At 39.9% G+C, this 72,089-nt stretch overlaps 2 protein-coding genes across 2 annotated transcripts in view; one reads left to right on the top strand and one right to left on the bottom strand.

Moving 5' to 3' along the window:
* The first annotated feature begins 20,498 nt into the window (after positions 1–20,498).
* Positions 20,499–59,084, top strand: Znf280c (zinc finger protein 280C). The gene is made up of 15 exons (XM_051141191.1): positions 20,499–20,652; positions 23,001–23,066; positions 23,396–23,529; positions 27,088–27,193; positions 29,609–29,776; positions 29,907–30,010; positions 34,590–34,810; positions 39,309–39,466; positions 40,237–40,337; positions 41,170–41,316; positions 43,594–43,725; positions 46,676–46,983; positions 48,226–48,363; positions 50,808–50,870; positions 58,683–59,084. The coding sequence occupies exons 1-15, from the start codon at positions 20,514–20,516 to the stop codon at positions 58,825–58,827; spliced, it is 2,130 nt and encodes a 709-aa protein (XP_050997148.1). The 5' UTR covers positions 20,499–20,513; the 3' UTR covers positions 58,828–59,084.
* Positions 59,085–71,276: 12,192 nt separating this feature from the next.
* Rab33a (RAB33A, member RAS oncogene family) overlaps positions 71,277–72,089 on the bottom strand; it is a 14,701-nt gene continuing 13,888 nt past the window's right edge. The window contains exon 2 of the mRNA XM_051142039.1: positions 71,277–71,906. Within this exon, the coding sequence (XP_050997996.1) occupies positions 71,451–71,906 (456 nt within the window). The 3' untranslated portion in view covers positions 71,277–71,450. The remainder of the gene's footprint in view (positions 71,907–72,089) is intronic.

The following is a 72,089-nucleotide window of genomic DNA, read 5'->3' as shown; positions in this document are numbered from 1 at the left end:
GGCCCAGGTGTGTTTTCTGGGGGTCTCACTGCCCACACCGTTCAACGACTTCTTTTCAGCCTACTGTTCTAAAGACTCTGCACAGCGGACTGTTTGCATTAGAACTTGAGTGTATGTGCGTGTAGCTGCGTGTCTGTCATGAGCATGTCTGCTCCTGTGCAGCTGGAGTCATGGGCAGTTGTGAGATGCCCACCATGAGTGCTGGGAACACAACTGTTTTAAACCTCAAAAAAAAAAAAAAAAAAAAAAAAAAAAAAAGAAAAAAAAAGAAAAAAAAAAAAAGAAAAGAAAAGAAAGAAAAAAGAAAAACCAACAAAACAAAACAAAAACACAAAACCACAATGATAGCCAGGTAGTGGTGATGTATGTGTTTATTCCCAGCACTAAAGAGGTAGAAGCAAGCGATCTCTGAGTCTGAGACCAGCTTGGTCTATAGAGTTGAGTTCCAGAGCAGCCAGGGCTGCACAGAGAAACCCAATCTTGAAAAACAAAAACAAAAAACAAAACAAAACAAACAACAACAAAAAAAACACCCTACAAATACTGGATGTGACAGATATGTTATCTGGTGCTGTGACAAAACACCCTGGCCAAGACAACTTATTAAAGAAAGTGTTGGTATTGAGGCTCAGAAGTCCAGAGGGTTGAATGTTATTCCTATGGTAAAACCTTCATTGATAATTTATATTACACACACACACAATTTGTTTGAGACAAAAATCTTACTAAGTAGCTTTGTATTACCTGGAACTTACTATATAGATCAAGCTAGCCTAGAACTTATGAGCTACCACACCAAGATTTTCATCTTTTTTGATGATCAATTTTATTCACACTGGAAAGGACCCTTGTGAATATAACAAATGTGGAAGAGTCACTCAAAGCTTGCCTGTGTACAAGTATCTGAGCACTCACACTAAAAAGAGGCCATAGGCCTGCAATGTGTGGGGAAAAAACTTTAGTTGTTTATTTGATACCACAGAGCTCATACTGGACAATGACTGCAGAAAGAATGAGAGACATGAAAAGCTGACAGCTTCCCCCCCCCAAAAAAAAAGCAGTCTAGACAGGAACTCTTTCAGCTTGTGATAAGGATACTGAAGTGTAGCTCTTCACAATTGATGGCTTCTGGTGGAGATGGGGGTGGACAGGGATTCAGTTTTCTTTAAGGAGCTGGGCACTGGGAATTTGACCATGCTCCAGTGAGTATATGGGCAACAGAACTTAAGAGTTAGCCTTCTTCTTCTTCTTCTTCTTCTTCTTCTTCTTCTTCTTCTTCTTCTTCTTCTTCTTCTCTCCCCCTCCTCCTCCACCTCTTCTTCTTCTTTTTGGTAGGAAATCACATGTGTATGTGGGAACGGGGTGGACCTGGGAAGACTGGGAAGTAAATGTGATCTGGGTGCATTGTGTGAAATTCCCAAATAATCAGTAGAAACATTATGTTGGAAAAAAGAAGTATGATAAAGCCTCAAATATTAACTCTACAGGGAAAGCCTTTAGCCACAAAGTCCGTCCCTGATTCAACATCAGAGAGTTCATACTGGAGGGAAATTGTCAACTGTCAGGATTGTCGAAGAGCCTTCAATAGAAGTGTTGATACTACTCAACACTAAAGGATTGGCGCTGGAGAGATGGGCTGAAAAGATAGCACAGCATTTATGAGCACTGGCTGTTCTTCCAGACCCTAGGTTCAGTTCCTAGCACTCACATGGCAGCTTACAACTCTCTGTAACTCCAGTTCCGGGGAATCCAATGCCCTCTTCTGGCTTCCATGGGCAGCAGGAACACATGTGGTTCACTTATATATATGCAAGAAAAACACACATTACAGAGGGGAAAATTACACCGCACTCACAATTAGCTTATACACTATATATTTTGAATTTTTTGACTGTTGATGCTTCTGCATCATCTGCTGCAGATAGGCATTGGAGACCTCCTACAAGACATAAAGGCATGGTAAAATGGAAAGATTCTGTCCACTGGTGTTTGGAAAGGTCCAGATCCTCTCTTGGTGTGGGCCCAAGGATCTGTTTGTGTTTTCCCACAAGACAATGAGGTGCCCATTTGTGTTCCTGGGCATTATGTGCATCCTGTATCTCATCCATCTTCCCAGCAGCCATCAGGAGACAGTGTGGGCACTGGTGAAGAACCCCCTGATCTTGATGCAGGTAGGTCTGTCAAGTCCTGTGTGGCCCTTCCTGGTAAGCACTAATCGCAGTCTAGGAAGGGCTGCCATGCCAGAGGACTTTCAATGGAGTAAGGTTTCCTCTATTTTTAACCTTAAGGATTCTCTATGCTTTACTTTGGTAACAAATCATTCTAAGCTTATGGGATCTTGTATGGACTCCCCCTCCCCCCCCCTGCACCAACCAGGGCCCATATGTTGGCCAGGGTCACTAACCTTCCAGCGAGAACTTCCTCTCCTTTGGGGGAACTGTGTTACTGGCTTCTCAAAGGGAGGTCCGATGTCTGGTGGTACGGGCATCGCCCTCCTCTTAAAAAAAATAATAATCAAACTACGGATGCCTATCACAATCCTCTCCAGGCTGGAGTTCAGCCTACCTTTTCAGGCATGTATCTGTGTGGGCGCAAAGCCTGCATGGATGCAGTCCCTTTAGTAATTAGAGATGTTGTGTATTTTATTTAATGCTATAGGCAGCTGGGATACTTCACAAGTCTTTGAAACGTCTTTTCATTTTAATTATGGAACAAATGAGAAAAACATCTCTATTCAGTCCTATGTATGTGTCATGGCTCCTTTTTTCTCTGTTGTTACTAATGACTCCTTGGAGGAGGATTCTTTGAATTGTTCCCTTAAGGTTTGTCATTTACGAAGTTGCTGGAGTAAAAAAAAGACTGCTGTGGTGGCACAAGTGCCTGGTGTAGTCCCATTTCCGATGAAACATTCAGGAGAAAGCAGATTGATCCTCTTTCGAGAGAAGAGAGATTTTGACATTACTGTCGCCATTATCAGAGCCATCGCGTTAGCTGCCACCGCTGCAACAGCTGCTTAATTATTTTAGGAAAAACCACAGGATGCAGCTTTAAAAAAAAATCACTCAATTTATTAGGGGGATAGTGATTATCAAACCGACTAGAGATAGAGCACAAAAATATGGCCCAGTCATCATTATTATTTTGCAACCATAATAATTGTTTTGTAGAAAGATGTGTAATTATACGGTCTGGACTTTTGCCAAAGGTTTGCAATATTTGTTTTACAGGCCTTGAAAAGAAGCGATACTATGGCCTATGGGTAAGACATGACCATTTTTGCAGGAGATGCTTGTGAATGAACCCATACGATGGGTCCCGTTTGCCAAAACACTCCTGTAGCGGCATGGCTCGTACAAAACACCAATGGCTGTAATGGCTGATCATAATCTATATAGTTAACATGTGCCTTGGTTGCCTTGGGTACACTGCCGCTTGAAATGTCTTGTTTGTCCGCATCGGAAACAGGCTTTAGGCCTATCCCTACCCGGGTACAGTTTTCCTTGCACGCAGAAGCAAGGACTTGTCCCATGATATGTGTGGAGTCAATGTCCCAGCATATTTTTAAATAGTCGTATATACTCCTGTGTTTATGTGGGAGTAAGGCCTCTTGACAATATTTATTGGCATTTTCAAAGGCCAATTGCTTGATGATAGGCATGGCTCCTTCTACATCCCCGAATATCCGACCAGCTAACTGCATAAGGCGATCTACAAATTCCTGAAATGGTTCCGATGACCCCTGAATTACTTTGGATAGCTGTTCCCCTGCCCCCTTATTAGGTAAAGATTTCCAAGCCCGCACAGTACACGTAGCAATCTGAACGTATATTGCTGGGTCATACTGAGTTTGAGCATTCAAAGTAGCATATAGTCCCATGCCTGCAAGCATTTGGACATTCCTTTGAGGAAACCCAGCAGCTGCATTTCCAGCAGCGGTTTGTATGCGCTGTTCCTGATAATCACTGCGCCAAAGCAGGTAGTCACCACCAGTGAGTGCAGCCCGGCACATTTGCTGCCGATCACTGGGCGTCAGGAATTGAGAACTAAAAGATTCAAAAATGGCCAAAGTAAAAGGGGCGTGAGGACCATAAGCCATAAACTGCCTCCTTTAATTGCTTTATATCTTTAAACTGGAGAGCCTTGTGTCATCTCTGTGTTTGTCCTAGATTATTAGGGTTAGGCACTTCCACCACAGGAAAAACAACCCCTTTTGGAGGTGCGGAGGCCTCGACCTAAAAGACTTGACTTTGAAAATCAGGATTATAAGGTGGAGGATGGTCCTTACCTTTCACTTTCACGCTCTTTAAGCGGTCTTTTAAAGCCCTGATATCGGCCTTCAAAACACTCTCCTCATCCTCAGACTCTAAAGAGGAAGTGCCTGTTGTATCTGAAGCCAAGGACTCTAGGCTTTTTTGTCTTGTACTTCATTTAAAGTCTCATTCAAAGCCCCAGCTGTTCTTTAATTTTTTCATTGGGACTACGTAGGGCGTCGTGGACTAGGCGCCACAAGGAAAGGTAGCTATAGGGACCCTGTCGGAGCCTTCTCTCTGCAGCAGTTGTTGTAAAACACTTTTTACCTGATCCCAATCCTGTGGATTTAATCCTCCTGACACCAGGAACCAAGGGCTGCTCAGTTCTACGGTCTTAAAATCTTTAGCTGTCTTATGTTTAATTTCAGTGCGTTGTTCCTTTAACAACTTAGTCAATTGATCTACCATAATGGTGGCAGACATAGCAGCACCCATTTTCCAATACACCCGTGTCTTACCTTTTTCAGGTGCTGGCCAGCTTCCCCAGGCGACCTGTCAGTAACTTCCCTTCTTTCTCGGTCTCATTGGGACATCCACTTACCCCGAATTACCAAGCGAGGGACTACGGATTGAAGAACACTCAAGAGAGCGGGTCATTCGTGCTAAGAGAATGCCATTTATTGGGAGTAACAGAACTGCTTGTATAGGGGAGGAACCAACAATCGAACAGCACTGTGGAAACAAGGAAAATGAAGGCAACCAGTGGAGCACAATGTTTCAACTGCAGAGAAAAACAAGTAATGTCTCAACTGTAGAGAAAAACAAGTAATGTCTCAACTGCAGAGAAAAACAAGTAATGTCTCAACTGCAGAGAAAAACAAGTAATGTCTCAACTGCAGAGAAAAACAAGTAATGTCTCAACTGCAGAGAAAAACAAGTAATGGTCAGTACCAGCACAGCTGCTGTTCCCTACAACACATAAGCATAAGATTAAATTAAATAAGTCTTTTTTTAAAACTAGCAAGACACTTTGTGACTATAATGAGATGGGCAGAATTTTCAGGTGTGATTTAGCCTTCCTTAAGTGCAGGATGCATCACAATGGAGACTCACCCTGAATGTTTGGACAAACACATTGAAATTTTCATTTTTTTTTAAGACTAGTTAAGTGCAGTAGTGAGAAGGGGGGGAAGTGTAGAACAGGAGTTCAATCTGTAACTGACTGTGAACAATCAATTGTGATAACTCACTACCTTCTTTGGATAGTTACAATTATCGTATATTTTATTTGGAAGGATGACTCCCCCCTCACTCTTTCTCCTGCAAAGTACTATCTGCTCGAATAAACTAAGAAAATCTCAACATAAAATGGTAGTGCTTTCTTTTTTTTGTAGTTATTATTGTTACAATGTGTACTCATCCTTCAGAGAAATAGTGCCGAGGCCTGAAGAGAATACTGATCGCTCAAAAGATTTCCATGCATCACCAGAAAAATAAAAAACCTCAGCCTAATAGATGCAAAATTCACAACATAAAAATATAAGAAATATGAAAACAAAGATAACACTAATATTACAAGGCTTCAACATTAGAATTCAAAGCAAATGATTAAATGCAAATTAATAAACTCAGAAGCCTAGAATTAAAAGTTATTACTGACATCAAAGAAGATATAAATGAGCAGAAAAATAAAAGAAACAATTCAATTCAAGACTTGGAACAAGAAATTTAACAACTTGGATGAGAAATTCATTGAAGAGAAAGATTCTGAAAAATAAAATCCAAACAAAAAACTCAGAGATTAAAATCTCAATAAAAGGGCTAGAGAGATGGTTCAGTGTTTAAGAGCAATGTCTGCTCTTCCAAAGGTCCTGTGTTCAATTCCTAGCAACCATATGGTGGCTCACAACAATCTATAATGTGATCTAATGCCCTCTTCTAGCCTACAGGTGTACATGCAAATAGAGTACTTATATACAATAAATAAATAAATAAAATCTTTAAACATTTTTTAATCTCAATAAAATTCAATTAAAAATCAATGGATGGGCCGGGCGTGGTGGCACACACCTTTAATCCCAGCACTTGGGAGGCAGAGGCAGGTGGATCTCTGTGAGTTCAAGTCTAGCCTGGTCTACACAGCGAGTTCTAGGACAGTCAGAACTGTTACACAGAGAAGCCCTTTCTCGAAAAAAACAAAAAAACAAAACAAAACAAACCAAAAACTCAATGGATGGGATACCTTGTCTTGGAAAAACACAAATCAAACAAAAACCCAATGGAAAGCATCTCCAATACAATAGACCAAATGAAAGAAAAATGTCAGGGATATAAGGCAAGATTAAGAAAACTTCATACATTCACATAGCAATAAAGAAAAAAAGTAGGGGCTGGAAATAGTGGCTCAGCAATTAAGAGCCCACACTGTTCTTGCAGAAGAACCAAGTTCTGTTCCCAAGACCCATGTCACTCAGCTCACAGCAGCCTCTAACTCCGGTTCTGGGGGGATCTGATGCTGTCTTCTAGATAACATGGACATCCAGACACATGCACATACCCACACACAGACACACACCCATAAACATAGGTAAAAATAAAAATAAATCATTGGGGATTTTTAATCCAACAACATGGCTAGTCTGGCAAGGTTAGTCCAAAGACCTAGGTCTATGTGATCCAGCTGGGACAGACCCTTAGTATACATACACACCTCTGGTTGAGATATTGACATGACACATCTTTAATCCCTCTGGCAGGAATACAGACCCCCTTTAATATGCACCTTTAATACCAAACAATGATGTCTAATTGAAAGACAAAGTGATGAATCAGAGAAAGAGTTGACAGAAGGAGTCAGTGGTAGCATATGCCTGACTCCCATGAGAGGGAGGGAGAGAGGGAGAGAGAGAGAGAGAGAGAGAGAGAGAGAGAGAGAGAGAGAGAGAGAGAGAAGAGAGACAGAGAGAGGGAAAGAGAGAGAGAGAGACAGAGACAGAGGCTATGTAAGAGCGGTGCAGAGAGAGAGTGAGTTAGAGAGACAGGTAATACAGTAAAGGAATAGAGTGCAATATAGGAATACACTCAGGCAGTACAGTACAGCTTGGTGCAGTTCAGTTCGTAGCAATCAGAGGCAGTTTTCCCAAGCAAGCAGAGCAATTCAGTGATAAACTGAGAGAAGCCAGTTTGAATCAGTGAGCTTGAAGAGGAATTTTGAGCCAGAGAAGCTGAGTTGAACCAACCAGCCATAGTTAAAAGAGCTAGAAAGGCTTGGGCATAGCTCTTATCTAGTACCTATATCAAAGGAAATAAAAACAACATCTAAGTAAATCTTTTTGTTTTGTTTGTTTTTGTTTTTAGAGACAGGGTTTCTCTATGTAGCCTTGGCTGTCCTAGACTCACTTTGTAGATCAGGCTAGCCTCGAACTCACAGCGATCTGCCTGCCTCTGCCTCCTGAGTGCTAGGATTAAAGGCGTGAGCCACCACGGCCCCACTCATTTAAGTAAATCTTTAAAAAAGAAAGAATAAGTGATCATGATCACAACTCTCAAGATCTCTGGGGCATAATCATGATATGAAAACCTATAAATTACTGTAACAAAGGCTCTATACAATAGCACAAAAGTCAGCATTATATTGAATGGAAATATGCTGAAAGCATCTTCTCTAAAAATCAGAAACAGAACAAGGATGTCTACACTCACTACTCTTCTTCAATGCAGTATGTGGGAGAGATAAACGTGTTTTTGTGTTGATCCCAAGTGTGAGATGGAGAACAGCCTAGTGAGAGAGCAGGATGTTTTCCATTTAGAAGTCGAACAGCTTCGTGGGGGGAGCTTGGATGTCACCAGCTGAAAACATCCCAGTAGAGACTCTGAGAGGAGAGAGAGAGAGTGAGAGAGTTGATTGCAACACTTCAAGAGACACTCCCAGAGAGAATTGCTCCAGGGAAAGCTTCATGGCTTCGGACTCCAGCTGAGGCTTCAGGTTCCAGTCATTCCAGTTGTTCTGGTTGCCCCAGGTTCCAGCAGCAACTCTGCTGGGATTGCTGATTTGCTGAGGTCCTGCTGACTACGCCAGGAGCCAGGAGAATCTTCCTCAGAACTGATACCCTTAAGGTTTCGTTATTGTGTTCTTTAACCTCCTTTTCCTATTGTTTGGATTAATGAGGTTGTAAGGGAGGTAGGCTCGTTTAATAAGTTCATAATAAAATATAGTTGTTAAGAAAATTGAGCCTACAGCAGTACTTGGACATTTATTCAGGGAAAAATGAAAAGAAAAGGAAGAAACAAAGTTACATAATGACTTCATAGACAATTCCCTATATTTAGAATATCCTAAATAGTACAACAAAAGACTATTAGAGCTGATAAACAAATTCAGCAAGATAGCAGAATATAAAGTCAACGCTCAAAAATCAGTAGCTTTTCCATACACCAATAATCAATCAATCCACTGAGAAAGAAGGTAGAAAAATAGATTGTTGGGGTCTGAAAAACCAAAACAATCCAAGCAGTCATAAGAGTCCAGCAAAGTGAAATCTTTACTTGAATTAGGCAGCAGAAACTGACCAGTCAGGGCTGACTGTGTCTTTGAACGTTCATCATAGTAAGTATTTAAGCAGATGAAACAACCTTATTGTATCTAGGCCACTAGTGATCTATAACAGTCACAGAACAGACTCGGGAGCTTAACTGTGACCCCAAAGAAAATTGTTCAGCATTTTAAAAGGACGGGTCCCCAAAGAGAGGGGTAGCAGGGCAGACTGTAGCATTGTCGAAACATATTTTGACACAAGGGGCTGAGCAAGGAAGTAAACTTTGGTGACCGGGCCTTATCTGGGTCACCTGATTTCAGGGTCTTCGACTCAGCTTTTTGCGGTCAGGCCCCCTCCTGGACTCTGGCCCAGGATTCAGGGTGATAAGGGACCAAAGGGAGAGGACAAACTGTACCTAGGCACTTAAGTCATGGCAGGCAATACATTTACTATTTGTGTGCCTTAGTTTAGATAGTCAGCAACTTCCGTCTTTACATTCTTTGCTGGTTAACAGACAAAACGTGGAACATGATAGGCATTGGTTCCGGGGCCTGGGAACATGAACTCAGTTTTCACCCTGCAAGCAAGATGGAGGTTGTTCCTGAGATGACTGGATTCAGGCAACTGTCTCCTAACTTTATTCACAACACTCTTCAAAACTATAAAGTACACAGGAGTAAATCTACTCAAGCAGGAGAGAGACTTTGATAAAGAGAACTATAAAGCTGGGCGGTGGTGGTGCAGGCCTTTAATCCCAGCACTCAGGAGGCAGAGGCAGGCAGATTGCTGTGGGCTCGAGGCCAGCTTGGTCTACAAAGCGAGTCCAGGACAGCTAGGGCTGGCTGTTACACAGAGAAACCCTGTCTCGAAAAACCAAAAAAAAAAAAAAAAAAAAAAAAAAAAAAAAAAAAGAAAGAAAGAAAAGAAAAGAAAACTATAAAGGAAGCACTGAAGATAAAAATAAAGAACATGCTAGCTGGTGGCACGTGCCTTTAACCCCAGCACTAGAGAGGCAGAGGCAGGCAGTTTTCTGTGAATTTGAGGCCAGACTGATCTACATGTAGAGCAAACTTTGGGCCAGCCGGGGACATAGAGTGAGATCCTGTCTCAAACAAACAAAAACACAAAAATTGAAGAACACCCTAAAAGGTAATAAATGACTGCATATATTAATGGATCAGCATAAATAATAATGTTAAAATGACCATATTCCTGAAAATGGTCAGAAATTCAAGGTCAGCCTCAGTTAATTAAAATGTATGTATATATAGAGGTAAAAGTGTTAGTGGGAACAGGAAAGACTTACAAGATAGGAAGAGTGAAAAAAAAAGGATGCTTAGGAGAATATGAGAGGAATATGCCCAATGTTTAATATAAATTTAAAAACTGAAGAAAGGGGGAAATTAATCAGAAGTCTAAAAGTGTAAAATATTAAGTAGTCAACATAGGTTTTACTCTTTATGAATTTTAATTAGGCTGTAGTTTCTTTTTTATAATATAAAAATAACAGTGAAAATAGTGGGTGAATTATGTTTCATCAAAGTCAAAGATGATTTAATTCAAAGAAGACTTTCTAGGAAGCAATAAAAGACACTACAGAACAAAAGAAACTGTTTACAAATTATGTGTTATCGTTCAGCTATGAAAGGCTCCCAAAGACCTTTAAACAGAATAATAGTGTTATACTAATTTTTTTTTTCGAGACAGGGTTTGTCTGTGTAGCCTCGCTGTCCTGGACTCACTTTGTAGACCAGGCTGCCCTTCAACTCACAGAGAAACGCCTGCTTCTGCTTCCCAATATACTCCCAATATTTTTATAAATATAAAAGCATGAATAACTAACATTCAAACATGCTTCCAACTGTATCAAAAACATTTTTCATATGGTTGGTTTCATCAAACTGAGACTTAAGTATGGTCCAGCAGCATACAGAAATGCATACTAGGTGTCCTCTGTAGAATGACTCCAGCAGTGGAATGATGCCCCCTATTTTCTTTTACAGGCCAAGTCTCTTGCTGGATTTGCACATATTGAATTAAAAAGTGGCAGCAGAGGCAGGCATGGTGGCCCCCATGCCTGTAATCCTAGCACTCAGGGAGGGCAGAGGCAAGCAGATCGCTGAGTTTGAGGTCTGTCTGGTCTATAACGGGAGTCAAGGACAGCCAAGGCTACACTGAGGAACCCTGTCTAGAAAAACAAAAGAAAGTCATATAAACAGTATTTTGGTGTTTTTCTTGTAAATTAAAAGAATAACTTTATATAACTATAAGAATCTATATGACAGGAGTGACAAAGGAGCACAAAGTTGTGTTTAAAACGAACATGGGTGCCATTAGCCAATGACCTAAGTCGATTTAATTCCTCTTTTCTGTTAAAACTTGAAAGGTGTATCAGGTCCAGTGTTTTTAAAGAATAAAGCTTTAATGTTTATTCACAGGGAGATCTCAGAATTTCTATTTACATGTAGCTCTAATTTGGGGCTTCCAACTAGGATTGCTGAGCAGGATGGCTGATAATAGTATCTGTGTCCCTGATATGCTTTTCTGCTTTCCCAATGCCGGGTATGTCACAGTCAAACGCCAGGGCCTTCAAGGTTGCTTGTGGTGGTGCACATGTTAGCACCCATCAGTGGCCTGGTGGCCCACCAGAGGGGTACCCGGATGTACATGTTTGGAATCGTGGTTTACCCATCAGGCAGTGCGCATTGTTCTATTCTGGGCGCTCTCGGAGTAGCTCAATTGGAGCTGGAAATCTGCGCGGGGGGTGGGGTGGGAGGAGGAGGCTGTACCCGTGGTTGCGGCCGCCCCCTCGCCTCTGAGTGGCGGCCTCCCAGGATTTTCGTGCTCCTCCCTTTCCGCTCCTCCTTAGCCTCCACCTCCTCCTCTTATCTCCCCACTTGCCCCCCTTCTCTTCCTCCTCCTTCTGCTCCTCGGAGCTCCGGACGTCCAGCAGCGTTCTGGGTGAGTCTCCCGCACCTCCCTGCCTGCGAGGCAAGGGAAGCGGCCCTAACCTGGGCTTCCGTGTCTAAGGAGAGTAGGGACCAGGCAAGAAGGCGCGTGGCCCACCATCTTGTTTCGGCCCTGGGGACGGGAGGGTTTTCAGAAAGGTCGCCTAGGAAACACGGAGCTCGGGCTCTTGTTGACCGCCAGCGGCCACCCACCTCCGTGGCCTGGACTGTCCATCGGTCGTGGCAGCCTCGTGGGCAGCTCTCGATGTAGTCCGGGCTCCGGAGTCCTGGGAGGCTGTCCGTCTTCGGTACCTTTCTGGAGACAGCTCCTTCTGCTTTTTTGTACATTGGATAGCGATAAGACCCTCCTGTCGGCGGCGGCGGGTCTCTTTCAGTCTTGGGGAAGGCTGATGGAGCTAGCCGAACTCCATCCAAGCTCGGCTCAGGCGGCCCCTTCGGTTCTGCCCAACCCCTTCCCCAGGACGGCCAGCAGTTTTTCCGTGTTGGTACCCTTAATTCTTCCCAAAGGGACACCCCTTCTCTATCACAGAAATCTTGCTCTCTTCGGTTATTGTGCGGACTCCAGAGGATAAAAGCGCTGAGGAGAGAAACGTGGACTTAGACGTACGATTTTCCTTTAGTAACATGTGCAGGGATCCTTTTTTAGCGATGGGAAAAGCATCTCATTTGGAGGCGGAAAACCTGCTTGTAGACATGGGAGTCCCTCTCAATGCGCTTTAAGTTTGAATTCTTTTCAGGAAGAAGTCTCAGTGTGAAATGAATCCGTTTCTTCCAAATGTGGGAGACCTTTATCCAAGGACCTCTCTTTGTCTGGGAAGATTCTCTATAAATTTTTGGTGTTGATGTTTGGGGGTTGAATTATGAGTTATAGCGTCTTTCAGCTTCTCTAAAACTATGTTTGATGAGCCGAGGGGTGGTGGCGCACGCCTTTAATCCCAGCACTCGGGAGGCAGAGGCAGGCGAATTGATGTAAGTTCGAGTCCAGCCTGGTCTACAAAGCAAGTCCCAAACAGGCAAGGCTACTCAGAGAAACCCTGTCCCGAAAAAAAAAAAAAAAAAAAAAAAAAACAAACCTACAAACCCTCAAAAGCTAAAATTTTTTATACCTAAAATCAGTTTTAAACTACAAAAGTCTTCTAGGAAAATTTGTTGAGGTGTCTTGCTTTGGGAGTAACAGTGAAAGTTAAAGCCTTTTAGGGGTATTGTTTTTTTCAGGTGATTTCTCTGTGTAGCCTTGGGCTGTTTTGGATTCCCTTAGGCGAGCCTTGAATTCACCGAGATCCATCTGCCTCTGCCTCCCAGAGTGCTAAAATTACAGGCTTGCGCCCTGGGCCTCCTGCAAAGAACCTTGCACCTTTAAATTTAAAGATCAGATGCCTTTCTTGCTTTGAGTTAAAGAAAATACTGAATCTATGAAGGCGCTAATTTGCTTATAAAATTCAGTTAGATCTATGTGCCTTTGCTTTAATATCTGTGTAAATGCAATTATGATAACATTTGAATGTTTTATTGATGTCATTCCTTTACAGGGTTGTGAAGTATTAGAAAACTGTTTTGAAGGTGAAGAAATCACCTCAAGAGGTTATGTGGCCAGTAAGTAGAACCAGTTGTGGTGTTTTTTTCTTCGTTTTTTAAAAGATTACGTTTGTGTGTGTAGGTTTGTATTTGAGCGCATGCCACAATTTAAAGGTCAGATTAACTTGGTAGTAGTCAATTCTCAGTGTAGGTTCCAAGGGTAGATCTCTAATCCTTTGTTTTGGCCGCAGACCCCCTGAGCTGTTGAGTCAGTTTCTCTGACCCCCCACTGTCTTTTGTATTTTAGTTTGTTTTTGTTTTTTGAGAGTGCCTGTAATCCTAGCACTGGGGGTGCACGGGAGGCAGAGGCAGGATCACTGTAAGTTCCAGGCTCCAGGACAGCCTGCTCTACCCACGGCTACACAGAAAAACCCTGTCTCGAAAAACCGTGTCTCATATGGCCCAGGCAGGCCTTGAATTTGATGGATAACTGAGGCTATCAATGAACTCTGATCCTGCTGGCTCAGCCTCTAAAATACAGGGATTACAGGTAAGAGCCACCATGCCTGTTCCCTTAGAACCAGGTCTTGAACCAATGCCTTCTAACTTTCACCTAAGGTTTTATTTTTGGGATTTTTTTGGGGGGTTTTTTGTTGTTGTTGTTTGCTTTGTTTTTGTTTTTGTTACTGTTTCGAGACAGGGTCTCTCTGTGTTAGCTTTAGCTGTCCTGGACTCACATTGTAGACCAGGCTGGCCTCGAACTCACAGCGATCCGCCTGCCTCTGCCTCCCGAGTGCTGGGATTAAAGGCGTGCGCCACAACCGCCCAGCTTCACCTAAGGTTTCATTCATGAAATAGTGTTCAACTTTTTATGGGAGTCTTTAAGTGCCATAGAAAGATGAGCAAGGAGGCGCACTTAAAAATTTTAACTACTAATCAATTCCTGGCTCTACATTTTTAAGAGTTTAGCATTTGACTAATACTACATCAAAGTATATTGAAAAGGTGAAGAGTAGTTTTGAAAAAGTTGTTATGAGAGGAGTTCCAAATCTCAGCATTTCATAAAGATGTCACTTATTTTGACATTATAATTTACTAAAATAGGGCTGGATAATTACCTATTTCTACATAGCATGCCTTTTAATTTTTATTTCTAATTCTATAATTCATCCTATTTCTTTAAGTAGTAAATGCTTAAGCTATTCATTATTTTGTTTGCTAAATTTACATTCATTCTGTAAAAAACCAATAGTAGAAAAGTGAGTTATAACTGTATATTACACATACCATACTGAACAGGTAATGTTTTTGAACAGAAAAATAAAGGATTAGATGATGTGTATAATTTAATGGTCCTATTTGGGGGTAGGGTTATAGCTATGAGCATCCATGCCCAGGTTTTGTTTGTTTGTTTGTTAGATTTATTCATTTATGTATATGAGTGATCTAACTGCATGTATGCCTCCATGCCAGAAGAGGGCATCAGATCACATTATACATGGTTATGAGCTACCATGATAGTTGCTGGGAATTGAACTCAGGACCCCTGGAAGAGCAGCTAGTCCTCTTAACCACTAAGCCATCTCTCCAGCCCCCAGTGCTACAAATTTTTATTTTAATTTTTATTATACATTGTGCACCTGTGAGTGTTTGTATATGGATACCACAAGACAACTTTAGGTGTCTTCCTCAGGAATTCCATCTACTTCCTTGAGACAGGGTTTCCTGATTGGCCTGGAAGTCACCAACTAAGACAGACTGCTTGGCTACAAGCCCTAGGGATCCCCCATCTCTGCCACCTCAGTTCTGAAATGAGAAGTGCATGCTTTTATGCCAAGTATCATAATATTGGGTTCTGGCAATCAGACTGGAGTCCCATGCTTGAAGGGAAGAACTTGGCTGATTGCGCTATCTCCCCAGTCTGATATTTTTTTAAAAAATTAACGTGTGTGTCTGCCAGAGTGTGCTTGAAGAGATCAGAGGACAACTTGGAGAAGTTGGTTCTATCTCAAACTGAGGTTTTCAGACTTGGCAGCACATGCCTTTATTGGTGAGAAGTCTTACCAGACTGATACATTTATCTTATAAGGTAGAAAAATAAGTCTTGTTACCTGGTAAGGAGTTGTAATTTTGCTCAAGGTTGAAATTAGACTCAAAGACTTCAAAATCAAGTTTCATGTTTCAGTATTTTTTTAGTATTATTTGGAACTCATAAAATTGATTGGTATCATGTGCTTATTTTTAGTTGATACTTCAATTTGATGGATAAGGATAACAGTTTTCAAGAAAGAAGTAAGTATTGTTTCTGCAATTGACTCTAGCATATATGGCTTTTTCAAAGTTATCACTCTTATTTATCTATTTGTGTGTGCGCGCACAGTTATGGTGGTCAGAGGACAGTTTGAGGTGAGGTTCTTTCCTTCCACTACTTGGGTCCTAGGAAAAGGATGTCAAGTAGTGGTAGAGTTTGGTCATATGGTAGAATTTGGTTATCCAATGACAAGTGATTAGTCCTGAAAACATACATGTACATTATACATATATTATAAAGGCTAAGCAGGTTGTACTTCTCTATTTAGGAATATAATACATATATACATACATACACATATGCATATATAACAATAATAAATGAAAAAGAGGCCACAAATTAGAAAGAGAGCAAGGAAAGGTATATATGATGGTTTGGAGGAAGGAAATGGAAGAGGGAGATGATGTAATTATAATCTCAAAAAATAATTTTTTAAAACTAGGAGACAAGAACTGACATAAATAAATCTTTAAGTCGGGCGTGGTGGCACATGCCTTTAATCCCAGCACTTGGGAGGCAGAGGCAGGTGGATCACTGTGAGTTCAAGGCCAGCCTGGTCTACAAAGCAAGTCCAGGACAGCCAAGGCTACACAGAGAAACCCTGTCTCAAAAAAAAAGTGTTACTCAGTAGATATCTAACATGCACTGTGAAAAAAAATTCTTTAATTTTAAAAAAAGGTTTATTTTATTGTTTATACAGTATTCTGCCCACATGTGTGCCTGCCCACCACAAGAAGGCACCAGATCTCATTACAGGTTGTTGTGAGCCACCGCGTGGTTGCTGGGAATTGAACTCGGGACCTTTGATAGAGCAGATGGTACTCTTAACCTCTTAGCCCACTGTGAAAATTTTTGTCATACATGTTTACGAGGAGAAATTAAATTAAAATTTTTGGAAAATGGCACCAATTTGTTAGGGTTTTTTTTTCTTTCTTCATGCTGTTCCCAACTTACTGTTTTCATGTATTGCCACTTAATGTTATTCTAGTGTCCTAATTTTGGGTCAAAGGTGGATTATTTAATATAATTCCCTTAAAAATGACTGCATCATCACATCATCATAATCTGTGTGTGTGTGTGTGTGAGAGAGAGGGGAGGGGGAGGGAGAGGGAGAAGGGGGGAGGGGGAGAGAGAGAGAGAACACGAGAACCTGAGCGGTTGATGGTGGGGTAGTGGTGACTGCCACGATGCACATGTGGAAGTAAGAGGAATTTGTGTTCTTCCGCCTGTCAGGTTGGTTCTGGGCAGTAAACTCACAGCATGAGGCTTATAAAGTAAGCACTTGCCCTGCTGAGCCATTTTGGTGGTGCATAACTTTTTTGTTTGATTGATTTTTTTTTTTATTTCTTTATTTATTATGTATGCAGTGTTCTGCCTGCATATACACTTGTACACCAGAAGAGGGCACCAGATCTCTACAGATGGTTGTGAGCCACCATGTGGTTCCTGGGAATTGAACTCAGGACCTTTGGAAGGGCAGCCAGTGCTCTTAACCCCTGAGCCATCTCTCCAACCCGCATAACTGTTTTTTGTTTTGTTTTTTGTTTTTTGTTTTGAGACAAAGTTTCTCTCTGTAGCCTTGGCTGTCCTGGACTGACTGGCTTTGTAGACCAGGCTGGCCTTGAACTCACAGTGGTCTGCCTGCCTCTGCCTCCTGAGTGCTGAGATTAAAGGCATGCGCTACCACATCCAGCTGTTTTAAGTGTAAAAATATCATTGTCTAAGGCTAAACCCCAAGATTATTTTACTTAGTTAACCCCCACCTCAAGCCAAATCTTACTCCATCACATGTACACCTGCATTACTATTATTTTAGTTAGGCCTCCAGTTTATTTAACTGAAACAATATGCAATTATTTAAAGTCAAGTAATCTAGAAAGGCTGTAAGGGTTTTTTTTTTTTTCAGATTTATTTTTATTTGTTTATATATGCATGTCTGTACATTACCTGTAGAGGCCAGAATACGTTGTCACACATTCTCTGTTTATAAGCATCAGCTTGTGTGAGCAGCCAATCTTTGGTCCTTTGGATGAATGCCAAATGCTTTTAATCACTGAGCCATCTCTCCAGCCCTCATAACTATCATTTCTTCCTTCCTTTGTTTCTTTCTTGTTTTTCTTTTTGTTGTTGTTGCTTGTTTTGTTTTTTTTTAACAATTTTATTTATTTTATATACATTGCGTTTGTTTTGTTTTATTTTTGTTGCTGTTAGGTTTTTTTTTTTTTTTTTTTTTTTTTTGGTTTTTCGAACAGGGTTTCTCTGTGTAGCCTGGCCATGCTGGACTCACTTTGTAGACCAGGCTGGCCTCGAACTCACAGTGATCCGCCTGCCTCTGCCTCCTGAGTGCTGGGATTAAAGGCGTGCGCCACCACACCCGGCTTTTATTTTTGTTTTTGACAAGTTTTCACTATGGAGTCCTGGCTGTCTTGGAACACATTGGCCTCGAACTCACAGAGATCAACCTGTCTCTGTATCAAAGGCATACTCCACCATACCTGGCAATATCTACCACTTTTTGAAAGAAGGAGGGGTAGTCATAGGTGTGTGCATGTACATAAGTACGTTATTATGTACTCCCTTTGCTCCCAAGGTGTTTGCCTGGAATTACTTAGATGGTTTTCTAATAATTATTTCCCTATTCTGTTTTTAAAATGCCCGTATAATGGTGCTGGACAGATGGTTCAGTTAAGAGCACTTGTGTCTTGCAGAGAACCTTGGTTCAGTTTATAGCACCCGCATGGAGGCTTTTAACCATCTGTTACTCCACTGCTAGTCAATCCAATGCCTTCTTCTAACCTTTGTGAGCATCAGGCATGCATATGGCACATGCATGCAGACAATATATTCATACACATAAAATATAAACTAAAATTAAAAGAAATACTCATATAATTATAACTTTCTCTGAAATCATCAATTGACATTAGCTAATTTATTCTTACAGAAAATGAACATTTTAAAATGTCAACACTAGCCCTCTCTGCAAGCACCCTCCATATCTCCCCCTCCCCCCTCTTTTTGCTACAAATACAAATACAAAGCAAATACCAAGTAAGTTAGAACTATATAGAAAGACCTTGTCTCAAGAAAACTGACTTTTAGCCAGGCAGTGGCCTCTCTTCAAGTTTTGCTGCTCATTAGTTACCCTATGCATTTTTTAAAAGATTTATTTATTATGTACAGTGTTCTGTCTGCATAAGTGCCTGCCTGCCAGAAGAGGGCACCAGGTCATGAACTTGCTGGGAATTGAACTCAGGACCTCTGAAAGAGCAGCCAGTGCTCTTAGCCTGTGAGCCATCTCTCCAGCCCCCATATCCATGTTTGCTATTGGGTTTTGTTGTTGTTTTTTATTCTTAGATCTTTAAAATATTATTTTACTTTATGAGTGTTTTGCCTGTAAGTATATTTGGGCACCATATTCTTGCCTTGTGCCCTCATAGATCAAAAAAGATGGTCAAATCCTCTGAAATTGGAGTTACAAGTAGTTGTAAGCCTCACTATTAATGATGGCTATGAACCCAGGTCCTCTTGCTAAAGCAGCAAGTGCTCTTAACTACTGAGCTATCTCTCCAGCAAGTTGCTGTCATTTTGAGACAGGTCCTTTGCTAGCCTGGAACTCACTATGTAGACCAGGTGTACCTTGAACTCAAAGAGATCCACTTGCCTCCTGAGTGCTAGGACTCAAGGTGTGTACCAAAAACAAAAGGAGTCAAGCACTAAAGTGTTATGAGCTGTGTAATTATTCAGAACTTGTAGTATTTGCAGTACCTTCTTTTTTTAATTTCTTGATGAGAAATGTCTAGTCTACCCTTGAATGGGATAGGTGTCTCATTTCCCCTATTTACATCCTGGTATCTCGTTTTCCTTCGTTCTGTACCTTAATATCTCTGGTGCAGCTTTTTCTTCCTTCCAATTGCCTCTTCTTCCTGCTTTATTTCCTTTTTAAAATACAAGTGGTGGGTTTTTGTTTCAAGGAATGATTATATACTTGATATATACTTTTATATATATATATATATATATATATATATATATATATATATATATATATAAAGGATTATATACATTATCCTTTTTATAAGTATCATCATATCCTAGTCATATAGCATAAACTTAGTATGATTAGATTTGATCTTAATTTTTTGGCCACCTGGGGCTCAACACTTAAGAGCACTGGTTGTTCATTCAGGGAACCTGGGTTTGGTTCCCACAACCCACATGGCTGCCAACAACTGTCTGTAACTCCAGTTGAAGGTGATCCCACACCCTATTCTGGCCTCTGCAGGCATTGCATGCATGTGGTACACAGACATACATGCAAATAAAAAATCTGTAAATATAAAGCAAAAATCTGAAAAGGAGTATTTGGCCACTGTAACTAAATTGCAGTCTCTGATCTTCTTGCTATCCAGCCAGTTTTTATTAGTTTTGTTTTGAGACAGGGCCTCAAAAATTCCATCCTGCTACTTCAACCTCCTGAATGAGTGGTAGGTAGGGTTTTAGGGGTACACCACTACACTGAGCTACTAGTTCAGATATTACAGGCTGTTTTCTCAGTTAATTTTGCTATGATATAGCAACTATGAATATTAATTCATAGTTACATAGTTACTCAGTAGTTTCCTTTAGGATTATTAAAGTTTATCTTTAATTAGCATACTTACTATTACAACATTTTTCCTCTTGAAAATAAAGGTTGGGGCTGGAGAGATGGCTCAGAGGTTAAGGACACTGATTGCTCCTCCAGAGGTCCTGAGTTCAATTCCCAGCAACCACATGCTGGCTCACAACCATCTATAATGTGATCTGATGCCCTCTTCTGGCCTGCAGGTGTACATGCAGGCAGAGCACTGTATACATATTAATAAATAAATCTTTTAAAAAAAGAAAATAAAGGTTGTTTCTCTCCTTTTGAATATTAGATAATTCAAAAATGGCAGAACTTTTCATGGAATGTGAAGAAGAAGAGTTGGAACCATGGCAGCAGAAAACAGAAGAAATCCAAAATAAAGATGAGGATGATGAGTTGATCTTTGTTGGAGAGATATCAAGTTCCAAACCTGCCATTTCAAGTGAGTATTTATTTCAGTGAAGTTTCATATGATGGCTGTTTTTTTTTTTTTCTTTGATTGAGAAAAACCGGTGACTGTTTTAGTTTTAGTACCTGATGTATTGTTGTATAGAGCTTAGATGAAAAGCAAGGTAGGGCTAGGGGAAGGTTTTAGCAGTTGAAACACTTGCTGTGGAAGCTGCAGGCACAGGTACTGGAATTTGGATCCTCAGAAGCCATGTAAACACCAGGTGGGAATGGTAGCCTTTCTGCAATTTCCATTCTTAGAAGGGGAGTCCTTGGAGGAAAGTGATGGGCTAGACTCTCGTCTTATTGACAAGTTCTGGGTTCAATTCACTGCCTCAGTGAATAAAGTAGAGAGGTGCCCCAGCACCAGCCTTGAGACTCCGATGTACATATATACTCACACAGATCTGAACAAGCCTGTACACATGCACAAACACAGATATGTACATGTTGACAGTTGATGAAAAAAAAAGGCCATGAATTTGAAAGAAAGAAAGGAAAGAAGTGTATGGAAGGGGTTAGAAGAAGAAAAAGGAAGGGGGAAATGATGTAATTATATCCCCAAAATATAAGAAATAACTTTGATAAAGAAAATACGACCAAAGTGCTTTCCTTCAAAAATAAAAGTGTGTTTAGTGAACTGCAACCACCACAAAGTAGGAACAATGTTATGGTTTAATATTTAAACTGAAAATAAGATTAAAGACTGCATTGGTAGTCCATAGTTATAATTCCAGAAATACTGAAAGTTCAAGGACAGTCTGGGCTATATACTTGAGACCCTGTCTCAAATGTTAAGTAGCAGGGCTGGGTATGGTGGTGCATGCCTGTAATCCCAGCACTCAGGAGGCAGAGGCAGGTGGATCACTGTGACTTTGAAGCCAGCCTGTTCTACAGAGAAAGTTCCAGGACAGCCAGGGATATTAAACGATGAAACCCTGTCTCAACAACAGGAGCAACAACATAAAGTAGCAGAAAAAAAATCATGATATTTAAATAATGTGAGGAAAAAAAGGTTTTTATTTTCTAGATTTATGTCATGTTTTTGTAGACCAGTGGTTCTCAACATTCCTCGTGCTATGACCGTTTAATACAATTCCTCATGTTGTGGTGACCACCAACCACAAATTATTTTGTTGCTACTTCTGTCATTTTGATAGTCTGATGAGTTGTAATATAAATATCTGATATGCAGGATATCTGATACATGATTCTCAAAGAGTTGTGACCAACAGGTTGAGAACCACTATTATAAGATATTCCATTTCTGTGATCATATAACAACTCTACATTTATGGTACTCTTGAATAATTCTTTCTTTCCTTTTTGGCTTTTCGAGACAACCTTGGCTGTCCTGGACTCACTTTGTGTGCCACCATGCCTGGCGACTAAATCTTTCTATAAGGAGATAAAAACAATTTTTGTAGTTGTATGGAATATTTTTGTTCTTTTTACCTGTGCTGGCTGGTTTTCATGACAACTTGACACAGGCTAGAGCCATTTTTGGAGGGGGAACCTCAATTGAGAAAATGCCCATTACCAGATTGGCCTATGGGCCAGCCTGTGGTGTGTTTTCTTGATTGATGATTGAGATGGATGGGCCTTTCCCATAGAGTGTGGTCCCACCCCTGGGTGGGTGAACCTGGATGATATTAGAAAGCTAAGTAAACTATGAGCAAGCCAGGAAGCAGCATTGCTCCAAGGTCTCTGTCAATTCTTGCCTCCAGGTTCTTGCCCTACTTGAGTTTCTGCCCTGATTTCCCTCAGTGGTGGAGTACAAGTTGTAAGATAAAATAAACTTTTTCCTCTCTAAGTTGCGTTTGGTTATGGTGTTGGTTTTTTAAAAAGATTTATTTATTTTATGTATATGAATGTTCTATCTGCATGTACACCTACATGCCAGAGGAGGGCATCAGATCCTAGTATAGATGGTTGTGAGCCACCATGTGGTGGCCAGGAATTGAACTCAGGACTTCTGGAAGAGCAGGCAGTAATCTAAACCACTGAGCCATCTCTCCTGCCCCTGGTCACGGTGTTTTATTATCAACAGCAATAGAGACCATAACTAAGATACTACCTTCTTGAGATGAGACATTTTAATCAAATTTTGACTTTCTTAATTTAAATATGGCTTCTCAGTAATCAGGAAATTATGTTCACACAAGGACAAGAGATAACAGTCTGAAATTGATCTAGAGTATCCTGTCGGGCCCAAATTGACTTCCAGAGTGGTATATTTAACCCCCTGAAACTAGTCAAATACTAATATTTAGGTTTGCTCTGTTCTCTGATAATATCTTAATACATTCCATTTCACTAATGAGTTTTAAAATATTCTTGTAGATATTTTGAACAGATGTATCCCTGGCTCATCTTCAAAGGGACTAAAGAATGACTCACTCAATTCAGGTACCATATTACTGTACTGTATTAGTAGTGAAGATTTGTTTTATTTGTGTGTATATATATGTGCCTATATGAGGTTTGTGTGTGTATCTACCATATGTGTACAGGTGCCCATGAAGGGCAGAAGAAGGCATTGGACCCCCTGCAACTGGAATTAATAGGTAGTTGTTAACCACTTGATATAAGTGCGAGGAACTGAACCTGGGTCCTCTACAAGAGCAGCACAAGAGCTGAGCCATCGCTCTAGCTCTTACTGTTTTAATTTTATGTTCAACTATTTGGCACAATTGTATGCCAATATGTTCATTTTAATGTGTTTTTTTTAAATATAGCTATTTCTAATATATCAAAGACTACAAATCAACACTACAGAAATCCACCATCTAATCCAGCGACTGCTTTGCCAAGCTTTCATATGGAACCAAAATCTTCAGAGAGTTCTGATGTTCAGGCCTTGTCTAAATCTGTAAGTCTGGGTTTTTTTTTAACATAGCAGTTTGTTCAAGAACACATTGGACACTATATATCCAGCTAGAGATGAGAACGGTCATAGCTAACTACCACAGTTACTCAAATAAAATGTCATTATCTTTAGGGTTCTTTTTGTTGTTGTTCAAGAAAGGGTCTCACTATGTAGTCCTGGCTCTTCTGGAACCCACTCTGTAGACCAGGCTGGCCTCAAAGTCAAAGATCCACCTGCCTCTGCCTCCACAGTGCTGGAATTCAAAAGCATGAGCCACCACATTCACCTTCAATTTTTTTGTTGTTGTTTTTGCTTTTTCTTTTCTTTCTTTTTAAGACAGGGTTTTTATGTGTAACTGACCTTGAACTCACAGCGATCCACCTGCCTCTGCTTCCCGAGTGCTGGGATTACAGGCGTACACTACCACCTGGCTCTTTTTTTCAGTTTAGTATAATTTATTCAGATTGCATCTCAATTGTTATCCCCTTGCTCATATCTTCCCATTCCTGCCCTTCCTCCCTCTTCTGCCCTATTCCCCTTCCCTGACCACTGACAGAAGGGGACCTCCTTTCCTACCATGTGACCACAGCTGTCAGGTCTCATCTGGATAGCCTGCATCCCCTTCCTCTGTGTGCCCACAGGGTCTCCCCACTAGGGGAAGTAATCAAATTGGGGAACACCAGAGCTCATGTTAGAGGCAGTTCCCGCCCTCTCCACAGCCATGAGGAATGAGCTATCCACATCTGAATTGAACAGGGGGTCTAGGTTTACTGCATGCGTTGTACTTGCTTGGTACAACAATTTATGCAGGCCCCCCCTGGTCCATATTCATCGATCTTGATGGTCTCCTTGTGGGGTTCCTGAACCTTCAGGTCCTTCCATCCCCCTACTCTTCCATACCACTCGCAGCACTCTGCCCAGAGTCTGGCTGCGAGTCTTAGCATCTGTCCCATTTCCTTGCTGGGTGGAGTCTCTCAGAGGACATCTATGTTGGGGTAATATCCACTTATATGTGAGCATATACTACACATATCTTCCTGAGCCTGGTTTACCTCACTCAGGATGATCTTTTCTAGTTCCATCCATTTGACTGCAAAGTTCAAAATCTCCTTGTTTTTAATGGCTGAGTAGTTTTCCATTGTGTAAATGTATTACAGTTTCTTTATCCATTCTTCGATTGACAGACATCTAGGTTGTTTCCAGGTTCTAGCTATTACGAATAAGGCTGCTATGAACATAGTTAGGCAAATGTCCTTGTTGTGTGGAAGAACATCTTTCAGGTATATACCCAGGAGTAGTATAGCTGGGTCTTGAGGTAGATCTAGTCCCAATTTCCTGAGAAAGCACCAGATTGTTTTCCAAAGTGGTTGTACAGGTTTGCACTCCCACCAACAATGGAGGAGTGTTCCCCTTTCTCCACATCCTCACCAGCATGTGCTGTCACTTGAAGTTTTGATCTTAGGCATCCTGGTAGGTGTAAGATGGAATCTCAGAATCATTTTGATTTGCATTTCCCTAATGACTAAGGATGCCGAGGGTTTCTTTCAGATGTTTCTCTGCCATTCGATGTTCCTCTGTTGAGAATTCTCTGGTTAGCTGCTATGTGGGTGCTGGGAATCAAATCTGGGTCCTCTGGAAGAGCAACCAACTCTGATATCTGCTGACCCATTTCTCCATCCCCAACATATTAAGTTTTTTAGAGGATTTTCTGATAAAGAAGGAGCTAATCCACTCTTAATGTGTGTTAAGGCATATCTGTATGTAGGATTTCATGCAATGAATAATTCTGCTTATGTCTCTGATTCTAGGAATGGAATGTTTGTGGTAATTGTTTTTGTTTCTGGTTTTCAAGACAGGGTTTCTTTCTCTAGCCCTGGCTGGTCTGGAACTCTCTTTGTAGACCAGGATGCCTCTAACTTAGAGATCTGCCTGCCTCTGCCTCCTGAGTGCTGGGGTTAAAAGCGTGCGCCACTATGACCGGCTGTTTTAGGTAACTTCAATAGCTGTCTCTATTCTTGTTTTGTAAAAAATAATATTTTATACATAAGTGTGAGTGCTTATGTGTATGTGTGTACATCATATATGTGCTCTGTACCCACAAAACCCAGAAAAGGGTGTTGAATCCCCTGGAATGAGAGTTATAGTCAGTTGTAAGCCCCTGTGTGGTTTCTGAGAAGTGAACCCAGTCCCTGGCAAGAGCAGCAAGTACACTTAACCACTGAGACATCATTTCTCCAGCCTCTGTCTCTTTAACTTCCTAGTAAACTAATCAAAAATATCTAGTGGCAAAACCAGGCATGGTAGCATATGGCTGAGACTGCAACTGAGGAGACTGAGGCAGGAAAATGAAGAGGCCAGTCTGTTTGAATAGGCCTAGGCTCTGCAGGATCTTGGGAAACCCTGTTTCATTCCCTTTCTCTCAATGTGAAAAGAAAATTTAGTAAGAAAGTGAAATTTTTCCAACCTAATCATCTCTCAGCTTGAAAGCTTAAGACAAGCAAACAAAATCTTTGTATTCTCATTGTGAAAGCTATGTACTTGAAAAGGATTAAAAACAAGAAAAACGTTTTTGATTTTGATTTTTGTTTTCTGTAGAAAGTGTAGTCTGTCAGGACCATATTTACACAGATTTCACACCCATTTCTCATTTTTACTGAATATTGTACTGAGGATATATTTCTTTGTCATTCATTGTATGTTCCTCAAAAGTATGATGGGCCACCATAATTTATTAAATTATTTAACTCTTCCTCTGTTGAACATACAGGTTTTTATATTCTGTTAGTATGACTATCCTGTTAAACATTTACATTTTCTTAACACAAATTTGGGAAGTGGAATGATTATATCAAAGGATATGAACTTTTGAAAGTTTTTAGTAAGGCCAGGTGTGGTGGCGCACACCTTTAATCCCAGCACTCAGGAGGCAGAGACAGGTGGATCTCTGTGAGTTCAAGGCCAGCCTGGTCTACAGAGTGAGTCTAGGACAGTCAAAGCTACACAGAGAAACCCTGTCTGGAAAGAAAAAAAAGTCTTTAGTAGGTACTGCTAAAATATTCTTGTAGTGAGGCTGGAGAGATGGTTCAGGGGTTAAGACCCTACCCTACTCTTCCCGGAGGTCCTGAGTTCAATTCCCAGCAGCCACATGGTGGCTCACAACCATCTATAATGTGATCTGGTGACCTTTTCTGACCTGAAGGTATACATGAAAATAGAGCACTCATACATAAAATAAATAAATAAATCTTTTTAAAAAATATTTTTAAAATTATATAAAAAGTTCTTACAGAGAAATTATACCAGAAAGGAAACCCTGCCTTGATAATATAATCACTGCTTTTTAAATTTTTTTAACGTTTTATTTACAACTAATTTTAGTTTTCTAGGAAAATTACAAAAATAACTTTGAAGAATGCCAATATGCTTCGCACCCAGTCTATCCTCATTTTAAAAGAGAAGAGTAATTGTATTTGTGTGTTTTCTAACTTATCTTTGTAGTGTTAGCATACAGTTTGGTTTACTTTTATAATAATTGACAAAATAACTTTTAACATTTTACAGAATGTTTCAATGACTTCATCACAAGCTGATCCAGGTGCTGCTTCTGTCTTACGGTTGGACTCACCCAGCAATACACCGTCCTCCAGCATACTGAAAGAGAGTACAGGTTTGATTTAGAATTTCTTCCTAAAAATCTATAAAAAGAGATTTCATTAATGTACATGTAAAATTTCAGTATGGGGCCCTGAAGATGGCTCATCCAGTAAAGGTGCTTATAGACAAACTGATCCCTGGAACGTACATAGTCAAAGTAGGGAATTGACTCCATGCCATATAGAGAAGCACATTAAATAAGTAAGCTAATAAAGATTTTAAGCTGGGTGTGATGGCGCACTCCTTTAATCCCAGCATGCAGGGAGGCAGAGGCAGGTGGATCTCTGTGAGTTCAAGGCCAGCCTGGTCTACAAAGTGAGTCCAGGACACCCAAGGCTACACAGAGAAACCCTGTCTTGAAAAACCAAAAAAAAAAAAAAATAGGCTGGAGAGATAGCTCAGAGACTGGCTGTTCTTCCAGATGCCCTGAGTTCAGTTTCTAGCAATCACATAATAGCTCAAAACCATCTATAAGGTGTGATCTGATGCCCTCTTTTGGACTACAGGTGTACATGCAGGCAGAACACTGTATATAATAATAAATAAATCTATAAAAGAAAAAAAGATGTTACCTAGATTTAAAAGAGATATTTGCTATAATAGAATAAAGTAGTTCTTCTATTAGGTAATTTGATGCATTTCACTAGAGAGGAGTATAATTTATCTTTCAATTTTTTTTAAGACAGGGTTTCTCTGTGTAGCCTTGGCTGTCTTGGACTTACTTTGTAGACCAGGCTGGCCTTGAACTCACAGCAATCCGCCTGCCTTTGCCTCCCAAGTGCTGGGATTAAAGGAGTGCGCCACCATGGCCCAGCCTTGAATTTTTATTTACTAATAAATAGTATATTATATTTATTAAACCAAAGGAAAAGTTTTATACTGATTTCAGTGTCAAAAGTATTTTCTCACTATGCTAATACTTCATTTGAAAGTAACCTATGTTTAGTTAGCAAAATAACTAAGAACCATTTGGATAGGAAGATGAAATAATTGTCTTAATGTATTTTACGAAACACAAGGTCTCATTCCTAGAACAAGTTTCCATTTGTGAAGATTCTAGGAGTTAAAGATAGTAACTCTTGCTCACTATTTAAATTTTTTCCACTGAATGTGGTGGCACTTGCATGAAATTTCAACACTTGGGAAGTGGAGGTAGGAGGACCAGGAGTTTGAGAGCCAGTCTTCAGTGCATGATAAATTCATGGTCAGCCTGGGCTACATAAGACAACAAAAGTTTTGGGTTTTTTTTTTTTTTTAAGATTTATTTATTATATTATGTATACAGTGCTCTGCCTGCATGTATACCTGCAGGCCAGAAGAGGGCTCCAGATCTCATTATAGATGGTTTTGAGCCACCATGTGGTTGCTGGGAATTGAACTCAGGACCTCTGGAAAAGCAGTCAGTGGCACACACCTTTGCTTCTAACACTCAGGAGGCAGAGGCAGGCAGATCTCTGTGAGTTAGAGGCCAGCCTGATCTACAAGGTTCCAAGACAGCCATGACTACACACAGAAAAGCCCTTTCTAGAAAACCAAACCAAAAAAAGATGATGATGATGATGATGATGATGATGATACATGATACATGTATAAGCCTTTACTCTAGATTTCTGTATGCTTTATCAAGTCATCTAACTTTTCTCACATCATTTCATGTTTATCACATAATACATCCATTCTCTGGACCCAATATTAGGTATTTGAAGATAATATTACTCATTTTAGAATTTTATTGAGATAAAAAATAAGAACGTAGCTCAGAGAAAGTTAATCTGACTTTTTTTTTCTTTGTGTTATATTATTGTTGTTATTGTTGCTTTGTGTGTTGTGGGTTTTATGCTTTTGTTTTGTTTTTCCGAGACAGGGTTTCTCTGTGTAGCCTTGGCTGTCCTGGACTTTGTAGACCAGGCTGGCCTTGAACTCACTGAGATCCACCTGCCTCTGCCTCCACACCCAGCTAGGGTTTATGCTTTTTTTTGTTTGGTTCGTTGTTTTTGTTTTTTTGTTTTTCGAGACAAGGTTTCCCTGTGTAGCCTTGGCTGTCCTAGACTCACTTTGTAGACCAGGCTGGCTTCGAACTTACAGGGATCCACCTGCCTCTGCCTCCCCAGTGCTGGGATTAAAGGTGTGCACCACCATGCTGGGTTCAGGATTTATGCCTTTTTAACCTCACGCTGCCTTCTTTAATGGATAGCTTTATTTGAAAATATCTTTGTCATTTTCTTGCACAAAGTTTATTTTGTGAATATGAAAATGCTTCCTTGTATAGTTTCTGCTTTTTGGTTCTATAATGTTTTTTCACTTAGATTAGCTCCAAAGCATTTTCACTAAATTTTAAATCTAAGGCATTTTCATATCAATTTTACATAAGTAATATTTTATGCTAAAGCATTTATAAATATCTTTCCTGTTGTTCAAATCTTTGTAGGTATCGATCAAACTTCATTAGGATTAAAACATCCTTCCACTTCCAAAATAAACAGTGTTAATCCAAAAAAGCCAAAGATTGAAACAAGTGTTTCTGAAATAAGTCCTTCCTCTTCCTCAACTGTATATACAGCCCCTTCAGAGGCTTCTTTCCAGATTGTAGTATCAAGTAAGTATGAAATTTCACATAGGAAAAATGTGTTAATTTAAAAAATTCTATTAATTGTGATGGGTTTTTAGGATCTTTAAGTTTTTTAAAAGATCAGTATTTACTCATAAAAGTCCTTAATTTATTTTAGATATAAATACCTCATCAATTCAGTCTGGAGCACCTTCAGTAAGATCTTGTCCAAAGTGCAATGTTAAATTCGGTTTTTTGGATCCTTTGAAATGCCACATGAAGGTAAAATAGTTACAAATTTTGAGTTTTGGAAATGTTTACAGATTCATGAAATATTAAGACCAATAGAGTAAATATTTGTTTTTCTAGTTATTTAATAAGGCTTCTTTTATTGGCATTTTTATATTGTCGTATAAAAATTAATTTTCAGCCAGTGTAGTGGCTCATGCCTGTAATCCCAGCTCACAGGGAGGCAGAAGCAGGAGGATCTCGGTGAGTTCGAGGCCAGCCTGGTCCACAAAGAGAGTCCAGGACAGCCAGGAGTACACAGAGAAACCCTGTCTTGAAAATACCCCCCCAAAAAATCATGGTTATACAAAATTTAAATTCTTCCCGATGGTGAAATTATGTAAGTTAAGTTTATAATATTACTCTATAGTATGTGTTTTTTATTTACATTAAATGAATTAGTATGTGTAATTTTCATTGAAAATGAATGAACTATAATATTTTATTGACTAAATCATGTCATACTTCTCATAAAGCAGGAATTTTATTGATTAATCTTTCATATAACTTAAATTTTCCTGTTTTACTTTTTTCCTTGGTGTCATACTCATTTCATATTTCTCAGTGGACATCTTAGTTTTATGCCTTAATTTCCACAATTTCCTAATGGAGCATTTCTTATGAAATGATAGTTTTAACTCAATCCAGAATACAGAGTTATAAATGAATTCTAGTTTTATATTGATATTTCAAGCTCCTGAGCTGAAGTTTTATATTTGAAGCTACTAAAAATGGCTAGCTTTAGAGGAGTTTCTAATTAAAATATGTTAGCAGATGACCTAGTATCCTGCTTCAGTTTTATAAAATACCCCTTCTTCTATTTGCCTGCCCCATGTAAATTGCAGCGAGGAAGAAGGCCAGAAAATGGTAGGATAAGTAAGATAGATGATTTGTGGAAAAGAAGGGGGAATACAAAAAAGCATCTTAGAAAAAAGATTCTGCTCACTTTTCCAAAACCAGATTTTTTTTTCGAGACAGGGTTTCTCTGTGTGGACTAGGTTGGCCTTAAACTAAAAGAGATCTGCAGAGTACTGGGATTAAAGGTGTACACCATCACACCCAGCTCCTTTTTCTTTTCTAGCTCTATATCCACATGTTTTCTTTCAGGAGTTTAGTTAAACCTATTTGCAGTTCTTTGATGTCAAACATTTAACTGATAATAAGGCATGTGGACAGATGTGTACCTCTGTGAAACAAGCATATACCACTTGCAGAAACTTCCACCTGTCCATTTTGCGCTTTGTAAAATAACACAACATAAAATCTTAACAAAATTTTAAACATGCAATTCAGTGTTGTCAGCTGTAACTAGACTTTTTACTACTTGGTGGGTTCCTTTTTCTTCCACTTTCTCTACCCTTTCAGACCCCTAATACTAGATACAAGAGAAAAGGGAGAAGCAAGGCGGGGGGTGCTGTCACCATTACATTACTTCTTGCTGATTATGAGTATCGACCTTCTTGGGGCAAGTTTCATCTTCACCATCAGGATATCTAATTTCTTTCTTTCTTGTTTCTTTTTTACAAACTGCAACCAACAGCAACCAGCAGTCAACCAACCAATAATCCACACAACAAACAACTTTCTTGGGGGCCCTCGTATTTATTTACCCTCTGAAAAGTCCTCAGAATTCAAAATGTCACACACAGTCTCAGAATCTATCTGCAACTGGCAAGCCCACGAAGCAAGCCATAGTCAGCTGCTGCAAAGCAGTCCCATATCCCCACACCTAGGATAAAATAAAACCTATTCTTATGATAAATATTGCTGGGTTTTGTTTTTTCGTTTTTGTTTTTTGAGACAGAGTTTCTCTGTGTAGCCTTGGCTGCCCTGGAGACACTTTGTAGACCAGGCTGGCCTCGAACTCACAGTGATCTGCCTGCCTCTGCCTCCCGAGTGCTGGGATTAAAGGTGTGCCTACAATGCCCAGCTAATGCTTCTGTTTTTTAAAGAAACACTCCAAAATTCTCACTACAGTCATCTGTGCATTCTAATGCTGTACAGTGGATCGTTAGAGCCTATTTATCTTGAATAACTAAACCTATATATCCGTTGACTAATGCTACCCCATTTGCCACTTCCCCAGATGGTGGCACTCAGCGTTCCACTCTTTGCATTATTATTTAGAGTGGATTTTTCATGTAAATGTAATTGCGAATTATTTATTTGTCCTGTTACTGACCTATTTCACTTAATATAATATTTTCCAAGTCTATCCATGTGATTTCAATGGGTAGAATTTCCTGCTTTCTTAAGGCTGAATAATATTCCAAACTGTCTACACACCACATTTTCTTTTCATTTGTGTGTTAGTAGACTTAGATTACTTTGATGTCTTGGCTATGAATAATTATACAGTAAGCTTGAGCTTGTAGATTTGTATTTGAAATCCAAAATTCACTTGTTTTGGATATATACCTAGTGTGATATTGCTGGATCATATATTTATATTGTTTTTAGGAACTTCTATATTTTTTTCATACTTGTTTTACTGGTTTATATTTCTACCAACAATGTAAGAAAATTGGATTTCTCCACTTTCTTGTTTTAGATAGAGGCATCCCAATGAAATGAAACCTCATTTCAGTTTTGTATATCTTTTTTAAAGAAATGTCTTCCCCTTGGTGGGGAGGCCTGGTGGCACTCAGAGGAAGGGGAAACAGGCTACCAGGATGAGACCTGATAGCCTGTGACCATATGGTGGGGGAGGAGGTCCCCTTCTGTCACAGGCCTAGGGGAAGGGAATAGGGTGAAAGAGGGAGGGAAGAAGGAACAGGAGGATACAAGTGAGGGGATAACAATTGAGATGTAGTCTGAATAAATTAATTAAATAAAAAAAAGAAATATCTTCTCAGTTCCTTTATGTTCCAAATCTTTTTTAGAAAATTTAAATGAGAACTAATGGAAACAAATGTATCACAATAAAAATGAAAATGAAACTCAGAAATAACTGAATGTGTGAAAATGTGGAACAAGAGAATACCACAACATTTTCTATAGCAGTAAAAATTAGCAGAGGAAATAGATGTAGAATAAAGGTAGAACTGATAGAACATACCAGTTTATTAGTCAGAGTTCTCTATAAAGAACAGAACTGGCATATGAGATAAATCTAAATTTAATATATATGTGATACATATATGATATATATATATATGACATATATACACACACACACACACACACACACACACTAAAAGGAGATTTGTTAAAGAGGCTTTCAGGCTGTGGTCTGAGTAGCTGTCTCCTGAGAGCAAGGGCAAGGATCCAGTAGCTGTTCAATATGCTACACTGAAGGTCTCCGCAGTCCCAGTCTAGTGCTGGAGTCCCAAATCTAGAGATAGAGAGCCTCCAGTTCGCAGTCAACAAATTGGAATCACAAAGAACTGGCTTCAAACCCTGCCTCCCCGCGGAAGGAATGGCTTGGAAATAAGATAAAGGAACTTACCTGGGAGAGTTAGGGCAAGCAGTCAAAAAGCCAAAAGTTTCTTCTACGTTCTTTTATGTGGGCTGCCACCAGATGTAACTAAGATGTAGGGTGGGTTTCCCACCTCAAGTAATTCAAACAAGAAAAATCTCTTATGGATGTGCCTAACTGCTTGGGTTTTAGTTCATTTCAGATGTAGTCAGGTTAACAACCAAGATCAACCATCACAGTACTGTAAAATTCTGTTATAAGTGGCCAGGTGTTTAGGTTTTAAACACAGCAAACATTTACTGAGATTTAAACATATGGTAATTTTCTTCTGAAAATAATTTCCCTCTTTTATTTATAAGCTCCTTTTTATTTTCCTACTATCTGTGTCTATTTTGAAGTTATTTTAGGATATTTTAATGTTGTTTGTTATTGTTGTGGTACTGAATTATAAGAATTCTCACAGATGGTTTCTAACACTTTAAATAAAGCTTAAATATTCAACAATTAGAAGAATTCTATGATTTGCAAATATTTTCTGTCATTTTATTTTGTTTCACTGTTACTATTTTAAAGATTTATTCATTTTTATGTTATGTATTTGGGTGCTTTCTTTGCATTTATGTCTGTGCACTACTTACATACCTGGTGTTTCTGGAAACTAAAAGAGGCATTTGGCTTCCCTGGGACTAGTTACAAATAGTTATGATGATGTGGGTGCTCAGACTTGAACCCTGGCTTCTCTGGAAAAGTAGTCAATGCTCTTAACTGTTATGCCAACTCCCCAGTCTGCTCCATTTATTCTTAGGGACTGCTCCTAACAAAATTCTACCGTTGAAAATTATATACAATAAGAGATTTGTTTTGCCATTGAAAAAAGACTTATGAGAGAAAAGTATTCTACATTAGAATCAGCTTAAATGAGGCCTTGATTTTACTTGAGGTAACCATCCCCCATACAATATTTAAGTGTTATATATAGAATACATTGAGATTTTGAAATATGATCTATAACTCTTTCTTTGTGGGCCACACATTATCTAGTGCTTTGTGTTAGGGGAATTGACAGGTCAACTGTGCTCAAAGTCTAGTTCCCAACTATGCTTTATTAAAATGTATATGAGATACAAATAAAACATACTGTTTCTCCTCTTTCAGCGTTGTTGCCCAGACGTGATAAATGAGTTTCTAGGAAGTCTTATGTCAGACCATATAAAGGCTGAAAACAAAACTAACATTGGTTCAGATAAAGACAACTTGATCATTCAAGTTAGTGATTTTTATTATGGAAGGCATGAAGGAGCTATCGATGAAGACCCGAAGACTAACACAACTTTTAAGTGTTTCAGTTGCAAGAAAATTCTGAAAAATAATATTAGGTATGTAAATATTTATTTTTATTTGCTTGAAAATAAACTAATTTGCATCTTGATGTTTTAATAGAAATATTGGGGTTTTTTCCTATTCTAGGCAAATCATTGTAATACTTCTACTAAGAAAGGTTATTCGTTATGCTAAATACTTTAATTTTCTCTTGTATTTTCATAGTTCGAAGGCTGGATGTACTCAGTTTTATATATATATATATATATATATATATATATATATATATATATATATATATATATATATATATTGCTAGCTTAAGAAAAATCAAGAGTATTTACTGTAACTTAGGGGAAATGACATGCTTTCCTATTGCAGGAAACACCATGACCAAGGTAACTTATAAAAGAAGGTATTATATTTGAGCTTAGTGTTTCAAAGGAACAGAATCTATGATGGTGAAGCAGAGACATAGTAGCAGGAACAACTGAGAAGTCACATCTTGACCCACAAGTAGCAGGCAGAGAGAGCAAGCAACACACTGGGAATGACCAGTCTTTTGAAACCTCAAAGCCTTCCGAGGGAGAGGGAGAGGGAGAGGGAGAGGGAGAGGGAGAGGGAGAGGGAGAGGGAGAGAGAGAGAGAGAGAGAGAGAGAGAGAGAGAGAGAGAGAGAGAGAGAAACCCTGTCTTCAAAAGAATGGGACTTCATGAACCCCTTTCCTAAACATGCTAGGGTTTTGGGTTTTTTTTTTGTTTTGTTTTTGTTTTTTGTTTTTTCGAGACAGGGTTTCTCTGTGTAGCCTTGGTTGTCCTGGACTCACTTTGTAGACCAGGCTGGCCTTGAACTCACAGCGATCCACCTGCCTCTGCCTCCCAAGTGCTGGGACTAAAGGCGTGCGCCACCACCGCCCAGCCCATGCTAGGATTTTGAGTGGCTTCATTTTGCACAGCCTGGTACATATGGTTACAACTACTGTGATTTCATGTATGTAACAGTGCTATTTTCCCAACATTTTATAATAAAATTGTTAAATATTCAACAATGATTTGAAAAAGTTTTACCATGAACATCTGTTTACCAATTTGACTTTACCATTCGCATTATACTGTATAAATTAAGTAAGTTGATTTATGTGTCCCTTATACTTTATTATATATAGCCTAAAGGTAATTTTGCACAATACTTCTGATTTACCTGCATTTTATATTCACATGTCTCTTGGTTTTAGTTTTTATTGCTGTGACAAAACACCTTGACCAAAAAGCAAGTTGGAAGCCAGGCGGTGGTGGTGCACACCTTTAATCCCAACACTTGGGAGGCAGAGGCAGGCAGATCTCTGAGTTTGAAGCCAGCCTGGTCTACAGAGTGAGTCCAGGACAATCAAGGCTACACAGAGAAATCCTGTCTCAAAAAAAAAGCAAGTTTCAGAGGAAAGGGTTTATTTTTCTCACAGTTCCATAATAGTTTATCATCAAAGGAACTCAAATAGGGCAGGAAACTGGAGTCAAGAACGGATTCAGAGGCCACGAAGGGGTGCTGCTTAGTGGCTTGTTCCCTGTGGTCTGCTTAGCCACTTTGTTACAGAACCTAGTACCAGCCCAGACTCCACCTACAATAGACTGGGGTATCCTTCATGAATCACTAATTAAGAAAATGCCCAACAGGCTTGCCCCCAGCCCAATCTTATGGAGACATTTTCCTAATTGCGGTACCCTCCTTTTTGATAACTCTAGCTTGTGTCAAGTTGACATAAAACTAACCAGTACAACATGTCACATGTTAAGTGCTCTGCTGGAGTAATGAGATGCTCAAAAACTTTGGATCAGAGGTTAACTGGTACTTGATTTATCACATCTGTCTTCACGCACAGAACCATGTGATATTTTGCATACTTTTCAAAGTAAATTATAGACTTCTACCAAAACCAAAGGAGTGAAGAAGACAATGGGCTCCAAGCATGGTGGTGAATGTCAGTAATCCCAGTACTTGGGATGCTGAGACAACACAATTGCAAAGCCATCCTGGGATACCTAGAGACCCTATCTCCAAAAAAGTAGATATTGTAGAATGTAATTAACAGTTCTTTATAAAGAACAATATTTTAAAGCCTGTAACCGCAGCACTCAGAAGATGGAGAACTTTTTTTTTTTTTTTTTTTTTTTTTTAGTTTTTTTGAGACAGTTTCAGAGTGCTAATATTAATTTTTTATTTTATTTTATTTATTTATTTATTTTTTTGCTGTTGTTTCTCTTGATTCCTCCCTTCCTCCCTAGTTCTGATATTGTAGGTATGAGATACCAAACCCAGCCAAAGTGTTTTGATTAAGTTATTTTACTTTTAAATTCAGTCTGGTAAAGGCTTTAAAACAAGTATGCCCATTTATCATAAGCTCTGCCACAAAATGTCAAAGTTTCTTCTTCTTTTTCTGCTTCTCCTTCTCCTCCTCTCCCTCCTCTTTCTTCTTTGTTCTCTTCCCCTCATTCTCTTGTTCTCTTTCCCCTTCTCTTTCTTCTTCTTTTCCTTCTCCTCCTCCTCCTCCCTCTACTCCTTTTCCTTCTTCTCTTTGTTCTTTTTTCAAGGCAGGGTTTCTCTGTGTAATAGTCCTGACTGTCCTGGAACTCTCTGTAGCCCAAGTTGGCCCTAAACTCATAGTCATATACCTGTTTCTGACTTCCTGAGTCCTGGGATTATAGGTATGCACCACCACTGCCTGGCTCAGTTTCTTCTTATAGGAAGTATTTTTTTTTTTTTTTTTTAGGGAAGCAGTGATAACAGGATCTAAACTGAGCCAATGCATGGTGTTACAAAGGTTAACACTCTGCAAGAAAAATAATAATATTTTCTGTATTACAATTTTTGACATTGTGACAAATATCTAAGAGAAACAATTTAAGGAAGAGAGAATTGTTTTATCTGGGCGTGGTGGCACATGCCTGTAATCCTTGCACTTGGGAGGCAGAGGCAGTTGGATTGCTGTGAGTTCAAGGCCAGCCTGGTCTACAAAGTGAGTCCAGAGAAACCCTGTCTAGAAAAAAAATTGTTTTGGTTCATGGTATCAGAGATTGCAGTCCATGGTTACCTGATACTTGTAAGGAGTCAGAAATATGGAGGAAGGGCATAGTGAAGAAAAATTGAAGCAAAGAAGGGGCAAGGTACATCTTTTTAGGACTTGCCTCCAATGACCTCTTCCCTCATTTAGGCCCCATAATGCCCTCATTAATCCGTTGCTTAGATCAGAGCCTTCCAGATCCAATTCCTTCCCCCAAAAGCCTGTCAGCTCATATCTAGGCCCTCACTACATTAGCCTTCTAACAGGTAGTTATAACAACAGTATCCCAGTATCATTAAATAGAACAAAACTGACTTTAATTATGACCAATCCAATAACATTTTTCTTTCATAAGTTTTGAAATAGTGCATTTAAGATATTGAAAAAACTATCTTCAAGCAGGGCATGATGGTGCATGCCTTTAATCCCAGCACTTGGGAAGCAGAGGCAGGTAGATCTCTGTGAGTTCAAGGCCAGCCTGGTCTACAAAGTGAGTCCAGGACAACCAAGGCTATACAGAGAAACCTTGCCTCGAAACACCAGGAAAAGAAAAGAAAAAAAAAAAAAGAAAAATCTCTCTTCTATAAGTTATGCTGCCTTTGATGGTAGATTGCTTCTACATGTTTTGTTTTGAAATATAAATAATGATTTCTATAGAGAAATGAGGTTTGCTATTCTATTTTTATCAACAATAGGTATAGATCTGAAATGAATGTTATAGCAAATTAGTGGTATTTCATATTGAATATATTACTGGGTTATTTTTAAAGCAGAAATGAAAAACTGTTCAAAGAGCCCTTTAATGAAGTTAACCTTAGTTTTAGACAGGACTTAGATGGGCCTCAAACTGGCTAAGTAATGGAGAATAACCTTGGTATTCTAATCTTCCTGTGTTCGGATTGAGTACACAACTGTTGTTTGGTGATAGAATCTACTGTTTCCCAGAGTAGCTGTCTCTCAGAACTCAAATGAATCCTGCTTTCTAAACCTTCTGAAAGTTAGTTCTACAGACACATGATACCATGACCAAGGCAATCAATACAAGAAAGCATTTAGTTTGGCTTAGGATTACAAAGAGTAATAGAGTCCATGCCAAGCATGTCAGTGGACAGTCAGGCATGGAAGAGTAGCTGACAGCGTACTTCTTGAGACATCACAATGTAGAGAGAGGGAGAGAGGCAGGAAACTGAGAATAGCAAGGGCTTTTAAAACCTCAAAGCCCACCCCTAGTAACACACCTTCAACAAAGTCACACCTAATTCTTCCCAAAGAGTCCCACCAGCCAGGGAACAAGTATGCTAATATATTAGCCTATGGGGGCCAATCTGATTCCAGTCAAACACAAGTATACACCTTTATAGAGGGCATTAAAGCTTTGGAGATAATATTTTAAATTGTAGTCATGCAACTACATTTGAAATTTTAGGATCAGATAATTATTTGCAGATCTTTTGTTGTTATAAATTTGCATTTTGCACCTATTTTACTGTCATTTATAGGTTCATGAACCACATGAAACACCACTTGGAACATGAAAAACAGAACAATGAGACCTGGGAAAGCCATACTACATGCCAGCATTGCTACCGGCAGTATCCCAACCCCTTCCAGCTACAGTGCCACATTGAGAGTACGCATACTCCTCATGATTTTTCTAGTAAGTGACACTTTATGTGATTGTGAGAGAACCTTAAGGATCCTGTTGGAAAGCTTATAGAGGACTTTCAATTTTAAAACCAATGGCCTTAATATATACTTAATATAAAAACTAACTATTGTTGCAATTAGCACAGCCTAGGAACTTGTGTAGCTTAGGTTTAAATTGCCTTTTCTTTTTGTTTGTTTTTTGTTGTTGTTGTTTTTGTTTTTTTTTTTTTTAAGTTTTTCGAGACAAGGTTTCTCTGTGTAGCCTTGGTTGTCCTGGACTCGTTTTGTAGACCAGGCTGGCCTCGAACTCACAGCGATCTGCCTGCCTCTGACTCCCAAGTGCTGGGATTAAAGGCGTGCACCACCACACTGGGCTTCAGCATTGCTTCTTAATACAGCTGTAGGACCTTTGATAGTTAATCTTTCTATGCTCCTGGTTTCTTAACTGAAAATGTGAATAAAAACAGTAGCTCTGCCCACAGTGTTGTGAAAATAATGTCCTTAGATCTTTCTTTTGTTTTGTTGGATTTTTTTGTTTTGTTTTGTTTGTTTGTTTTGCAGTAATAGAGATTAACCAAAGGGCTAAGAAATGTTGGTCAAATAATCTACAACCCAGCTACATCCGCAGTTCTTCAGAACAATATTAGTGATCAGATGAGTGAAAAGATTGCTAGAACCACCTATTCTAGTAGTACTACTGTATTATTAGATGATATTATGTGAAATGAATCCTGGTTTCATAAGCATGTGAAAAATGATGCGATGTGTTTTCCCTTTCAGATATTTGCAAAATCTGTGAATTGTCATTTGAAACAGAGCATCTGTTTCTACAACATATGAAGGACACTCATAAACCTGGTGAAATGCCCTATATTTGCCAGGTATACACTCATTTATTATATATTTCAATGTCTGTTCAGTATCTGCATTCCATGGAATAGTATTTTTTTCTTTTGATTACTGAAGTGTTTAAACAAAATTAGTTAGTATACTAAAATTGAAAAGCCTTTGTGTTAGTGACTTTCCTCTTGGTTGAACTCATGCATTGTATGTGGGGCTAGTGCTCTGGATTTGGCTGTCTTGGCCATAGTTTTCTGACTTCTGTAATAGAGAGTTGTCCTACTGGAGAAAGACCAACATGGGCTTATCATATAGAGAAGAGTATAGACTTGTCAAGGAAATAAGAAATACTGGAGAACCTAATTAAATATCTATATAAATACTTTATATATTATTGTTTTGGGGTTTTTGTTTTTGTATTTTGAGACAGAATTTCTCTAACAGAGCTCTGGCTGTGCTGGAACTGACTCTGTAGACCAGGCCAGCCTAAAACTCACAGAGATCCACCTGCTTCTACCTCTTGAATGTGGGATTAAAGATGTGCATTACTGCACAGCTGCTGCTTGACTAGTGTTTTTCCAGAGTTTGAAATGAGTCCCAGTGTTAAGAAAACAAAGATAAACTGTCTCTGCCTTAGTCCTTAAAATCTGAAGAAGAAAATAACTTTTATATAGAAGAAAAAAAGCATAGAACAAGTATTTAAAAATGTAAGGGATGATAGATCTAAAAAGAAGAATCAAGTGTGGCTATGGTTTGAATTATCCTTAGTGCAGGATGTTTTTCTAAACCAGTGATGTATCATGACTAATTTTACAGAAATTATATGCATGTTATAAAATTTCAGGTTGAACTTAACTTTGTTTGTATTTCTAGGTTTGCCAGTTTAGATCATCAATATTTTCTGATGTTGAAAGTCACTTTAGATCATCTCATGAAAACACTAAAAACTTGCTATGTCCATTTTGCCTCAAAGTCAGTAGAATGGCAACACCTTATATGAATCATTACATGAGACATCAGGTGAGATTTACACTTTATTTCATCATATGGTTTTATTGAAAAGATATACCTACTTAGAACATTAATTAAATTTATTCCAGACAGAAAGCAAAGTTGTTCAAAATAACATGCTTAACTAACAATTATTGACTTATGAAACATCTCCTTTCCCCCCCCGCCCCTACATTCAGATAATAATGAGGTCCATAACCAGTGAACTTTCTAAAATGTGTCATTAGAAATACAAGTCACAGAATAGAGGGAAAGGGGTAAAGGAGTGGAATGTATAAGCTGCATATTTTGGCATCCATGATTGGTAGAAATTTTGATCTTCTGTAATTTTGAAGAGCAAAGGAAGGCATTTAAACTGATTAAAGACATAACCTTTTTGCTTTCCTTTCTCTTCAGTGATCCTTACCACTGCCTAGTCTGTTATTGTTAGAAGACAAGTACTTGTCATCATTTCTAGTAGTAGCTGCTGAAAGAGGAAACAGCTGTGACTCTTATTACCAGATTTGTAAACTCCATCAGGGAATTGTAAATAGTAACTTGCTTCCTATGTGAAATTTGCTAGTTGTACTACATAATTTCGAAGGTACTAGTATGTGTGCTTACACATTTTTCTTGAGTTCTGATTTTGTGTTCTCCTAGTCTTTTTCTGAAACCATTACCCTGGCCTTTGGCTGAAAACTTTGATGAAACTGTGAACCTATTATTTGCTTGAAAGAGCATCGAACATGATCTATTGAACATGTGCTAAAATTTTGCCTCCTCACTGATTGGCTAAGCTTTATTGACTACATGGCTTTGACTATTTCAGTCATTAAATAGTCATGAAATTAACTTACTGGTTTTTTTGTTTGTTTGGTTTGGTTTGTCTTGTTTTTTGTTTTTGTTGATTTTTGCTTTGTTTTGTTTTTTGGTTTTTCGAGACAGGGTCTCACTCTGTGTTACCTTTGGCTGGCCTTGAACTCACAGCGATCTGCCTGCCTCTGCCTCCCCAGTGCTGGGATTAAAGGCATGTGCCACCACTGCCCAGCTACATCAAGTTATTTTCATGCAAGTCTACAGTATTCTTTGAACATATCTCCACTATCTTCCTCTTTCTCATCTGTATCCCTACTCTTAGTCCCTTTGTTCCCCTAGACAGTTTCATTTCTATTTTTAGTAGTTAGTTTGGGGTGAGTTAATATCAACTCTGTTTGATAAGAGAGTGCTTTAGAAGGTGCCTGGTATCCTCCAGAATCTACCCAGTGTTCCTTATCTTCAATCTTTTTTCTTTATCTTTTCACGGTAATAAACAAAACTGTGAGTATAGAAGGTTCTGAGTCTCAGAAATAATTCTACTGAATCAGCAAACCTGAGAGTAGTCACGGAGGACATTGATATACCATGAGTACTCTCTTAGCCTATACAGGCATTTATAACACACTCATAAGTTGGATGGCTCAAATAATACTAAATATTTATTTCTCACAGTTCTAGAGGCTGAAAATTCTGAAATCACAGCACCAACAGAATTGGGTCTGGCAAGGGCCTGGTTCCTCATTCACAGATGCCCATGTTGTCACCATGATCTTACATGGCAGAAGGGGCACAAGACCCCTTTATAAGGCCACTATCCCATTTATGAGGGTTTTGTCTCTCTGTGTAGCCTTGGCTGTCCTGGACTTGCTTTGTAGATCAGTCTGGCCTCGATTTCACCGATACCTTCCTGGCTTATAATTCATTTTTAAAATCTCACCTGTTTAAATAGTTTATACATCAAATTGATAATCAAATGAGTTTTTGCACCATAATAGGTGTAGATTCTAGTTGATAATTCCATGCTGGGTACTTTATATCAAAGCAGATGAAATAAAGCACTTGCCTAATTTACATGAAAACCTGAAATTCATCTCTAGTACTTCAAAAACAAACAAACCAATGGGTAGTATATCCCAGTGGTAGCATAAGGGCCTGAGTATGGTTCCTAGCACCAAAAGAAAAAGAAAGAATATTATGGCATTATGTATGATGGGAGATGGCAAAATAGTGGCTTTTTAAAAATTATAGAGATTTTAATCAAAGAGTAGTTTCAGGTCTCGGGGTCTGTGGTAGGTAGTTGTTAGTGTCTCAAGAACATGATGGTGCTCACCTATAATCCTAGCACTTAGGAGGCTGAAACAGGAGGATTACAAGGTACCAACCAAGTGTACCATAGGCATAGTGTTCGAGGGCAGCTGGGGCCGCGTAGTGAGACCTTTTTCTCAGAAAAGAAAACATATTTTAACATTATTTCTAATTTTTTATAAACAGAAAAAAGGAATTCATCGTTGCCCAAAATGCAGACTACAGTTTTTGACCTGCAAGGAGAAAACAGAACATAAGATAGAACATCGTACATTTATAAAGCCTAAAGACCTCGAAGGATTGTCTCCTGGAACAAAAGTGAGTATTAAATATGTTGTAGTTTAGCATTTTGTCTGATTTACTCTCCCGGACTAGGTATGGTAGGGTGTACACCTTTAATCATAGCACACAGGGGCAGGGGCAGGTGGATCTCTGAGTTTGAAGACACCTGATCTACATAGTGAGTTCCAGAACAGCCAGAACCACATGATTCAGACTCAGAAAAGAAAGAATGAGAAGTAAGGAGAGAGGGAGGAGAAACCCCTGCCTGGCCTTATCTATTGAATATAATATAAGATCTGTCCTTATTTTTAGTAAGAACTAAAGGTAAGATTTTATTAGTTCTAATATGTGTGTGCTGTGTGTTAAGTTAATGTTGCCAGTCGGTGGTGGCGCACGCCTTTAATCCCACAACTAAGGCAGGCAGAGGCAGGCGGATCTCTGTGAGTTTGAGGCCAGCCTGGTCTACAGAGTGAGTTCTGTGACAGCCAGAGCTGCACAGAGAAACCCTGTCCTAAAAAACCAAAAAGAGAAAAAGAAAAAAGAAGTTAAAGTTTTATTACTCTGTGTGTGTGTGTGTGTGTGTGTGTGTGTGTGTGTGTGTGTGTTTGCAACAAATAGGCACAGGATCATTTAAAATAAATGGGGAACTGGGCCAGTGGATGAAGGTACTTGCCACCAAACAATGCAAGTCTGATTACCCAAGTTCAATTCCTGGAATCCATATAAAGATAAAGGGACTCAATTCCAGTGTTATTCTTTGACCTCTATATGTACACTATAGAAAGCACACGTATATGCACACAAAAGCTGCAAAAAATAGAATAAATGGAAAATGTATCTGATTCCATTTTATGTTTACTATTTTAAATCATGATATTTGACCTTTTGAATTATCCTGATTTTTATAACAGCTTATTTAGAATACAATTCATGTACCCAACATTTTTTTTCCATTCAAAGTGTTTGGTTCAGTAGTTTGATTTACGTACTCACTGAGTTTTGAAAACATCATCTTATACAATTTGAGACCATTTATGTTACCAGTAAAAGGAACTTTATATCCTTTAACAAGTGACTTGATGCAAGCTTTAATCTCTTTATGAATTTTCCCATTTTGAATATTTCATATGAAATCATATAACATATAGTCTTTGAGGATTTATTTTATTTCCTGTAATGGTTCATAGGTTCATCTATCTTGTCGCATGCTTCAGTGTTTCATTTATTTCATGGCTGAACACTATTCCATTGTGTATATATCTTCATTCATCAGTTGGTGCCATTGGATGTTTTTAGGCTGTTGTGATGATTCTGTAAATATTTTTGTAAGAGTGTTTTTGGTGTTTGTGGGGTTTTTGTTGTTGTTGTTGTTTTGGTTTTCTGAGACAGGGTTTCTCTGTGTAGCCTAGACTATCCTGGACTTGCTTTGTAGACCAGGCTGGCCTCGAACTCACAGCAATCTGCCTGCCTCTGCCTCCGAGTGCTGGGATCAAAGGCGTGCGCCACCACTGGCTGGCTGTAAAAATGTTTTTATGCAAGCATATGTTTTAACTTTTCTTGGGAACATACCTAGGAGTAGATTGCGGACTGCTTTGGATGACATAGTTAAGAGGTCATTGCCTTAAGGTATGGTGGTCCCTTTAACCTGAACACTTGGGAGGCAGAGGTGGATATCTGTGAGTTTGAGGCCAGCCTGGTCTATATAGTGAATTTGAGCATAGCCAAGGCTGTATAGAAAGTCAGTCTCGGCCGGACATGGTGGCACATGCCTTTAATCCCAGCACTCGGGAGGCAGAAGTAGGCAGATCTCTGTGAGTTCAAGGCCAGCCTAGTCTACAAAGGGAGTCTAGGACAGCCAAGGCTACACAGAAACCCTGTCTTGAAAAAAGAAAGAAAGTCAAGAAAGTCAGCCTCTCTCTCTCTCTTTCTCTCTCTCTCTCTCTCTCTCTCTCTCTCTCTCTCTCTCTCTCTCTCTCTCTCTGTCAAAAAAAAAGTAGGAGTCATTGCCTAACCCTCATGGTATGAGAATTTATTTTTTTCTGAGAGTTTTTTTATAATTTTGTTTTGTTTTGTTCTGTTTTTTGAGACAGGGTTTCTCTGTGTAGCCATGGCTGTCCTGGACTCACTTTGTAGACCAGGCTGGCCTCAAACTCACATTGATCTGCCTGCCTCTGCCTCCCCAGTGCTGGGATTAAAGGCGTGCGCCACTACCACCCAGCTGAGTTTTTTTTATAATTTTAACACTTGTGATTTTGTCCTTGATACATGTTGAATCAATTGTTTATGTTCATATGAAGTGGAGTTTCTACTTACCCTTCTATCTGTGGATGTCAATTTTTACAGCACTGTTTAAATGTTGACTTGTTTTGGCACTTCTGTAAAACAAAACCTTTGATCATAAATATAAGAGTGTAGGGCTGGAGAGATGGCTCAGTGGGTAAAATACTTGTACAAATGGGAAGGTTGAAGTTTTAGATACCTAGCATCCCCATTAAAAAATTGGATAAGCATGGTAGCCCAACTGCAGCCCCAGAATGTGAGAGGCAGAGCCAGGAGATTCCTGGTGAAAGCTAGTTAGCTCGATGAGCCAAATCAGCAGGCTCTGTGGTCAAGTGAGAGACCTTGCTTCAGGATTAAGCTGGAGAGTGATTGAGAAAGAGAGCCTGATGTCAAACTCCAGGCTCCCACATGCACACATGTGTGCTCCCACACACATAATACATAATTGAATGTAAGGCCTTATGGGCAATGGTTTTGTGGGGTGGGTTGGTTGGTTGGTTGGTTTTGGTTTTTTGAGACAGGGTTTTTCTGTGTAGCCTTGGCTGTCCTGGACTCACTTTGTAGACCAGGCTGGCCTCAAACTCACAGCGATCCACCTGCCTCTGCCTGGGATTATAGGTGTGTGCCACCATGCCCAGCACAGGCAATGTTTTTAATACCCACTGTAATAATCTTTTAAAAATATATACTGCTTTTGTTTGCATAGGTTACTATTCAAGCTTCACTTGGATCTGCGCAATCAAGATCCTCAAGCCCACCTTCTACTTCTATTCTGAGCACTTCTCTTGAGGTCTCAGCTCCAAAGCCTAAAAGTACAACTACTAAGAATAGCTCAAAAGTACTTACAAATAAAGTTAAGATACGTAAGCCTCAGACAAATTTAACCACAGCTGGTAAACCCAATTCAAGTAAGCCAAGTACACGTACAACTAAATCCAAAGCCAAGCCCTCCTACAAGCAAAGGAGACAGCGCATCAGGAAAAACAAATTCAGTATAGATTTGAAGAACTTAAGGTACTGTCTTTATTCATTCTATGTGATACTAAATCTCAATAGTTAAATGTTCATTTTAATGACTTACCATGTCACAGACCCTTCTTACACACTTACAGGACAATTATTCTTCTATTACGAAGACTAAGTGGATAATAAAATGGTACTTTTTACAGCTGTGAGCAGAATTGGAACTGCTGTGTTTATTCTGTGATTTTAATCTTTTACACTAATTTTAAACATTGTATTTTTACCATATGAAAATAAATTGCTTAATTTAATATTTTTATTCTAGGAAGATATTTACATGTGTTAGACTTTATGCACTTGGTTTAGCTTATTGCTTCAAAGCAAATTTTCAAATTTTAAATATCTATTTGATAATCCTTTTTTATTCTCTCATATAGTTTCCCAGTTCCCTCCCCCTACCCCCACCACCCCAGATCTTTAGAAAAAAGGAGGCTTCCCAGTGATAGCAACTGAACATGGCATAATAGGATGCAGTAAGACTAGGCACAAACCCTCATATCAAGGCTGGACAAGGCAACCCAGTAGGAGGAAAAGGATCCCAAGAGCAAGCACAAGTTCCAGAGACAGCCCCCACTCCCACAGTTAGTAGTCTCACAAACACTCAAAGCTAAACAACCACAGCATTTATGCAGAGGACCTGGTGCAGATCCAGGCAAGTTCTGTGATTGCCATGTCAATCTCTGTAAGCGCCTATGAGCTCTGCTTAGTTGTGTTCTGGTGTCCTGTATCCCTCTGGCTCCTACAACCCTTCCTTCCCCTCTTCCGAAGGGTTGTCCTGAGTTCCACCTAATGTTTAGGTGTGGGTCTCTGCATCTGCTCTCATCAGCTGCAGGAGGAAGCTTCTCTGATGATGGTTGTACTAGACACCCATCTAAGAGTATAGCAGAAAATCATTAGGAATTATTTCATTAAGTTTTGTTTTAGTGAAGTTTGATTCTTCCCTAGATCTCTGAGCCATCCAATGTCTGGTTCTTGGCCACCCAGGCAGCTGTTGGGCATGGCCTTCTTTTCATTGCTTGGGCCTCAAACTAGACCACACATTGCTTGGCCACTCTCACAATATTTACATGTGTTAGACTTTTTGCGCTAATTTTAGCTTATTGCTTTAAAGCAAATTTTAAAATTTTAAGTATCTGTTTCATAATCTTAAGCGTCTTCATTTCAATTGTTAATAAGTGTTTCCTTATTTTTTTTATTATATGACATCCTTGTTATTTTTTCTTTCTCCATAAGATGTCACCAGGGAATTCACACATGCATTGAGTGCCATTGCAAAGTAAAAGATTTTTCAAGCCACTTCGCTACATTTATAAATTGTGATTTTTGCAAGTACACCACTAACTGTAACAAAGCCTTTACAAATCATATGAGGTAAGTTGAACATGTAAGGTGCCAGTCAAAATTACTTTTTGGGGCTGTGGGTCTAGCTTTCTGGTATACCATTCCCTAGTGTGTGTAAAGTACTAGGTTCAATCTCCAGCACTAAAAAGTGCCATCCAGACTTGATGACTTATGCCTGTAATTCCAGTGCATGAGAGGTAGAGGAAAAAGGATCAGAGTTCAGGCTTATATCCAGCTATATATTAAGTTTAAAGCTAACCTGAACTTCATGAGACCCTGAATGAAAAATTACTATTCTTCAAGGAGTTTATTTGTTGTTTGTTTGTCTGTCTGTCCTGTCCTTGACTCACTTTGTAGACCAGGCTGGCCCTGAACTCACAGAGTGTTTGTTTGTTTGTTTGTTTGTTTGTTTGTTTTAAAAACAAAATCATCCTATTACAAGCAAGTATGTCTCATTGTGAAAGTATGCATCTAGAAATAGAGACTATATAGGATGTTCTTTGCATGTTTTCAAATGTAATAATTTATAAAAACCAATGGGACACAAATTATAAAACAGTTAAATTTTAAAAATTAGAATGACTTTATTAACTAAATGCATCTTTAAAGACTTTTATGTGTATTAATATTTTGCCTGCTGTATACTGAAAATAACAGATCTTTCATAATATAATAATCTCAAAAACAAGCAAAAAGCAAAACAAATAAACTCTTTGAAGGGCGTAGCCATATATTTTGATGAATTTGGCTTTTTTCTTCCCTTGGTTATCAGTCTGGCCTCATGGTACTTAAACTTTAGTGCTAACATGTCATACACACTTTTGACATCTTACCTCATTCTATAAGAAATTTATTTCAGAGCTGGAGAGATGGCTCAGAGGTTAAGAGTGCTGACTCAGCCAGGCATGGTGGCACACGCCTTTAATCCCAGCACTCGGGAGGCAGAGGCAGGTAGATCACTGTGAGTTTGAGGCCAGCCTTTTCTACAAAGCAAGTCTAGGCCAGCCAAGGCTACACAGAGAAACCTTGTCTGGAAAAAAAAGAGTACTGGCTCAGAGGTTAAAAGCACTGGCTGCTCTTCCAAAGGTCCTGAATTCAATTTCCAGCAACCACATGATGGCTCACAACCATCTATGAGTTCTGATGTGCAAGTGTACATGCAGGCAGAGCACTGTATAAAAAAAGATATTTGTTTCAGTTACTTACTAACGTAGCTTTGGGGCCCTTGACCCTTCCTTGTTTCCTCCTCTTTTTTTTTTCCTGAGACAGGGTTTCTCTGTGTAGCCTTGGCTGTCCTGGACTCACTTTGTAGACCAGGCTGACCTCAGACTCATAGAGATCCACCTGCCTCTGCCTCCCAAGTGCTGGGATTAAAGGCATGCGCCACCACGCCCGGCTCCTTTCTTTTTTTAAAAGATATTTATTTATTAAGTGTGCAATGTTCTGCCTGCATGTACACCTGCATGCCAGAAGAGGGCACCAGATCTCATTATAGATGGTTGTGAGCCACCATGTGGTTGCTGGGAATTGAACTCAGGACTTTGGAAGAGCAGCCAGTGCTCTTAACCTCTGAGCCTTCTCTGCAGTCCTTCTTTCCTGCTTTCTTTTCTTTTTCTTTTTCTTTTTTTAGTCAGTGTTATCTGTTTTGAGTGCTACTTTATTTTGTCTTAAACACTTTGCATTTTCAGTCATAGTTAGCTCTTTTCTCCATTTTGTTTTCTATCCTATTTTTAGACTACTAAACCACGATGTATTCAATCAGCTCTAATTTATGATCTTTAATTTCAGCTTATATTTGTAAGAAATACGTGTTTTAGCTGGAGAGATGGCTCAGTGGTTAAGAGCACTTGATCTTTCCGAAAACTAGAGTTAGGGACCCAGCACCCACATGGAGGCCCACAGTTATCTATAACTGATATTCTCTTCTGGCCTTCGTGGTCACTAACTAGTCATGCAGGTGGTGCACAGACACACACATGCAGCCAAAACACTGATAAAATAGAAATAAATAAAAGAGTAAAGAGAAAGAAAAGGAAAGAAATGGAATGAAAAACAAAACAAAACAAAAGAAGTGCCAGCAAGAACAAGGGTTTTGGCAAGAGCCCATCCCTCGCAGCACCTTCTCACTATGTTGTACAATAGAGGGGCCAAGCAGCTCTCTTGGGTCTCTTTATATAAGGGATACATATCCTATGGGTAAGGATTCTGCTTTTGTGACCTAGTTATTTCCCAGAAGCTATCTCTTAATGCCATACATTGATTGAGGAGAGAGGGAGGTTTTGATTTTAACATATTACTGGGTGGGTACTTGCACAGACCATACCAGTGATCAATATAATCTCATTGTTTATGTCACTAGTTATGTCTATTCAAATTTAAGAAATCAAGCACAGACTTGAAAACATGCTCATAAAATTAATCTGACTTACTGGATACTAAAGTAATAAAATCTTGTTTGACTCTTTATCTATCAGCTCTCATAATGACTACCCACATAAACGGTTTCATATTTTTAAGAAGCGTTCACGAGCTCTCAGGTAATTACTTGATCTTTTTCTGTTCTTTGTGTTTAAAAGTTGTAATTACACTCTTAACCAGGTGTTGGTATACCTAATTTGAAATCTAAATGATTGCCAGTGGGCATTGTAGAGTTATGTTTGTTACATTCTTAGAACAAATGAAGGCACAGCCTATCATATGACTAGCTTCTGTTTCAGTGGTACCAGATATTGAGTTGAAATTTTCATGCATTTACATTGTAAAATGGAAAAAAAGCCTCTAGCAATATTTAATGGGGAGTAAGTTTATTAAGATGCTGTAATATTTTAAATTAATATGTACTGTTTATAAATCTCAGCTTTCATTTTAAAATTATTTTATTATGTGTATATGTGTGTCTTGCCTGTATAGATAGGTGTCTGAGCACCACATGCATGCATGGTGCTCATGGAAGCCAGAAGAGGGCATTGGATTCCCCTGAAACAGGAGTTACAGAGAGTTTAAAGCCATCATGTGGGTCCTGGGAATCCAAGTTGGATCCTCTGGAAGAGCAGCTAGTGCTCTTAACCAAGCCATCTTTCTAGCCACTTGTGCTCTTTATGGAGAAAAAAGATATACAACTTTCTTACTATACAGAAAGAGGTTTTGGTCACTGTTTCTAAAGGCATTGGCTTTTGTTATGTTACACATATTTTTTTCAGAATCAACTACTCAACTACATATTGTGCAGTTTTTTACATTCTTCTGACTTTTTTTATTCCATTTTCTTTTTGTAATTATCTTACTCATTTAGACAGTTGTTGAATTGCACCTGGCACATAATAGGCACTTAGTTAAGTATTAATATGTATTAAAACTATATATATAGAGGTAGATAGATAGATCCGTGGTATTAAGTCAGTGCCTCATAAAAGAAAGTTTGATGACATTAAAATATATATATATATTTTTTTTTCAAGCTGGATGTGGTGGCGCATGCCTGTTATCCCAGCACACAGGGAGGCAGAGGCAGGCAGATCTCTGTGAGTTAGAGGCTAGCCTGGTCTACAAAATGAGTCCAGGACAGCCAAGAGTACAGAGAATAACCTTGTCTCAAAAAATGTGTGTGTGTGCGCGTGCGCATGAGAACTGGAGAGGGTCATGACATAAGAGTACTTGTGGAGGCTGGGCATGGTGACGCACGCCTTTAATCCCAGCACTGGGGAGGCAGAGGCAGGCAGCTCGCTGTGAGTTCAAGGCCAGCCTAGTCTACAAAGCGAGTCCAGGACAGCCAAGGCTACACGGAGAAACCCTGTCTCAAAAAAGAAAAGAAAACAAAAAAAGAGTACTTGCGGATGATGAGAATTTACTCTCCACCTGTCAGGCATATCATAACAAAAGCCTGTAACTCCAGCTCCAGGGATCCTCTGGACTCTTCAGGCAATGCATACATGTGTGTATATATTCTGCTCATGAACATAATCAAAATAAAATATTAAAATATATATGACCCCAGCACTAGGGAGACTAAGAAGATAGTGAGCTCGAGGCATGCCTAATCTACATAACAAGTTCCAAGACAGCCTGTTGCCTGCCTCAAAATAACATTAACAAGAATGATAACAAACATAATTACTATTAAAACATGACTGAGTCAAGAATTAGGAAAAAAAAGTACGTTAGGTAGTGCCTTTACCAGAAGCACTTATAAGTAATAGAAAATGGATGTTTTCTCTAATATTTTATATTGACTTGTTTATTCTTTACCTATTTATTGTTCGTCTACCATGTGTAACAGAAAAGTATCAGGTCCTAAAAGCTGGGTGTGGTGGTACACGCCTTTAATCCCAGCATTCGAGAGGCAGAGGCAAGTGGATCGCTGTGAGTTCGAGGCTAGCCTGGTCTATAAAGCTACTCCAGAACACAGAGAGACCCTATGTCAAAAAACCAAAAAGAAAAAAGAAAAAAGAAAAAAAGTATCAGGTCCTGCACACAGTGATGAAGAAGGTTTGGTAACAATTTCAAGAAGGTATAATTTAAGATGGGTGTGGTGGCACACACCTTCAGTCCCAGCACTTGGGAGGCAAAGGCAGATGCATCTCTGTGAATTCGAGGCCAACTTGGTCTGCATAGTGAGTTCCAGGACAGCTAGGGCTACATAGTGAGGCCCTGACTCAAAAAAATGTACTATTTATTGGGAGGATATAAAGAGATGAGCATAATTAAATACAATAATATCATAAAATCTATCATAGGTACAGTGAGTTATTTCAGAAAAGATAGAGGTTTCTACTTAAAAGATGCATAAATTCAGGTGTGATGGCACATGCCTTTAGTCCAAGCACTTGGGAGGCAGAAGCAGGTGGATTGCTGTGAGTTCAAGGCCAGCGTGGTCTACAAAGTAAGTCCAGGACAGCCAAGACTACACAGAGAAACCCTGTCTCGAAAAACAAAAAAAAAAATAAAAAGATGAAGAAGAAGAAGAAGGCACGAATTGAAATACAGAGAGCTAATTTTTAACTTAGATACAAAGTTTTTTAAATCCAAAAGATGGTTATAAGGAATTAAGAATTAATTTTCCTTTGAAAGACATTGAGAAAAGCACAGATGCTTTGGGTGGAATTAAGGGTATGGAAGGAAGATCAGTTTCGAGGAGTATACATGGTGAGTTGTAGCTTCATAAGCCACAAAGTAGTTAATGAAGTAGACAGGGCCTAGAGAGATGGTGAAGTGGTTAAGATTACTTATTTGTTTGCTCTTGCAGAGGATCTAGGTTCAGTTCCCACAACCCACATGATGGCACATAATCATCCAAACTGCCAGTTTCAGGGGAACCCAATGTTCCAACTTCCATGGGCACCAGCATGTATGTAGTACAGGTACATACATGTGGGCAAAAACACTCATACACAAGAAATAAAATAATAAATCAGTTTTAAAGCCAAAAAGAAAGAACAGAGGGGCAGGAGAAGTGGCTCAGCAGTTAAAAGCACTGGCTGCTCTTCCAGAAGACCTGGGTTTAATTCCCAGTACCCACATAGCAATTCACACTTAGCTGTAACTCCAGTTCCAGGCAATTTAACACTCTCACACAGACGACATGCTGGCAGAACACCAATGCCCATGAAATAAAAATAAAGATTTTTTTTTTAAACTCATTGTTAAGAATTAAAATTAGGAAGGTCCTCAAAAACCTCAGAGACATACAGAATATGGCATTTAAAGATGTTTTTATTATTTCAAAGATACATTTACAATGAGACAGGTTAACTCCTGGCAACACCCAGCCTACCTCAAAGAGGATGATGAGCATCAAAGAACCTCCTTATGGAGATGGCTTCAAATGTGGCAAACAAGCCACTGGGCAAAATGTCGTTTCTGCCACAAACAGAATTCTGCCTAAAAATGGGCAAGCTTGGATGCAGGCAGAGTCGACGGCCAAACTCTGCCAAGACAGGGTAAGCAAGTCCTCAATAGTTCCTGCCTCACAAATATGTCTGTCAGATCTATTGGGTCAGAAGGCTGAAGAAGATGCTCCAACGTTATAGAGAGTTTTGGGTGACTGTTCAGGTAGCAAACTGTTTCTGTCATCTTCTCATTTGGAAAGCTACTAACCTGCACTCCCGGCATACTCAGGTAATCAAGTTTATTCCTTCTCAAGTCTCTGATGGAGTTGAAGACCAGGTAGCTTATTTATACAATGAAGCTTAGTTGTTTAGGGGTTAAGATGTTTTTAGTATTGGGAGTCTCGGTAGAATAAGTATGGGAGCATGGGGAAATAGAAGGATCCACAGCGTCTTAGAAACCTACAAGAAGGCCATCAAGGCTGGTGGATCTGGATCCAGGAGTTCTGCTCAAACTACTGTACCAACCAAGGACAATGCATGCAATAAACCTAGACCCCCTATCCAGATCTAGCCAATGGACAGGACATTCTCCACAGTTGTGTAGAGAGCGGGAACTGACTCTGACATGAACTCTGGTGCCTCATATTTGACCATTTCCCCTCAGTCGGGAGGCCTGGTGGCACTCAGAGAAAGAATAAGCAGGCTACCAAGATGAGACTGGATAGCCTATGACCGTATGGTGGGGGAGGAGGTCCCCTTCTGTCACAGACGTAGGGGTGGGGAATATGGTGAAAGAGGGAGGGAGGGAGGAATGGGAGGATACGAGTGAGGGGATAACAATTGAGATGTAATCTGAATAAACTAATTGAATAAAAAAAGATGTTTTAGACAGGTGGTGGTGGCACACACCTTTAATCCCAGCACTTGGGAGGCAGAGGCAGGCAGATCACTGTGAGTTCGAGGCCAGCCTGGTCTACAAAGCGAGCTCAAGATAGTCAGGGCTACACAGAAAAACCCTGTCTTGAATAACAAATTATATGTTTTAGGTCTAGATAGATGTTTTAAGTTGATAGAGATATGATAGATATTGATTTACATTCAGAATTTTAGACTCACCAAGAAAGGAAAGATGTTTTCTTCAAGATTGCCAAATACAAACAGCCAAAACACGATAAATGTAACATTTATATAATTCCTGATTGTTTCATGGTCCTTCTTGCTGTAGGTAGTTTATTGTATATATGTGTAATGATATAAATATATATATGTAAAAATTTTAAAATTTAATAAATCCTCTAAGCCTCTTTTTGCATGGAGAATAATACAGATTGCAAGTGTGTTTGTTGCCAGTAATTTTAGATATGATGAGAGTAACAGGAATGAAGGCAAGCAGGGCGTCAAAGGTACAAGCAACAGTGAGAAAGTAGTCTATCCTGTCTTGAAAAAAAAAGAGGAAGAAAGAATAAAAAAAAAAACTAGAAAGTAGTCTGCAGGACTGGGAGTTGCATCTATGAAGAGGAAATGTTTAAGTTGAAACTTACAGTGTAATTTGAGATAGCCATGGAGAGACTGAGTATTTTTGCAACTTTTGCTATTAAGTGATCATCTCCTCTTTATTTCTTCCATGCATGCTAGCCTTATGCTCATATCAAAGCCATCAACTTGTTCCATATGCAGTTAACAAACACACCCATGTAGAAAGAATTTTCTGCTCAGAGTACATTTGTTTGACCATTCAGCCACTTTTTACATGTTTGTAATATTTCTTTTTTTCTTGCATTTTCTTTTTTAATATATTTTATTAATTTATACATATTACATCTCAATTGTTATCCCATCCCTTGTATCTCCCCATTCTTCCCTCCCTCTCATTTTCCCCTTACTCCCCTCCCCTATGACTGTGACTGAGGGGGGCCTCCTCCCCCTGAATATGCTCATAGGGTATCAAGTCTCTTCTTGGTAGCCTGCTATCCTTCCTCTGAGTGCCACCAGGTCTCCCCATCAAGGGGACGTGGTCAAATATGAGGCACCAGAGTGCGTGTGAAAGTCATATCCCACTTTCCACTCAACTGTGGAGAATGTCTGGTCCATTGGCTAGATCTGGGTAGGGGTTTAAAGTTTACCGCCTGTATTGTCCTTGGCTGGTGCCATAGTTTGAGCAGGACCCCTGGGCCCAGATCTGCCCATCATAATGTTCTTCTTGTAGGTTTTTAGGACCCTCTGGATCCTTCTATTTCCCCATTCTCCCATTCTTCTCTTACCAAGAAAGTGGGACAGAGGGGAGGACATCCCATTGGGACTCTAGGGCTTGCTTGCATTTTCTTTATCCAGTCCTTTTGACAGGTACCCAGGTTATTTCCACAGCTGAACTATTGTAAATAGTACTGCAATAAATCTTATGTACAAACGCCTCTGAGATCTGTACTATTTCTTATATTTTCAAGAATAGTGCCATGACAGGCACTGTTCTTGCTCATGTGGTTCTTCCTGCTGTAGGTAGTTTATTGTATATATGTGTAATAATATAATGTATATGTAAAAGAATTAATAAAAAATTAAAATTGGGATCTTACAACAAAGCTATGGGCTGGGAAAGAAAGAAAGTGAAAGCATAGAAGTGGGCTCTGGAATCGAAGGGCTAAGTTTCAAACATGGGGCTGACCTTAGACAAGTTACTAAACCTAACCCTATCCTCTTTAGAAAAATGATCATTAGAACACATGTCTTTTTGGGGTCGTTTAGGTCATTTATTTAGAAGAAATAGGATAAATGATATTTTAAATTATTAAATATTGTAGCTATTGAAATATTGTTTTTATTTGAACTTCAGTAGCAAGGAAGTATCATAAAAGAAACCTTGAATAAAGGGTGATTTCGGAGAGAAAACACAATTTTGGTTATTGAAGAACACATTCTTATGTGTATAGCCCCTAGTCTTAATATAAAACAGGATGGTAAGACCAGAACAGCATAAGGTATAATACTGGGTTGGTGTGGTTTGGGTTTTGGTTTGGTTTGTTTGTTTTTTGGGTTTTACAGACAGGTTTTCTCTGTGCAGCCTTGACTATCCTGGACTTGCTTTGTAGACCAGGCTGGCCTCAAACTCACAGTGATCTGCCTGCCTCTGCCTCCCAAGTGCTGGGATTAAAGGCGTACACCACCATGCTTGGCTGGTTTTGTGTTTTAGAGACAGGGTTTCTCTGTGTATTAACTCTGGCTGTCCTGGACTCTCTTTGTAGACCAGGCTGGCCTCGAACTCACAAAGATCCACCTGCCTCTGCCTCCCGAGTGCTGGGATTAAAGACGTGCACCACCACACCCAGCATAGTACTGGGTTGTAGACCTATATAAGTAAGGTGTTTTATATGATGAAGTGATGATGGGTGTGGTGGCTCAGGCACTGGGGAAGCAAGGCAGGAGCATCCTGAGTTTAAAGCCCCACTGGACTAATAAATAAGACCCTGTCTCAAAGCAATCAAAACACAAGTAAAATATCAAGTATGTGTATCTTTTGTTAATAAACTAACTTTGTTCTGACTTAAATACACTAGATTATATGCTTTATAAGCTGTAGCTTTTTGTTTGCTTTTCTATCCAAAATATCTAGTAATTTGGTGTATAGAAAACATCCTAGGGTTTATATTTAGTTGCTTAAAGAGATTTTGAAATATTTTTCAGACTTTTTGACTATTTATATTTCTTTTTTTTAAGATTTATTTATTACTATGTATATGTTGCTCTGCCTGCATGTACACCTGCAGACCAGAAGAGGGCATCAGATCACACATCATATGGTTGCTGGAAACTGAACTCAGGGCCTTGGGAAGAACAGGCAGTGCTCTTAACCTTTGAGCCATCTCTCCAGCCCTATATTCTGTATTTAGAGATCTTTTGCTCAGTTTGTTTGAAAAACAGTTCTACGTATTATTCAGGCGTGGTGGCGCATGCCTTTAATCCCAGCACTTGGGAGGCAGAGGCAGGCGGATCTCTGTGAGTTCGAGGCCAGCCTGGACTACAAAGCGAGTCCAGGACACCCAGGGCTACACAGAGAGAACCTGTCTCAAAAAAGAAAAAACAAACAAACAAGGTCTTTAGCCAAAATATATTTGAATGAATGAATGTTATCTTATTGCTTGGCAGATAAGCTAAGGCATAGAGTTGCTATGACTTCTACAAGTTATACAAGTTGCAGCTGGGCGTGGTGGTGCACGCTTGTTATCCCAGCACTTGGGGCAGGTGGAATTTTGAGTTCGAGGCCAGCCTGGTCTACAAAATGAGTGCAGGACAGCCAAGACTACACAGAGAAATCCTGTCTTGAAAAACCAAAATAATAATAATAATAATAATAATAATAATAATAATAATAATAATAATAATAATAAATATATTTATAACAAAATTGGGAAATGGTAGTAATGGCACATAAAATAAAAAGTAAGAGTTATTACGTGGAATAGTTGCTGAATTTATATATGGATTTCCACATATGATCCTCTGTCTTACTAGTCTTATCTCTTTTCATAGGGGCATCACTCTAGTGTGCCTTAAATGTGACTTCCTAGCTGATACTTCTGGTTTAGACCGCATGGCTAAACACTTAAATCAACGTAAAACTCATACTTGCCAAGTTGTAATAGAGAATGGTACGTACAAGTGTCTGTTACTTTGAATTCATGATATATGGGGCCAATAGCTTTGATCTATCACAGTGTGAGCTCTTAAAAGTTAAATTGATACTCAGTCTTCATGTCTTATATTTGTAAACGTAAGGCCTTCTCTGATTTCAGTTCCTGAGAGAACCTCAACTTCTGAATCCACTTCTGAGTAGAGTAAGTCTAATTTTCATTCAGCACAGTTTACTTTGATAGATTTTAGTACTGTTGAAATTTTTAAATGTATTAATAGAAATGAAAAATTAATTAAACTATTTTCCTTTTGTTTTTAAAGCGGCTCGTTGAAATAGATCTCTGCTCTATGGAACTCGTGCAACCTGGTGCAAGACAAGTTGGAATTTCCCAAGTTCAAAGTTCTGCAGTAGTTGCTTTCATAAATCCAGTTTCCCAAGTTCAAAGTTCTGCAGTGTTTTCATGATGGCAGTTAAGATCCACAACACTAGTTCTCATTAGTCAGCTCTTGTCATCTTTCAGGCGGCAGTGGATTCTTCTTTTTCTTCTTCTTCTTTTGGTTTTTTGGGTTTTCAAGACAGGATTATTCTGTGTTAGCCTTGGCTATCCTGGACTCAATTTGTAGACCTCTGTGGCCTTTAACTCACAGCGATGGACCTGCTTCTGCCTCCCAAGTGCTGGGATTAAAGGCATGCACCACCATGCCAGGCTGGCAGTGGATTCTTTTTCCACCTTATCTCTGTGTCAGGTTAACATATTTTAGCATGTGCTTTCCTTCTCCAGTTGGCTCTGGAATAAGAACTTTGGTTGTGTTGTCTTTCTTGCCTTGATTTCTCTGCGGTACTGGCTTCCAGAATATTACATACAAATGCTGTGGCTGTTCCTATTTCTCTTTATCTGTTTTGTCTGTGTCTTAATTACTTATAATTCTTGCTGCTCAAGACAACTGCTTCTTCATTCTCTGTCATTGTTTTATTTGTCGTAGTTTTCAGATGCAGAAGCAACACAGAAATATCAAAAATGTCCAGTGTACTCCTGGACAGTGTCCACTTAGATGGACACACTGATGCCTGTACTCTCTTTCCAAAGATGGGAGTTGTTTTCATTCATGGCCTTAGAATTTATCAGTTTTTAGGCAGAGTGCCATTCTATGCTTCTGGCCTTCCATAAGGCTGATGTTGATTTGGCCACAGATGACTTCCTACTGGGACTTTGGTTCTTAAGTTTCAGATTGTAACTTGGTTCTAATCATGAAAGGCCATCAAATGTGTGCTTTAACATGCACCAAGTTTAATCACTCTGGCTACTGTGCTTTAGTCTTCCTCTGTCCTGAGTACAGTCTAAGATAGAGGAAAAGACAGATTGTGGAAGGACATGAGTACGTTCATGCTCTTGGAAAACCACACTTTGTAGCTGGTCTTTATGTTATCATTTAAAGGTTTAGCCAGTATTCCATAAGTTATCAGCAGTTCTAGTATTTAAGTTCCTAATTGTCTTTTAAAAATTAAATTTTGAAGCCAGGTGGTGGTGGTGGCTCATGCCTTTAATCCCAGCACTTGGGAGGCAGAGGCAGGTGGATCTCTGTGAGTTCGAGGCTGGCCTGGTCTACAGAGCAAGTTCCAGGACAGCCAGAGCTGTTACACAGAGAAACTCTGTGTTGAACAACCAAAAAAATTTTTTACAAAATTAAAATTTGATAGCTTGCTTTTTGTCATTCACCAAATTTAGTGATGTCCACTTTGTATGTCTACTTTTATAATTTCTGATTAAGCCTTTTGTGTGTGCTAAAAATGCCAAGAAATTTCTTTAAAATTCTCTACATATTTCATGCAGCTACCTATTAGTAGTTTCTTTGTTTCGTTTTTGTTGTTGTTGTTGTTGTTTTGTTTTGTTTTGTTTTGTTTTTTGAGGCAGGGTTTCTGTTATGCAGCTCTTGCTATCTGGATAGTCACTATGTAAACCAGTCAGGCTGACGGGGCTTCTGCCTGCTTCTGCCTCTGTCTCCCAACTGCTGGATTCACAAGTATGCGTGGGACTTGATTACTGTACACTCTTATCTTGGAACTATCATTAACATCTTGGTGGTCAGGAAATCAAAGACAAAGAACAAAAACTCTCTTACAGATCTTAAAACAAGTTTTAAGTTAAATTGTTATTCACTTAGTAATTGTCTTATTAGATAAAGATAATATATTCAAAAATATTGGGACCAAAAAACCACACTTGTTTCTTGCCCACAGATATAGAGAGAGATGTATATTTTTTTATTTTGGTGTTTGTTTATTTTCATTACATTGAATATAGGTTTTCTGAACAGTTTTGATGTTACTTATTTTTGAATAAAGTTTGTATTGTTAAACACTCTTGAGAATTATTTTAAAATAAATGAGTTGATATAAAAACCTATATATTGTATCATATAATATAACAAGAATAATTCTTTTCCTTCTCACATGGAAGCCTGCTTGCTTAGTCTATTGGCCAAGATCTTTTGTTTTTGTTTTTCAAAACAGTGTTTATCTGTGTAACAGCCTTGGTTGTCCTGGACTCTTCTTTGTAGACCAGGCTGGCCGCAAACTCACGAAAATCCCTCTGCCTCTGCTTCTGTTTCTGCCTCTGTCTCCCAAGAGCTGGGATTAAAGGTGTGTGCCACTGTGCCCAACTGTATTGGCTGAGATCTTTATGAATAAATCTTGCACTGTTTCTTTAAACACACTTAAAAGCTTTACTAATTTGAACTATTTTACAAGCTAACCAAAGATGGGCTCAACTGGTAAGAACACTAACTAGCTGCTCTTCCAGAAGACCCAGGTTCAATTCCAAGCATACAGAACCATCTGCAGGAATTTGATGTCCCATTCTGGCCTCCATATGCATCAGACATATATATGGTACACAGATGTACATGCAGGCAAAATTCCCATACATATAAAATTTAAAAGATAAATGCCAGACATGGTGGTGCATATCTGTAATCCCAGTACTCTGGAAGGCAGAGGCAGAAGGATCTGTGTGAGTTCAAGGCCAGCATGGTCTAGAAAGACAGTCCAGGACAGCCAGGGCTACACAGAGAAAGCCTATCTCCAAAAAACAAAAAATAAATGAAAAAAAATAATTTGATACAGGTCTTTCTGTGTAGCTTTGGCTGTCCTGGAACTTCTGGACTCGAACTCACAGAGATCCACCTGCCTCAGCCTCCTGACTGGTGAATTGAAAAGAATGTGCCACCGCACACATCTGGACTAAAAATTGCTAAGCTAGTAAAAGACTTGGTTTTGTTTTGTTTTGTTTTTAATTATGGTGAAAGGAGGCAAGGTCTCAAGTCCCAATTCAATAATGAAGATTTTACTTAATTAGGTGGTTATAGTCATCTATAACAGATTAAATATTCTCTGCTGGCCTCTATGGACACAACATGCCTGTCGTTCACAGAAGAACAACCATATACTTAAACATATTTTAAAGAAAGAACAGGGCAGTTAGGATTGCTCAGTCAGTAAAGGTCATGCCATGAAGCCTGAAAACCTGAATTGGATATTTGGGACTCACATGGTGGAAAAAGAGATCTGGCTCTCCTATAAGTTGTTTTCTGACCTCGTGTGTACACACACAATGAATAATGTATCTTTTCCTTAAAAAGATGTACAAATGAGATAAGTACAGAAACTATATTCAACATCTTTAAGCATCAGGAAAATGCACATTTAAACTACGCTGAGATTCTATCTTACCAGAGTCAGTGAATGGCCACCATAAGGCTGTGAGGAAAGAACACTTAGACACCACTGATAAGAATGTAAACTCAAGAAGCCGCTATGGAACTCAATGATGTCCCTTTGAAAACTAAAGTAGAAGTGCCATATAAGCCAGCTATGCCTTTTTTGCCTTGATGCCTGAAGGACTCTGGGTAAGCAAACCACAGAACTACTTAGCTTATCTCTGTTGCAGCACTATTCACAATAGTCTGCATAAGAAATAATTGGGTGCAGTGGACCTGGTGGTGCAGGCCTTTAATCCCAGCACTAGGGAGGCAGAGACAGGGAGTTCAAGGCCAGCCTGGTCCACAAAGTGAGTCCAGGACAACCAAGGCTACACAGAGAAACCCTGGTTCAAAAAAAAGAAAAAACAAAAACGTGAATGAATAAAAGAAAGCCCTAGATGCTTATCAACGGGTGAATGAGGAGGAAAGTGAATGAATAAAGAAAATGTGGTATATATGCACTGGAGTTTTTGTCGGCCATAAAGACAATAATTGTGTCATTTGCAGGGAAATGGGAGTGGAGCTTATTGTGTTAAGTAAATCAGACTTGGACAATTATCACATTTTCTTTCTTTTGGTGTGTGTGGGGAGACAGGGTTTCTCTCTGTAGCCTTGGCTGTCCTAGAACTCATACTGTAGACCAGGCTGTCCTCAAACAAAGACCCACCTGCCTCTGCCTCCCTGAGTGCTGGCACTAAAGGTGTGCAACACCACTGCCTGGCTCTACATGTTCTTTCATATATAGAAAGTGGTGTGGTGTTGGGTGTCTGTATGTTTGAGTAAAAAAAAAAAGACCATAAAATGAGGAATGAGACAGGATGATGGGGGGGGGGGCAGAAAAGAGAGAAAGAAACCATGTTCTCATGTGCAAGCTAGAATAAAACATTACGTTATACATGTGGGTATGTCTGTGCAGCATGTGTATTCAGTTGCCCTTGGAGTGTCAGCACCCCTGGAACTGGAGTTCTATGTATTGTGAGTTACACACTGGCTGCTAGGAACTGGACCTAGATCCTAGGCAAGAGAATCAAGTACTCTTAACCACTGAGCCCACTCTCCAGCCCAGTCGTGTGTGTGTGTGTGTGTGTGTGTGTGTGTGTGTGTGTGTGTGTGTGTGTTTTAAAGATGTATTTATTTATTATTTAGACAATGTTCTGCCTGCATGTACACCTGCTGGCCAGAAGAGGGCACCAGATCTCATTCTAGATGGCTGTAAGCCACCATGTGGTTGCTGGGAGTTGAACTCAGGACCTTTGGAAGAGCAAATGGCACTCTTAACCTCTGAGCCATCTCTCCAGCCCATGTCTTTTTTATGCAGGGTTTGGGTTTAGTTTTCCTTAAATTACAAGAGACTATTCTTTTGTTGTTGTTTTGTTTTGATTTTCAAGACAGGATCTCTCTGTGTAGCCTTGGCTGTCCTGGACTCACTTTGTAGACCAGGCTGGCCTTGAACTCACAGTGATCTGCCTGCCTCTGTCTCCTGTGTACTGGGATTAAAGGCGTGCGCCACCACCGCCCGGCTTAGAAGGACTATTCTCAACTACCCTCCATGAGCCTGAACAAAAGATTCCCAATCCTGTTTTATAGATGAGACACTAGGGATTCTGCAAATGTTATCAGGAAGCACTGATGTTGCATGATACACCTTTTTCCTTGCCTCATTTTAGTAAAATCAGATCATTTTCTTCTTACTAATAGTATTGGGAGGGGGCAGGGAGGTTAGGATTTGTGGGTTGGGTTGACTTTTTGTGGTGGTGCTGGAGGTGGAATTCGGAGCTTCATGTATGCCAAGCAAGTGCTCTATGGATGGGCTACACCCCAAGCTGGAGGGCCTCAAACTTGCCACTAGGAGAGGATTGTTTTTTCTTTGAAACAAGGTTTCTCTGTGTATCCTTGACTGTCCTGGACTCACTTTGTAGACCAGGCTGGCCTCAAACTCAAGGAGATCTGCCTACCTCTGCTTTCCTGGGTGCTGGGATTATGGGTGTGTGCCACCACCACCCTGCTTAGTAGAGGATTTTTCGTTTCTTTCTGGTTTGTTTGTTTGTTTGTTTGTTTGTTTGAGACAGAGTCTCTCTACATAGCCACTGGCTATCCTGGAACTCACTATGTAGACAAGGGTGGTTTTGAAGTCTGCCTCCTGAGTGCTGGGACTAAAGGCCTGAGCTATGAAAGAATGATCAGCCAAAGGATGATCTTGAATTTCAGATCCTACTGCCTCCACCTGCTCAGTGTGGAGATGACAGGCATGTTCCACCATTCCTGGTCTCTGCTGTAGTGGGAATTGAATCCAAGGCTAGGCAAGCACCCTGCCAAACTGAACTATATCTCCAGCCCCTGAAGCGTTTTCTTTATTAGGAAATTCTCACAATTCAAAGCTGACTTCTGATCTGTACGTAGGCAAGTAATCCTTATCCAATGGCCTTTATCTTCACAGTTAGCTTAACATGCACATGTTCATAAAAAGTAGTGCACAATCCTAATGTTTTTGGTTTTCATAGGAATAGTGTACTAAAAAGAATCTTACAGATCATATCTTCCCATCTCCCAAGTGGTGCAAGAATTCTCTAAAATACTTCTTCCTTAAAAGATCTCATAGTTCACCAGGTGTGGGTGGTACATGTCTTTGATCCTACTTCTTGGGAGGCAGAGGCAGGTGTATCTCTGAGTTCAAGGCCAGCCTGGTCTACAAAACGTGTCCAAGATAGACAAGGCTACACACAGAGAAACCCTGTCTTGGGGGAAAAAAAGAACAACTAAAAGCCCACAGAGTTCAAAACAGCCAGTTCCTAGCTTTTCTGTCAGTTGTCATTTTCTTTTAGGATATTTTGATCATCATGTGCCTATGAATTCCCCGGTTCTAGTCCTAAAGCCTGTCCTAAGTAAGATTTAACCAACTCAAGCCCTGGCATCCTCTATCATTTCCTATCTAATCTGTTTATCCTAAATGATACAGATATGGGACCACTACCCTCAGTCCCAAGAGCATTTCCCCCACCAGGACTGAGATGGAGAAGGGTAGGCGAAGTATGCATTGTGCTTCCGGCTGTGCAATTAGAGCAGAGTTCTAACCTATTCCAACACTTGGCAGTCATGTAGCCCTAGGCAAGATACTTGGCTCATTATGGGCCTCAGAAGCTGTTGTGAGGATGAAGCATGACAACCCATGCTAAAACCATCATGTAGTACTTAGATGTGGCAGTGAACGCCTGTCATCCCAGTACCCAAGAGACCGAGGCAGGGGAATTGAAAGGCTGAAAAGCCTGAGCAGTTACATATTGAGTTCCTAGACAGCCTGAGCTACAGAGTGAGGCACTGATTCTAAAAGCCAAAAATAATAGTCTAATACTGTCATTAGTTCAGTGGCAAACAAAGAGGCTGAAAACTGGAGTGAATCTTTTTTTAATATATATTGTATTAATTTATTCATATTAATTCTCAACTGTTATCCCATCCCTTGTATCTTCCCATTCCACCCTCCCTCCCGCTTTCCCCCTACTCCCTTCCCCTATGACTAGAGTGAATCTTAAAGAAGTGCCATGTGTAAGTAAGTCAGACCGGTCAATTGGTTATTTCAAGCTGGAATCACTCAAGGACTTGTAACTTCAGGAAGTACCATCTGGCCTGCATTTTGACAAGCAGCAAGTCCTAACTAATGATTCTTTCAGGAGGGATGGCCTTCAATAACAAAGCTGGGAATTGGCCTTGGTCATAAAAGACTGGTCGTTAAGGCTGCAGTGACCTTGAGTAAACAAACTCTCAACGGAACCCTTATCTTCCACTAGCGACTACACCCCCACCATGTATCTCTGTAAGGACATTCTTAGAACTTACTTCCTGAGACCAGATAACAAACTGTAATATTATTACTTTATAGTCCTTGATCCAAAAAGTATGAATGCATCATGCTTTGATCATTTCTTCAGAATCCAATGTTGCGAACATTTCTGTGCATGTGTAAAATTAATTGAAAAAATTAAACGATCTTGACAAAACCTATTCTCCTTAATCAGCTTTTTTGTTTTGTTTTGTTTTGTTGTTTTTGTTTTTTGAGACAGGGTTTCTCTGTGTTGCCTTGGCTGTCCTGGACTCGCTTTGTAGATCAGGCTGGCCTCGAACTCACAGCGATCCACCTGCCTCTGCCTCCCAAGTGCTGGGATTACAGGAGTGTGCCACCACGCCTGACTGCCTCAATCAGTTCTTGTATTTGATTAGGTTCATTGATCTTGCCAAGGAACCCACACACAAACCAGGAAGAACTGAACTAATATCTTTGTCCTGCAGTTTGACATTGTTCCCGTTCCCTGGGACAGTATCTGGGGTAGTTCCCTTTTATTTGATTTGATTTTTAAGTTTTGTTCTGTGTAGGCTTGGCCATCTTGGAACCTGCTCTGTAGAACAAGCTGCCTTCAAATGCAGAGATCTGCCTATCTCTGCCTCCCTAGTACTGCCATTAAAGGCATGCACCACCACCTGGCATCCTTTTATTTGAAGTATCTTTGGTTCCTTATGGGGTTTGTGGATAGGCTGTACTCAGCCAGGTTTCTTACCTATGATTCTGCCTAAAGCTTCCTCTGGTCACCTAAGGTTAAATGCAAAGTCACGATTCTTCCTTATTGGGGAAGAAATAAGTACCAACCACAGAGTCAGAGACAGCCATAAAGTTCATTTCTTGTTCTGGTTCAGCTGCATCATGGCTTAAGGCAATCAATTATGCCTCCAAAGCAGCAGGATGAGTTCCTTTCTCTGGCTTCAGAATCTGTCCCCTGCACAGATGAAATGTGTCCCTTGTGTCCCTGCTCTTCTGCTCTGCTGCTATGTCATAGGGTGTTTTGTTGTTTTTGTTTTTTGTTTGTTTTTGTTTTTTGAGACAGGGGTTCTCTGTGTAGCCCTGGCTGTCCTGCACTCACTTTGTAGACCAGGCTGGCCTCGAACTCACAGTGGTCCACCTGCCTCTACCTCCCGAGTGCTGGGATTACAGGTGTGCGCAAGTTCACAGGCTTCCCTGGGGAGAGTGAAACCCTAGTGATTTGACAGGGAGTAATTCCCCCCAGCCCAAAAAAAGCCCAAAGCGCTAGTCTCGATGGCGCATGCCTATAATCTCAGCACTCTGGGAGGCAGAGGTAGGTGGATCTCTGTGAATTCAAGGCCAGGCTGGTTTACAAAGCAAGTCCAGCACAGCCAAGGCTACAGAGAGAAACCCTGTCTTAAAAAAGCAAAAGCAAAGAAAAAACACAAACAAGCCGGGCATTGATGGCGCAGGCCTTTGATCTTAGCACTGGGGAGGCAGAGGCAGGTGGATCACTGTGAGTTCCAGGCCAGCCTGGTCTTCAGAGTGAGTTCCAGGACAGCCCATGGATACACAGAGAAACCCAGTCTGGAAAAACCAAACCAAACCAAACAAAACAAAGCAAAACAGACAGGGAGTAATTCGAAGGCACCTTCAGGCCTTTCCTTTTGTAAGAGTATCCTAGCTACTGGTGTCTAAGTGTCCAAGTTGGGACCAGGATTTGTTCCCTGCTGCTTGGGTAAACATTCAGAAAATACTAAGGAACAGTTTTCACCTCTTCACTACTTCGCCAGCAGGAGGCGTGTGGTAGACGTGCAATCTTCCTTGTAGTGTCAATTTTGTCTCTTGCATCTAGAGTGGCACTCAGTGTGGAAGTGTTTATACTCAGGGTTAGCCTTCCCAAGTCTCTTGAAGTTAAGAGGCTCTTACCTACGGGTTTCAGGCGCACAACCCAAGGACAATGGGTATGACCAAAATAGTTTCATTTTTCTTGCTTAGGGCCTGGAAGGATTCACTTCACCAGGTTGTGTTCCCTGGAAACCCAGACTGTCCTATTGTTCACAGAGCTCGCTTCAACGTTGTGGCACAAGAGAGATAGTTTCTGCTTTTAGAGCTTGTCAGAAAGCTTAGGGAGAGCTACACGCACAGACATGGGGACACTTCAACATCATCTGCAGGCGTTTCAAAAACTTCACATTCCTGAGTCCCACTTTGGAGCTTCTAGATAGAGTGGGTTGGCACTCTGTACCAGAACTAACTGAGATCCTGCAGTTCTCCTAAACCAGCACTTGAGACAAATCCCAGAGGAGATGTTCTATTAATCCTAATGCCCCTGCATATCCCTTAGTGCATGGAGAGCCAAAGACCATGGGATCGAATCGAGGCTTAACTTACCGTATTTTTCTCGACCATAAGATGCACTTTTCCCCCAAAACTGTGGGAGAAACTTGGGTGTGCCTTATGGTCTGATTGTTGTTTTTCTTGTTTTTCTTGTTTTAATGCCCCCAAAACTAGGTACGTCTTATGGTCAGGTGTGTCTTTTGCACTGTGTGGATCATGCTGGCATCGTCAAGAAACTGAAAGGTATTTTAAGAGCATAAACTGGCCGGCATGGTGGTGCACGCCTTTAATCCCAGCACTCGGGAGGCAGAGGGCAACGGGATTGCTGTGAGTTCGAGGCCAGCCTGGTGTACAAAGCGAGTCTAGGACAGCTGGGGCTACACAGAGAGCCCTGTCTCAGAAAAAAAAAGGGGACATAAACTGGCCTTTTGAAAAGAAGCAAGTACCTTCCAGGAATCTGATGAGGGTTGATGAAACATGGAGGGTATCTAGGAAGGAAGGTGGCAACTCCATCCTCTCAGGTGTTTCAAGATAATAAACTTTGCCTCTATAGGCATTTGCTATAAACACTGCAGAAACTAAGCCTTGCTTTTTAAAAAGCTGTCTGTACTTGGCTGTGTCCACCCTACCCCAATTATACATTCAAATGGACTTAATCCTGGGCTTATCCAGCTGTTCTAGACTAAGGATCTTCCCTGGTCTTGCACTAAACAGTGATATTCAGATCAGCATCTGGTCCTGGACTCTGAGAAACTGAGGTGCCATCTTTGGCGTCACTGACTTTGGCCACAATACATCTTCTGGAATTAACAACACAGGCTTCTGGGCTAACAAATATACTTGGAGACATGGTTGTAAGCTAGTCCATCATGGAAAAGCATACCAACCAGGGTTTCATTAGTCAGCAAACCAACAGACATCAGAACCCAAGCTCTTTTGATAAGGTACAGAATCAGACATTGGGTAGGGAAAACTCACAAGAAAATCAGCTCTAACCACATCTAGACTGGGATCCAGGCCAACAAAGAAGAAGCATACTGGTGGCTGTGATGAGGCTCAGCAGGTGGTCCTGGCAAAGGACTGAATAGGTGAGCTGGACCTTTCTTTGGATGAGAAGCCCTCTGAAATGTGTTATGTTTTGCTGTCTGGGGGTACAGATACATAGACCTAACAGAGGAAAGAACTCAGGACACCCTCATAGCAGAATTCCAGTAAGACCATTAAGGGAGCATCCTCAAACAAACAAGGACATCTGTCTGGGAATATAATACCTGCAGCAGACACTTTTAGTTTACAGATAGACAAAAAGCCAGATGTATAGGAAACAATTATTGGACTCTCTTGCCCCAAAACCAAATGCAAAGTGTTGTGCCTGACAGTAAGTCCATCCTCCACATCAACACCGTTTAGGACAGACTCTCAGTTGTGTTCTTGGTCAACTCCCAAGGTCCTGCCTCCTTCTCTACCCTTAGCCATCCTCCTCCTTGTTACATTCCACTTTATTTAACATAAACATAAATTCATAGGCTGGAGAGATGAGTCAGTCATTAGGGCATTTGCTGCCAAGTCTGATGACTTGAGTTCAATTCCTGGAATCCACATGGTGGAAGGAAAGAACCAATTCCTGCAGGCTGTCTTGTGACTTCCACACATACACTAGCATGCTTTTGCACTCCTCACACACACAAAAAAATAGGGTTTTTTTTTTTCTGAGACAGGGTTTCTCTCTGTAGTCCAGGCTATCCTGGTCTCTCTTTGTAGACCAGGTTGTCCTCAAAGTCACAGAGATGCACCTGCCTCTGCTTACTGAGTGCTGGGATTAAAGGTGTGAGCCACTGCCACCTGGATTAATTCTTTTATTTTATTTTTGTTGTTGCTGTTGTCTTCTTGACAGGGTTTCTGTTTTAACTCTAGCTGTCCTAGAACTCACTCTGTAAACCAGGCTGGCCTCTATCCCAATTCTTTTATTTTTTAGAAGATCTATGTGTGTTAGTGTTTTGTCTGAACATATGTGTGCATGCATACCACATGCCTGAGGAGCTCAGTGTAACATGCCGAGTCCCCTAAATCTGGAGATACAGGCACCTGGGATGCTGGGAATTGAACCCGGGTCCTCTGCAAAAACAGCAAGTGCTCTTAATCAATGAGCCATCTCTCCAACCCTGGTTGTTGAATTCTTGCTTCTAAGTAATTGCATTATTGTGTAACTGGGTCCTGAGGCCTTTGAACCTGGGAATGTGTCTTCCTGTAACACATTGCATGGCATTCTTTGTATAATATGTATTTGTTGGGTTGGCAGGGAACAAACATCAGATCTCTGAGTTCGAGGTCTACAGAGCGAGTTCCAGGACAGCCAGGACTATTACACAGAGAAGCCCTGTCTTGAGAAACACACACACACACACACACACACACACACACACACACACACACACACACACACACAAGCAGCAAAAAGACAAACAAACAAAAGACTTATGACTTAAAAAAAAAAAAAGAAAAAAAACCTTTCTCATGACTGGGGATGTAGCTCAGTGATAGAACTCTTTATTATCAGCTGCAAGGCCCTGGCTTCCAGCCTCAGCACTCCAAACCAACAAAAGGTCTTCCTGGAAGAAAGCAAGACATAAAGCCATGCAATAATCTATACAAATTTTATTTTGATCTCAGTTTATGTGGAAACAAGCAGGTGTCAGCATTATGCAGGCACAGGAAAAAAAAAAAGGAGGAAAAAAAAACTTCCAGTGCTAATTCTCATGTATTTACATCATTTGGTTTCAACAAGGACAGGAAGCTTTACTGTTAGCTTCCTGTGGGAACTCCAGTTTCTGCACCTTGCCTTGCTGCCTCTCAACATCACGATACAACAGGGACTTCTGGGCCTTCAGTCGGCAGGCCAGGCACATGAAAATTGACTCCACATTCTGGCTTTCTTTGGGGTCCTTGGCTGATGTCTCAAACAAGAGCATGTTGTGGGCATCAGCAAATTTCAGAGCTAAGTTGGAGGGTACCTGGATCTGTTCCCTCAAGTCACACTTGTTACCCACAAGCACCTTTGGGACGAGGGGGGGCACAGCATGCCCATTGCATTCTTGGATCCACATTTTTAAGTTGGTGAAGGAGGTCATCTTGGTGACGTCATAGACAAAGACCACCGCATGCACATTGCGGTAGTAATGCTCGACCATGCTTTTTCGGAAGCGTTCTTGTCCTGCTGTGTCCCACACCTGAACCTGCAACAAAAGGCCCATATGTAAAGTCAGAAAGGGAAACAAGAGCAGAGGGAAAAGAAAGCATAGTCTTAGGCAGGCAGCAGTTGCTTTCACCAGCAACCTAGGAGGCAGAGACAGGTGGATCTCTGTGAGTTCAAGGCCAGCCTGGTCTACAGAGTAAATGGCAGGATAACCAGAGCTGTT

Source organism: Acomys russatus, chromosome X, assembly GCF_903995435.1.
Source record: "Acomys russatus chromosome X, mAcoRus1.1, whole genome shotgun sequence".
Classification (NCBI taxonomy): Eukaryota; Metazoa; Chordata; class Mammalia; order Rodentia; family Muridae; genus Acomys; species Acomys russatus.
The sequence above is the reverse complement of the archived record's forward strand: the minus strand, read 5'-3'. Positions and strand labels throughout refer to the sequence as shown.

Bases quoted from the DNA above. Each gene is read 5' to 3' on its own strand.
- Znf280c (XM_051141191.1), top strand. From the start codon at position 20,514: ATGGCAGAACTTTTCATGGAATGTGAAGAAGAAGAGTTGGAACCATGG. The intron at 27,194-29,608 runs GTTTGATTTAGA...AAATCTTTGTAG, and splicing joins CATACTGAAAGAGAGTACAG to GTATCGATCAAACTTCATTA. The intron at 41,317-43,593 runs GTGAGATTTACA...TTTTATAAACAG, and splicing joins ATCATTACATGAGACATCAG to AAAAAAGGAATTCATCGTTG.